This window comes from Haliotis asinina, chromosome 2 (assembly GCF_037392515.1).
Source record: "Haliotis asinina isolate JCU_RB_2024 chromosome 2, JCU_Hal_asi_v2, whole genome shotgun sequence".
Taxonomy (NCBI): domain Eukaryota; kingdom Metazoa; phylum Mollusca; class Gastropoda; order Lepetellida; family Haliotidae; genus Haliotis; species Haliotis asinina.
The window spans coordinates 51,055,387-51,110,652 of NC_090281.1; the positions used below are offsets into that span (position 1 = coordinate 51,055,387).

Consider the following 55,266-nt stretch of genomic DNA (forward strand, 5'->3'; position numbering starts at 1 on the left):
GTGCTCTGTATAAATGCAGAAATCACATAACATATATCTATCATGGCCTCTGATAAATGATATGAATACTACAGGAAGTGATCGAAATAATTTCATTTGCTGTCTATTAAAGTTAACGTGTCAAAAAATCCATTGTTTTCTTCATTTTCTTTTCCTGTTTTCTTTTCTCTCATGAAACAATATGTGAAACTATAACAAGGTGACGGATGAATGGACGACGGGGAAGACTGCCAGACTCCACCCAAACTAACACGTCTTGAGCTCGTGATCTGCGATCCAAAGACGTTACTAGTATTTTATTTACAATGCGCGTCCTCTCAGCGGATCAATAGACGGGATCCTAGTCATGTGTATTTCCCCATTGCGCTTCCGGTACGCTTGTGGTTGCCATTGACTTCGTTTACAGAGATTAAAGGTACTATTAAAAGGGCAATTGTTTTGTAAAGTTCAGAGGACATCACGAAATGTATTGTTTGTGTAACCTTTCTTCCTCGTGTTAAATAAAACTTTCCGGTTTCTAAACTCTTGGTGTTTCGTGAAACTGACTTGTGTCCGGTTTTAGGTCAAATGAAATGTATCCCTGAAAACCCGGCATTTCATAATGGGAGTGGTGCTTGATAACTAATCGCGTGAGTTTTATATAGACATACGTTATTATGAAAGGTTAAAAATTCTATATTTTATGCTTCGAAACATAAATGACAGTCTCTTCATGTGATTCAAGTAATGTATCTTTGTCGTATAACTTTATTTAATATCAACTGATGATAAGGGTCATCCAGTGTGATTTAACTAACTACACGGACATGTTTCACACGTGGTTCTAATCACAGAAGCTAGACAGCAAGTGGACAGGGTAAAGGGCAGTTTAAGGTCATAACCATGTACATTTCATGCTTATACATTTGTTGATACATAGATACAGATGTGTATTCTGTACATGTTTGAGTGACATTTCAGGAATTGATGTGATAAACGTTGGGATAGTCCAATGGATATACATCTCATTATTACAGTGTATTGGATGGAAAGAGTTCCACCCATACCACCATCTTTTTAAATAGTAAATTTGCTCCTTCCCTGGTGTAATATTCCATCATTGAAATAAGATCATTGATTGTTTCTTTATACCTGTTCTGAGTTTTTTTAATGTATATTTACCATGCGATATGCATGGGTGGGGGTACGGGCAGAACACTTACCGTATTGGACAATACATTTCGATTTCATGGTGGTGTGTTGTGTTGTCCTGTGAACAGAGCCAGGTCACAAGTCAGTAAGCAGTATTTGTCTTGGAGAGTCCTAGGATGGGTGATCATCTTTGGCAGCTTGGCAGCAGTTGAGAGTTTTTAGGACTTCAGTTCTGCCCCAGAAAAATCACATGAATCATGAGGTCTCACCTTAGGCAAGTGAGTTTTTAAAAAAAATTGCCTCTGTTCACCCAGCAGTGGCTTGGTACCCTGTAGGATAAGTCATATCACTATTAACCTTATATATTGCCACACAGGCAGTTATGGTCAGACTCAAATGGGGTAATAATGTTGAAGTGTCTTGGCCTTGGATACAGGTGCTTTATATAGGGTATAGCCATTATTTTGTACATGCTGACACCGTTATCAAGCAGTTCACTATTGCATGTGAACTGGTGTAGTGTTTGTCATTTCAGTTATTGTAATCTGTACAAAGTTTGTGTCATTCTTTTTGTTTGTGTTTGCAGGAACAATGTTATTTTGAAGCCATCTCATTACAGCTTGAAGATGAGTGATGAAAACTCTACTGGAGCTCAGGGCCTGTTAAAGGAGGTGCAGACTGAAGTGTCCAAGAAGAATCTACCCTCACTAATAAAGAGGCAGTTTAAATCATTAAGTGCTGAAAATGGCCCCTCTGTAAGAATATTTCAATGGAACATATTGGCACAAGGTATGCTATTTCTTTTTTTAGGTAGAAATGGATTTTTTGTGCAACACTGCACTATCTGATGTTTATGTTGGCTCTTTGGAATATTTCAATTATTCGTCTTTTCAAAAGGATGATTTTAGTCAGTGCATCAAATCTCGTTGACTGTGTCATGTGTGTGTTATTTATGATGGGAGTCTGTATATGTCTATGTAACTACGTAAGGGTCACCATTATGTGGGGAATATAAAATCATGAATATATGCCAACAATGTCCGAATATAATGACAGAATGAACTAGAGGTGACTATTTGGTCAAACTCACTTACTTTGTTCACACATGCCATCATAATCTAACATTGTGAAGGTCATGTTCATGGTGTTTATCACTGAATTGCCTGGTCCATGATTGATAATTTCCAGTCCACTTCCTTATGGCTGGAATACTGCAGAGTGTGGCATTAAACAACAAGGAAACAAATAAATTATGTATACGTCACACTGATAAATGAAATTCTTTATGAAATCGGAAAATGAACACTATCAAAAGCCGTGATGAGTTAGAGTACATGATTGAAGGTAATGCAGAATGCTACCCAAAACAAAACACATATCACTTTAAGAATACAAATTTTTGAAACATTGCATCAAAAAAGAATATGTTGAAGTGTGCATTAGGATGACAGTTGGTGCTTTCCAAATGTCTGTTCCAGTTAGTGTTTTGTAAACTATGAATGGTACAAATATCCTTCATGAAAATATCCCTACACATACCATTATTAAACGTGTCAGTTTGTGAGGCCAGTTTTTTTTGGGGGGGGCTTGCGTAAGTTGAAAACTTCATAAATCTACTTTCTGAAACCCTAATGTCATATATTACAAAATGGTTCTTTTGTCTTTTGTCTTCTGAGTCAATGTGTGCATATCATGTATCAAGTGGGGTAGTCTTGCGATTAGAGCCTTCACACTTCACGCCAAAGATTCAGGTTCAATTCCCTACATGGGTACAATGTGTGAAGCCCATTTCTGGTGTCCGCCCTGATATTACTGGAATATTGTGTTTCAAGTTGTATGTAGCTTGTATTTACCTGGTATCTTTGTATTTTTAGCCTTGAGTCAAGGTGATGACAACTTTGTCCTGTGTCCTCCTGAAGCTCTCGACTGGGACAATCGGCACTTACACATCTTGGAAGAACTGCTCACCTACAATGCATCAGTGCTGTGTCTTCAGGAAGTGGACAAATTCTCGTTTTTAGAGGGAAAACTGAAATCTGAAGGATATAAAGGTGTATTTTTCCCTAAGCCTTACTCGCCTTGTCTTGACTGTGAAATATCTTATGGACCTGATGGATGTGCAGTTTTCTGGAAAACTGATGAACTTGATCTCATCAAGCAGGAGAATATTGTTTTGCAGAATTTGATGGGATATGAAACAAATCAGGTGTCCATCATTTGCAAGTTCCAAACAAAGAATTACAGCAAGCAGTTCTATGTTGCTGTGACCCATCTTAAGGCAAAAAGTGGATTTTCAGATGTCCGATATGAACAGGGACATTTTCTTAACAGTATCCTCGAGTCTATGACTATTGATGCTCCAGTGATTGTCTGTGGAGACTTCAACGCTGAACAGACAGAGAAAGTCTATGAAGTGTTCAAGAACAGTAAAATGGGGCTGGCCAGCTCTTATGCTCAGCTGTCTGGAGATGGGTCTGAGATTCCCTTCACCACGTGGAAGGTCAGAGGAGGGAATAACGTTATGAGGGAGCTAAGTCGAACTATTGACTATGTGTGGTTTACTCCAGAAAAGTTGGGTCTGAAGTCTGTGTTGATGATGCCTACCATCCATGAGATTGGTGAGAACCGACTACCATCACACACTTACCCATCAGATCACCTGTCGCTGGTCTGTGACTTTGTTCTAAAGTAATCAATGTTTCTCATGTGGAACATCTGTACATTTAGAGGCATCCTCTTCATGTCCAGGGCTAACATTTGGGTAAACCACCACTGACTCATGGATCCATTCCTGTGTCTCTTGTAGTTAAAATTAACTCCTAGATACAAGATTTGTGTGCCACATGAAACTGATATTTAAGTGTCCACGAAGCCGTCCTTTCCATCACAAAGATGCCGGACAGCGTTCGCTTGTGTGATATAAATATTATTCTTCTTGCAAACTTGTTCCTAATCAATGGGACGGGATGCCTTGTTGTTGATATTTGCCTACCAAACAGTTTGTTGTATGTGAGTTGTGTGTTTGTAACTTACATTCTGATTTGTACTTTAGCTGTAGGAGTGTAGCCAATCAAACTGGCAAGAAGACATCATTAAATGCAACTGTGACAGCTACAGGAATTGATCCAAGGGTTAGTAAAGCTTTTCCTGAACTTCAGGCCCAGGAGATAAAGGGGATGGGATGTTTGCCTAAACGACTACCAGTATATTTTGACGAGTGTAGCACTTTTGTTTCAACACATTTAAAAAGCAGTGTTTCCACAGGGTGTTGAACAGCTGGTCACCATATATATGCACAAAATCTTCTGATCACAGTCTGGATTAAATTTCCATCATTAACTAGGTTTTAGTTTTGAAGACTGATTGCCACATGAACTTGAATAATTATTTTGTCCCTTACTGTTGTTTTTTGTGTCATCCTCAGTTGTCAAAACCTTATGTCTTCCTTAAAAATATTGGAGAGTGTTTTCTGCTCTCTGCTTGCCATTTCGACAAACGTATGATATTTAAGCGATATGGTAATATTGTTATTCTCTGAGGCAACAGTAATTATAGTGACATTTTTAGGTACAAAATACAGCGATCATTTCCAAATGACTGTCAAACTGACCAATCACTTTGAACGTAGTTTAATGAATTTAAAAGAAAACCTTAGCTGACATGAAAATTCATTATAGCCGATTCTGTTCCTAGAAGATTATTTGAGCAATTCCATTTTAATTTCGGTAACATTTTGAGCAGGGGCAAAAGACAGTTTGGATATTTTATTGGACATGGTAACCAATAGCCTTCAAGTACTGGGCAATTTTTACTGGCCAAAATCCTGTATATACTGGAGAACGGAAACGCTGAAACTTGTTAATTTCATACTAAATATCTGCGTTCATGCAGTTCTTAAAGTGGATTGAGGTCATCTGTTGACAGGATTTGCTTGGGCTGGAAAAGTTAACTTGAGCTTCACACAACTTAAAATGGTCTTTCTCTCATCTAATTTAGCTCCTTCACAATGGTTTTACCAACACCTCTTGCTTTTGACATGCCACTGATACCAGCAAAAGCTGATTAAATATGCTTTATTTCATTCAGCATATATGAACATCTGAATAATATTGATTAATCAGTCGATATAAAAATCAGTAGTAAACTTCAGATCCTTTTAACTGATCTAATACTGAAGGTATGTAAATCTGTGCGTAACTGTTTGGAGTCTACAACATCTGCTCTCAGCATCAACTGGACTAGAGGATGCTTCTCCTTCACGGCATCATGTCAGTGGAACTGCTTTCCTCTTGAACTGTGCACTTCTCTAAGATGACCAAATGATGATGAAGATAGTGAAGCTAGTTCACAGGAATCTTTGTAAGGAAACATGGTGGGTCTGGATTTGGATTTGGGCATATTCCTGAAGGGAAGGACTCATGTAAAATTCTTTCTGGTGATGTTGTATGGAGGGTCTTCAATTAATACCTTAACATGATATCCCAAACTCATATTGACTCACAATTAGGGTGAGCTGGATGGAACCGTTACCAGTGGCTTGTACGATGTTTGTGTCTTGTTAAGGATGAATGTCACATCCATGTTGGCTGTTGGCTGCTGATCTGGTGACTGGTACGGCCTTGGTATGGGATGCTGATGTGATGGGGGCGGGTCTAAACTGTAAACAGGATATTTTTGCTGGGTTTCCTCTGTTTTTCAAATTGTTTTCTTACCCATATGTTTGGGATATATATCCACTGATGGTGATAGAAGTAGATTTCAATGCCAAGACTCAGGATTGCTGATGGCTAGGGATAATCAGGTGAGGATGGCAGGTATGGTTTGTTTGATCTGTAGATAGTAATTGGACAGGTATTGCTTGCAATGGTCTGTGTGGATGGATTTACTGTAGACAGTAATGTAGAATCAACTAAGAGACCTCCCAATCCATTCCTTGTCTCTTTTTAACAAAGAGTTAATGTACAGCAGTAGTACATTATGCTCTTACTTCAGTATATAATATATGACAGAATTTGCGTTTGGTAACATTTGTTTCAGCAAGATAAACTTTATTGATCATTTTGGAAACCCACTTTTAATGGAATATGACCTGACTGCTACTTTGAATGTACATGTTGCAATTGTACCAAATCCATATCCTAATTGTAAATAGTACCTCATAGTTTATATATGTTTTCAGAGACCAACAAAAGAGGAAACAAAATGACTGAACGAAACAGTTTTGTTGGATTGCTTTACAAAGAGTGTAAATAAATGAAACTATGACATCATTGCTGTTAATTAGAAATTATGCATGATACATTGTAAACTGTTCACTGGTCACAAGGGGAACATGTGTTGGTGTACCTTCAATGTTTTTTATGTTCCCTGAGCCCGGGGGTACAAACATCTAGGGTACATCAACTCATGGGGTCCGAGGGACCTGTGAACAACATATTTATCTTACCGAACACCTCAATGTTAACTATTTATTGTTTGAAGCACGGGTCCAAATGTTTTGTAGCCATTGTCAGATTTTGCAGACGACATGAATAACAGATTTAGTGTTATTTTTCTTCCATCAAATTGCATTTGCAAGACATCAGTAAACTCGGACGATCAAAAAACGACATTTATGTGTGAGATAATTTGATAATGTGACATTTTCATATTTTCGTTTCTTTTTCATTCACATAAGTAAGTAAATAAGTAAGTAAGTAAATGATTTACAGTAATTGATCTAATACAATCACACGTATATAGCCAAGTTATATTTTGCATGCAATATTTTACCTTCACTAGTTGAGGCACTGAACTCAGATACGACCTTGTATATTCACTTGTGATATGTGTACATATCTGTGACTGTGATATTTACAAGAATCGTTAGTTTTATTGAATGAAATACCTCAAAAGTAGATCCTTAGGTATGCTTGATCTTACTGGTAATAAATTCTGTCTTGACTGAAGATGCCAGCATTGTAAAGTAAGCTTTAGCATTTCATTTGCTAATGTGAAGGTGTGTTTCTAGTTTCAAGTTTCTCAAACTCCGCAAAGTTAACTAGTGAGTAATCCTCCTCAAATCACCGATTTGTAAGTGTAAATTTCTTAAACTTTTGTCTGGGAATGAAGCATTGTCCTGGGCCGTATTTGGTTTTATGTTTTATTTGTACATGTACATATTTTTGATAACTCCCTGGGGCTAAGTATTTGTTGTTTAATGCCATACTCTGCAATATTCCAGCTAGATGGATGTGGTCTGTAAATGTTTATGCTATGTATGTGGCACATCACTATGTCTTTGTATCTCTGGCTTGTTTCATGTGTGTTCCATTTTAAGATCAATTAAAGTTAAAGAGAAAGCACTGTTTGATGCCTGTGTCCATAATTAGAGAATGAAAATGAGAAGTTCGTGTTATAATCCCAAAAATTAATTTCCTACACCAGGCCAAGATTTTGGTTTTCTTCTGTTTCTGATATTCCTTTACATTAGTGTAAACTTTCATATTTTTTTTTATATTGATAGTGAATGATAAAATATTGAAAAGAAACCAAACACCTTCCTGTCACTTTCACTATGAATGATTTATTTACAACACTGAAATGGAAATGTGTTGAAATTGTATTTTATGCATATCAACATGGTGAATTTTAAGAGGAAACAAAAGAATATATTTTAATTTTTACTTTATACAAAATTTTTCAGTATCTAGTTAGACAATAACTGTTACATTAGAAACTGAGATGTTTTTACAGGGTACAAAAATGGTAGAGTTACGTTGGAAAACAAAGAGAATTGAAGTATGTAAGTATGCAAGATCACAACCATATCATTCACATCGTAGTATTAACTAATGCTACACGAAGCGTTATCAAGTACAACGATCCAAGTTTGATGAGATTTGGAGGATATCTACTTAGATGGGTCTTTTGTTGCCTTTCCTGCACAATACTACAAAACATTTGATAGGGCTATGTATATTACCATTATTCTGTCATATTCCCAACTGCTTACTCATATGCATATGTAAACTCCATCAGAGGGTGGGTACCTGGTAGTACCATCGATTGAGAGCCATACTATCTTGGTCACCTTATGCATACCACAGTTTTCATCTGCTAAGGTTTTTACTTAAGACGACATGGAATTAGCATGTTTGCAGTAAAGCTGGAGAAATGTGCATTCTTATTGGCTGATGTTTTCAGATCCTTGCATAGTAGCATTGAGCATGGGGTTCCAGTTTTAACAAGATGGTGATGAACATATCTTTTAATTTGTGATACACACAAGGAATATAAAGGTCAGATGCATGTGTTCTCCTGCAGTCTGACTTTTACACTTTTGACAGTTTCAGTACATGTTGTATGCATGACCATATCAATAAATCTAGTAATTGATATCGTGTGATAAATAGTCAGGCTAAACTGAATAGTTACCAGGTTTGTATCCTAATATATATAAATGTTAGCACTATTATGCAAGACTGGTTGATGTATTTACTCTTTGCATGTTGGAAAAGCAATAAAGTTCAGTTTGTGTGCCAATGCATTGTCTTGTGTTAACACTGTATTCTGTAATGTCACCAATTCTAGTCAGAATAGGTACCAGTGACTCATACCTGTTACAGGAACTGACATGTCAGGAGCGATGGGGTAGCCTAATGGTTAAAGCGTTCGCTCGTCACGCCAAAGACCCGGGTTCGATTCCCCACATGGGTACAATGTATGAAGGCCATTTTCTGGTGTCCCCCACCGCAATATTGCTGGAATACTGTAAAAAAAGTGGCCTAAAACTAAACTCACTCATGTCAATATCACCTGTGAGTGAGTGAGTGTGAGTGACTTCAGTTTTACGCCACACTCAGCTATATTCCAGCTATAGGGCGGCGGTCTGTATATAACAGAGTCTGGACCAGACAATCCAGTGATCAGCAGCATGAGCACTGACCTGTGCAAACGGGAACCGATGATATGTGTCAACCAACTCAGTAAGTGTGACCACCCGATCCCATTAGTTGTCTCTTATGACAAGCATAGTCGCCTTTTATGGCAAGCATTGGTTGGTGAAGGCCTTTTCTACTCTGGACCCTCACAGGTCAGATCACCTGTGAAGTTTTCAGTCACTAGTTTGACTGTGACTTGACTGATTGTGTATCTTCTTACCCATGTGATATGAAATGCTGCTTATGCTTTCAGTCACTGGTTTGACTGTGACTTGGGGTCATTCTTTAACCACAGGTTAGGAGTGTCAATGAAAGCAGCATGAGTGATTTCATGATTACAGAAACAAGAACCTTTTGATCCCTCACAACCAGGCGTTTGTTTGATATTCTACTTTAGTTGATTCAACATGCTGTGTAATGGCTGATGCTAATTATCAAGGTGCTGTGGGGAGGAGAAAGTACAGACTGATTATATATCTTCCTTTCATGATTTGTTGGTTTGTTTGTCATTTATTGTCAACAACATTCCAGTTCTGTATTGTTGGCCTTAATCCCAAGCCTGACACCATGACTGTCAGTCTACATAACTGGGATACAATGACAGGTTTTAACCATGTCAAAGAGCCCTACTACCACATCCAGTTACTTAACCCTTAGGACAAGGGTGGGTTGCAAAAGGGTGGGTTATTCCAATGAAGTCTGATTATCCTTCACTAAAGCTCTTGGAATGCTGATACTTTCAGAATACCATCACCATAGTGACAACACAAAAACCAAGGAAAAAAACAAAACAAATATTTATTAACATTTGCATACATATTAACTGCTTTTCTGTTTTTTTGGTCTATCAGAGAGTGTAAGCCAGTAAAATTTAAGCCAGCAGTATGTGACGCCTATTGCGCAATAAACAGATGTCAATAGCAGAGGGACAAAAGGGAGTCTCTGTGACAGGCCCAGTGCATGGTGGCCAATACTGTTGTACATTTCAAGAGGAACAATTCCAAGCAGGTAAAGGCTCTCCAGGGTGGACAACAGGGGCAAGGCAGTTGGCCGAGCCGGGATACTGAAACACCAGGAATTATGGAGTGAGTGAGGGAGAGTGTTTTTGGTCTCTTTTGTCAAATCATGAGTATACCATAACAGACAGTTATTACAGGATGTTTGGGATAGTTATACAGTGCACATGTCCATGCAACTATTGCTTGCTCAAGGTGCTGGTATTTGTTTTCCTCTCTCATTGGATGTCCGTCTCAGCATCATATAGTACTACAAATCTCAACTCCCTGGGGAGTATACAACTCTTGCTGTCACTAGGCGCCCCAAGTTTTATTGTGGCTCTCTCATCCTATCGATGTACCAAATTCACAGCTGGGTAGACTGGGACACAGAGTCATGGTGAGTGTGAATTTTGTTTTGCGCCACACTCAGGAATATTACATATTCCAGCTATATGGTGGCTGTCTGTAAATAGTCAACTCAGGACCAGACTATCAAGTGATCAATAGCATGAGCATCAATCTACACAAATGGGATATCATAACATGTGTCAACCAACTCAGCAGACCTAACAACGCAATCCCATTAGTCACCTCTTACAAGAGGCATGGGTTTCTGATGACCAATCCCAACCCGAATTATCAGGTTTGCCATATAGACAACAATCAAAATGCAAACATTCAATCCTCTGAGAAGATTGTCTATCCACTAGGCCACAAATACAGTCTTTCTACAGGCACCTTTTCCCTTAACAGGAAGCCTCAGGACATATGGTTCACAACTTACCCATGAATCCTTCCCAGACTTGTGAAGGCATAAAAGCTATATAGTGCCAGTAGAAGTATTTTTATTGGTGTTTCTGAAACAAAAGGTATTACATTATACAAACGAGTGCATTGCAGCTTGTCAGCTCAATGTAGAACACAAGCTTCAAGTGATGCAGGTCTCTTGACTGAAATCCATAAGTAAGTGAGTGAGTGAGGTTAGTTTTACACCACACTCGGTAATATTCTACCTATATGATGGCTGTCTGTAAATAATCAAGTCTGGACAATCCAGGGATCAACAGCATGAGCATCAGTCTGCGCATTTGGGAACCAACTCTGCAACTCTCTAGCCAAGACTGAACAGCCAACCTTTGTCAGTATTCATATAACAGGTACTGCAAGCAACTCTGAGCGTGACAGCACACTGAAATGATTAAACAAGAAGAGGTTCAGTGTTGTGTGTGACAGCTGTACTTACCAAACTGAGTAAACAGAAGGGGAAATAATGAGTATCCACCAATGGTTGATAAAATAAGAAATATCTGAGCTTCTTTCTTCCTCTCCATTGACAACAATCTGAAAGAACAGTGTTATATGCTTAACATTCTTGCGATACTCATTTCAACATATTGAAATGCTAACTTCAATATGCTCAAAATAATTGCTTCAGTTCAACATATTGTCTGTGTGTCTGTCTGTGTGTCTGTCTGTGTGTCTGGACTAGATCTGATCTAATCCCCACTTTATTACCAGAAGTTGAGTAATGACTTGTACCACACTTACATCAGTGGGATGAGGATGAGCAAGATGGCCTTTTCATGAACGTGCCAGCCGAACATGAAGGAGGCAAAGGCACACAGCGTAAGACAGCGGAGGAAACTGAGAGTCCCTCGTGGGTTGTACCAGAGTTTCATCATAGAAGGCTGAAACAGGAGGATATAGTGATTAAGTGAGTGAGTGAGTGAGTGAGCAATACTCCAGCAATATCACAGCAAGGGACACCTGAAATGGGCTTCACATATTGTACCCATATGGGGAATCAAACCCGGGTATTCAGCATGATGGGCAAACACTTTAACCACTAGGCTACCCCACTGCCCTAGGAGGCAACAGAGTGGCAGTAGTCTTGTTGTACAATATATGTCTACTATCCTTAACTGTCAAGGTGACATATCTGTGTTATTTCTGTCATTGTAAGGATATTTCAAATATATTTTCAGATAATTTCATTGTATTTAACCCCCCAAAGCACTTCTTTTGCATTTTCTTATTTGATAGAGGAATCAGGAGCAAGAATATTGAGACTGTTCATGAAAATGTAAGTAAAGTTGAAACATATGGCACTGTTTATACTAAGTGGTGCCTTACCATCATAGCGATATGTGTGAGCACCATAGTGGCCAGTGGGGTACAGATAAAGATTATAATTTTTATAAATCTGTGTTGCTATGCTAATTTGTGGTGAAAGAAATATTTGTTTCTGTATCCGAAATGATTGCAGCCTTTATCCACTGACAACACCACACATAACAATATCCATACATAGGGGAACAATAATAATTCTTATGAGGATGACAGAGGGTGCTGGTCAATGTGGGATAAAATGAAAAATGAGACATATCCCTTCCTCTGCTCAAGTCAACTATGAAAGTATATCAAGCAACTGGAAGGAAGAATATTGAAATTGTTCATGAAAATTTATGTAACGTCAAATAACTGGCACTGTTTATACTAAGTGGTGCCTTACCATCATAGCGATAAGTGTGAGCACCATGGTGGCCAGTGGGGTCACAGAGGGCAGTATCGTATGTTGGAACTCCTGTACAAGACCACCGGTCATCGCTGCCGACCCCATAGCATCTGGTTGGACTACCTTCAACCGCACACCTGGATACAGCAAGACACAGACACAGTAACACACAGTGAGACACATGAGAGATACTGAGACACGAGACTGACAATAACCACAAATATATCTACAACAGCATATTGACTCTCCACTCCCATCTACTGTATCTGCAGCAGAAAGTTCCCATTTTCATATGCCTCCTCCTGTCTACTGTATGTCCGCCAGAGGATGTGCCCCTCCCACCTCTGCTCCTGTCTACTGTATGTACGCCAGAGGATGTGCCCCTCCCACCTCTGCTCCTGTCTACTGAATGTCCGCCAGAGGATGTGCCCCTCCCACCTCTGCTCCTGTCTACTGAATGTCCGCCAGAGGATGTGCCCCTCCCACCTCTGCTCCTGTCTACTGTATGTACGCCAGAGGATGTGCCCCTCCCACCTCTGCTCCTGTCTACTGAATGTCCGCCAGAGGATGTGCCCCTCCCACCTCTGCTCCTGTCTACTGTATGTACGCCAGAGGATGTGCCCCTCCCACCTCTGCTCCTGTCTACTGTATGTACGCCAGAGGATGTGCCCCTCCCACCTCTGCTCCTGTCTACTGTATGTCCGCCAGAGGATGTGCCCCTTCCACCTCTGCTCCTGTCTACTGTATGTCCGCCAGAGGATGTGCCCCTCCCACCTCTGCTCCTGTCTACTGTATGTACGCTAGAGGATGTGCCCCTCCCACCTCTGCTCCTGTCTACTGTATGTACGCCAGAGGATGTGCCCCTCCCACCTCTGCTCCTGTCTACTGTATGTACGCTAGAGGATGTGCCCCTCCCACCTCTGCTCCTGTCTACTGTATGTATGCCAGAGGATGTGCCCCTCCCACCTCTGCTCCTGTCTACTGTATGTCCGCCAGAGGATGTGCCCCTCCCACCTCTGCTCCTGTCTACTGTGCCTGCCCTGGGAATCCCCTCCCTCTCTCTCAGCTCCTGTCTATTGTACCTGCAATGGTTGCAGCTTTGTCAGCAACATTGTAGAGAGCCCAGAAGTTTGGTGCCCAGTAGGCATGGCACAGACCTCGCTTGAATGGGAACAGTCGGGACAAGACCTGCGGCAGCTGGCCCTGGCGGAAATGAATGACTGTCAGTGTGATGTACATGGGGAAAATACATACAGGTGGGTGAACCAGCTGTAACACCACCTTGAACTGAGCATTCCAGATATATACTAACAGAAACAAATAAGAGAACACAAGAAAGTACAAGTGTTCCTATTGTAATTTCCAGAATTTCACTCACAGTGGAATATAATCCTTGTGAAGAAACTTGGAAAAGAATAAAGAAACACCTGTATATTCATGTGTTCCCTTATTTGTTTCCATGAGTATATCATAGTATGCCAGATTGATACTGGAGGGAAACCAAAGAGATGCAGATCTTAGATGTTTACCACTTTATCTGAGAAGCCACAAGGAAAGGTTTGGTGATGAATCACTTAGAATAACAATCAAGATGAAACTGGACATCCAACCCTCACCTATAACATCTTGAACTTTTCTAATCCACATTCCTCAAAAACCAGTAAACACAGAAAACTTACCAATCTCGTTTCTCTGTTTAACAGTTTAGGCATCAAAACAACACCTGCTTAACCTCATTGATAAAATGAGAGATGCAATGGTAATACAAAGATATATGTTAATTGTATAATTATAGTTTCTATCTTATGAATACACACTGACATTTAGAAAGCGGTCAAATGTAACATATATTATATCTGAGATTAAGGTCTCAGTTAAGAACAAATTCTATTAATAGCACTCTCACTTCTTTTTTTGTGGAGGCTGATGTCTCAGCACAACATTTTCAGTAAAGTCTCACCATGTATATGAAAGGTCCGAATGATATCCCAAAGACTGACATGACCGTAAAACCTAGACTGAAGAGTTTGATGATGGAGAACGATCTCCACTGTATTGTCCCATCTGAAACAATAAACGAATGGTCCATGTAAGCTATCATTCACATGTTCCAGGTAAGCTGTCATTTAGATGAATGCCAAAGTGTGATAACTTGGATAACTTCATGTAATTTATAGCATTTGCAAGGATCAATGCTCAGGGTGTCAATCACTGGATCATCCAACCCAGCTGCATAAATGTATACTATTATCATATAGACTGAATACTGCAGAACACACCATTAAATATAACACAAAACAAACACATCATATCACTTGACTAATTATATAATCACTGACGTCTACTCCCAATTCACACACATAATTGACCTTGACCTTAAATTACCTGGGGCACTCCTGAAGCAGTAGCAGCGCAGGAGGTAGACGAAGTATGCAGGAGCGATATACAGGTAGATGTGCTTCAAGTTGAGCAGTACAGTAAACCAAAAGGCACTAGAGATGTTTCTGCCCTGAAAAGATGAGATAATATTTGGAAAGTTGCACAAAACAAAACTGATTTAGACTGAGAATCTTTGCCTGCTCTTTTGTGCTTCTGCTTGTCCCCATCTAAAATTTGGATCTGGGATAATTATTTTTTGAACGAGTTATCATACTTTACTATCAAATGAAACTGATACCTATAAATTTTAATCCAGTTTTACCATCTCTTTAATACCAATCTCTGATTTCAGCCACTTAATTAATACCTGAAGTACAAAACTAGTTATCTCAAACCAATCCATACAAATAGGAAGTAATTGTTATGAATGAAGATTTGACAGATGGCAAATAATTTATGAGAATTTACGATTTATTTATATAATTTATGAATAATTTATCAATCATTAGGGTATGTTGCATCATATAGTTTACCTCATGCAGTCGCACAATAGACAAAAGCAGCACACCAGTCAGGAAGCCATTGTACTGGAAATGTATGTCTGGGTGGTTAAGTCAAAACAAAAGCCCATCTTTCAGTGAAAGTACAGAGAAAGATTATAATTTTTATAAATCTGTGTTGCTATGCTAATTTGTGGTGAAAGAAATATTTGTTTCTGTATCTGAAATGATTGCAGTCTTTATCCACTGACAACACCACACATAAAAATATCCATACATAGGGGAATGAGCCTGTTGTAATGTAATTCTTATGAGGATGACAGAGGGTGCTGGTCAATGTGGGATAAAATGAAAAATGTGATATAGCCCTTCCCCTACTCAAGTAAACTATGAACATATTTCAAGCAAAGGCTATTTTAAAATGAATATTAATGGTGATAGAGTTTTTAGCCAAGACAAGTTGACTTCTCCTTTCGCCAAACAAATTTCATTCCTTGAATTTAGATAGTGATATTTTTCAAGAATAATAAAATTTAAAGATGTTGTTTGATAATGGCATCATATGTCATCTGGATCTTGAGTTGGATCCATGAACCAACAGGACTAGAAAACCTGTGGTTAGTAGTATGATAGGTTGTTTCATAAATAGTCTCCACTGTCCAACTCAGTGACCACAATAGCTGTCTACCTGCCTAGTAGCCAGTGACTTTTGAAAAGAGCTAGTAAAATTTCTGTAAAGCTGGCTAGATGGTCAAGCTGAAATTTCAAGTTTGTACGTATTTGTTTTTGTGAGTCATGAAGTCAGTTCAGTTGTTTCACCAATGAATATTCTCCAGTATTTGTCAATACTGCTAACTGAAGATGCTGATTTTTATTACCTTCATATATACTGTATACCTGTAGATTAGGATATACCTATAAGGATGTACATGTCATACCTCTGAAGCAATTGACAGTCACCTGAGAGTAAACTGAGTTCAGTTGAGTTCAGCCAGCAATAATACAATATAATACAAATGCCACAAATGGGATGTTGCTGTGAAGAGTTAATTAAAGGGAGATAACTCTGTGAGTCATGGCTGACAACCCATCCCAACAGCTTTCTGGCAAGGCAAGGATACGATCAACAATCAGAAGTCCAAAGTTGGCCAGCAGCAGAACACATGTGATGAGTTTGGGACTCTCAAACAAGTCCTGTGTCTCATCTTTTCGACTAGGCTTTAAACATTTCCTACAAAACCTGGAAAATAGATCATTTGCTTCTGTAATACCCATTTTCACCTAAAATGAATAAATAATATACCTGTGCATTTTTATTGAGCTGCACAAAAACTCTCCGATGGATAAAGGTCTTTCTCTACTCACGATTCACATGAGACAGTACATTTATGAACTTGAAACACCTGAGACACTCTCAAACAAAGTGTTCCTTATATGTTATTACTCTTATATTACCACTTCTTTATAGCTTGTTGAAAGAACATGCTGTGCATGTTTTTCTAAAAACAAAACAAAAAAACATGATATTGTCAAAACACATAATGTTCAGTCTAAGCATACTACATCCTCGATATCTCCAGGGTATACGTTCCGATAAGTCTCCACTATACCCTGGACGCATCTACGGCTCTGCCAAATAAATTTATTATCTCCCTTGACTGTCTTTTCATCCAGTCAGGTGTCTACGCTGGGAAGTTGAGCGAACCAATCAGAACTCACTTTCGTTTTTTGAATTATCTAACCGATTATACTTGGCAACACAAACCATGCAGAGGTTCTCTGGAAGAGTTAGACGACGTTCTTCCATATGTTGTTTTAAAGTTTCGAACCTGTCAATTTGTTTGTATGATTTCCCTAAAATCTGGGACGCACTGTGGGCAAACCTTCGCAGTTGCGACCGCTACCTTTGTTGACACTGGCAAGCTCTGTTATAACGGCGGCCTAGCTGATTGGCTACTGTGAGAAGGCGGAGCCAGCAAAGGGAGGTAATAAATTTATCTGGCAGAGCCGTAGATGCGTCCAGGGTATAGTGGAGACTTATCGGAGTGTATACCCTGGAGATATCGAGGATGAGCATACTATGGCTCAGTATTATTTGTTACACTTCTTATTACTGAGTCTTACAAACCCTAGTAGAAGGTCCCGCCAGCTAACCTTCCCAACTGACCAATCAGAACACAGCTAACCAAATCACAAAAGTTTACATGTGCACATATCTTAGGACTTTTACCTTGAAAAAGTATGTACCTAAATGATTCCAAATGCTATTTTCCGCACAATCGTTTTCATGTGATGCACATGGAACATGCAACAACACTGAGTAAACAGTTGCTGAAAATAGCGTTTTTGTCAATATTCAAGGATGTCAGCTTGCGGAAATATTACCTAATGGGAACATCACATGAGAAAGCCTATACACTGCAGATCAAACATCTGTGTTTTTTGTGGATTTTCATGTGTTGGGAGATCAGTGTCAGTAACAGTTAAAAACAGTTAAACATTGCCGTCAAAACCTAAACAGTAGCCATTGTGTGATTGACTAAATCTGATTGTCCTTCTTGCATTTGATTGGACAGTCACATGTCACTCAAAGATTACCTGACATGACATCCTACTTGGGTTTGTTTGACTCAATGAAGGAGTGTAACGAATAATGATTCTTAGATTGACATAATGTATTACTACGTTCATGAACTACTGATAATTTTATAGGATGGTACATGTAGTTCTTCTGACATGGCCACACAAAATTCTGCCTGTCCAAAATAACATGTCTGGTGCACATGTTACCGACTGAACAGTGACCAAACAGTTCTTGACATAAAAATACCACCTCAAAACATAGGTACTCACTGATTCACTGCATAGACAAAGACGAAATCAGTTCCAATGACAGAAAGCTTTTGAAACAGCACTGTGGCTTCACTAGCATAGTTCAGGTTGGACACAACCAGCATGTTTTTGTCAAAATATTGGGCCACTTGGGACAGCGCCATCTCCAGCCAGGCAAACAAGGGGGGATAATCCAACGTCCATTCAGATGTCTTCTGCAAAAATATTTCTTTCATGCATACTAAATCACTTGGGTAAATAAAACCACAAACATATTTAAATCATCTTTAAATGTCACAAATGATATGGACTGCTGATAGTTTCAATGGTGTTATGTCTATTATTTTGGAAACGGACAAAAATGGGTTGGGGGATAGTTGATTTTAATAAGGGTCAGCATTATTCTAATTTTTAACTATATCATGGCAGTCTGTAAATAATTAAGGATGGTCCAGCTTAACGAGTGACTGACATGATATGCAACAACCAACACAAATGGAATACAATGTATTTAATACTTTTTCTGACACTTATGACAAAGAAAGTTTACTGGTGACTAGTCTTATCTTTGACTCCCCACTGGCCCTCTTTCAATAAAAATAACATTTCACATATATTTCAGCAATAAAGCCTTGACTGAGATCCAGTTACCACTTTTACTGCATGTACTACACCTTGAAGATCATTCTAAATATAATTTTTAAACAAAAAGATGATTTTGACAAATATCATAATTTACTGAGTTGTCATATGCAGTGGCATCCTTGATATCTCCAGTGTACATGTTCTGATAGCTTTCCACTTTACCCTGGATGCATCTAAGGCTCGGCCAGATAATTTGTTACATCCCTTTCTCGCTCTGCATTCTCACAGCAACCAATCAGCTAAGCTGTCGTTACAACTGGGCTTGTCAGTGTCAACAAAGATAGCCATTGCAACTGTGAAGGTTTATTCGCAGTGACTCAGATTTTGAGGAAATCATGCAGACAAATTGACAGGTCTCAAACTTCAAAAATTACATGGACAAACTCTTTCTACCTCTTTCAGAGTACCTCTGCATCATTTGCGCTGCCAAATTCAATCAGTTAGGTAATTTAAAAAGGGAAAGTGAGTTGTGATTGGTTCCCTCAACTTCCCAGTGTAGGCACCTGATTGGGGAAAAAGCCATCCAAGGGAGGTAATAAATTCATCAGGCAGGGCCGTAGATGCATCTATGGTATAGTGGAGACATATCAGAACGTATGATACAGTGAAAGCTCTCTAAATTGGCAGCCCTCCAATCAGGCATGCTCACAATATCGGCTATTAAATATGGTCCCAACAGCAGCTAATTAATTTATTATCATTTACATATTTCTAAAAGCAAATACAAAGTCCTACCTCATTATACCAGTCTTTGACAGGTAGACTATGGGTTATCGCCAACCAGTTTCGATGAACTTCAAAATCTGTTGATCGGCTGCAAAACCATGTAAACACGTTATTTGCAGAGACCATATATATGTATATATGTGTGTGTGTGTGTGTGTCTGTTCGGCATATGGTCTCTGTTATTAGTAATCCCAAAATATCTCAATATTTCCATTCTCTTATATACTTTTCTAAAATCTGTCACGGGATGAACTCTTACGGAACATACAATAACATGAAGTTGAATTTATTCAACCATGGTACACAATAACTTCTTGAGTCTTTAAATTATCAGTTCACTACAGCTCAAAGTAGCCCATGTGAAAAGGAACAAAGTGGACTGGCGAGCAAACGGTAGATCCAAGGCAAATGGTAGATCCAAGGATCCCATATTTTTGGTGCGTTTAACATTCAACAACTTGGTATTGAGACTACAAAGTTGTTTCCCTTTCACATGTGCCGGTATGTGACACGTGTACATGTTGACACACAACAACTAATCGTGCCATGTCTCCCAAACAATGCATACGTGATGAAGAAATATAACAAAAACGTTCTCAACCATTTAAATATTACAGACACGTACTATGTTGGCATTAACAGGAGTTTGAAACTAGTGATCACGGAAGCGACGAGCCAAAACGTCGCCATCTTGGAGATTTTTTACCTCCTCCACTGAAGATTGCTGGGGGAATTCATTTCGACATTGTCACGTATTGAACGTGTTTTAGTATCAGGTATCCTTGCAGATACATTAAAACAAAATATTTCCATATGAATTTATTTGATTTAATAGTTACGTAATTTTGTGCATTTCTTTACACAAAGGCAAAGATATATATTCTATATGCTCATGTACTATCCAATGAGTATTCCCAATTGGAATATTGTTTCGTATTCGGAAATTTCTTGGCGAGATAAGCGAGACCATTGTACAACTCGTATTATTATATTTTTAAAGAGTGTTTTTTGTGACTACAGCAGTAAATACGTACCATATATAGTTTTTAAATACGAGAGTAATATTATCCAAGAAATCAAGATGGCGTCTCTCTTGCAGGTACATGTGATAAAAAACTGCATGATTTCACGATTTACCTGCCTATTTGATACTGTAAATCTATTTAGAGGCGGGGGTGATTCACATCAATGACAGACATGTTTCTGCATTGGTATTTTACCTTGTATTCCCGGCAATGTTAATTTGGGGAACAGTTGTACGTGATTTTCTTTGACTTTGAAACTTTGGTTGCCCCTTTAGAGGCAATTCTTACAGAATGCTTTGGCAACTTAAGACCTGGTTTAATGAACTATAAGAGACAGGGTTTTGTACTGTTTTGAATTTATTTATTTGATTTAAATAGTTACTTAGTTTTGTGCATTTCTTTACACAAAGACAAAAAAATATATATCATATTATATGCTCATGTAAGTGAGTATTCGAAATTGAAATATTGTGTCGTATTCGGAAATGTCTTGGCGCGATAAGCGAGACCATTCTACAACTCGTATTATTATGTTTTTAAAGAGTGTTTTTTTTTTACTACAGAAGTTCTTTACTCTTGTAGAGGGTGTCACTTCTTCGCCCAGCATGTCAAGACTTGACCTTTGTAAGAAGGATGTCCAAAAAGAAGAAAATTCCAAAATGGGCAGACCCTAAAGACATGTCATGGGCAGAACCTTTGTTTGAAAGGCAGAGAAAGCTGGCGACAGAGGGAGAAAAGAAGAGAGAGGTGTCCATGTTACATCTGGTCCAGAGAGTGAAACCTTTAAAAGGTCGGCCATACTGGGAACGAGACACCATCAAAACACTCAAGTTAAATGGAAAGGTAATGGTGGTCCTGAATGAAGGTTGTCCCTGATGATATGGGACATGTTCATAATATCACCCACAGCTTTGTCTGGCATATAACAGGTTATTTACAGATTGCAGTGATGTTTATGATGAGGTGGTAAGATGTCTAAAATTTTTCCAGAAAAGTGTACGGAATCCAGAACAGACATATTGAAAATGAAACAAAAATTGGTGAAAGAAGTCCATGATCTGGGTCCACCCATCATGATATTGCCGGAATTTTACTAGAAGATGTGAAAACCAAACTCTCTCACTCATTACCTCTGAAACTAAACATTAAGACTTTCCATCATCATCATCATCATCACCATCATCATCATGATGTTGAACTGGTATGTCTGGAATATTACCTTTTTGGATTCTGTGTTAGAATTGGTCCCAGTCAGTCAAAGGGTGGCTGTGTTCAATGTCTTGGTCAACTGCATGTCTGATGGCTCGAACTACTGCTTACAATATCAATCATTGGATTGTCTGGCCCAGACTACTGGCTGACTCTAGTATGACTGGGTGATGTTTTATTACAACTAAAAACAGCCTTGGAGTCATGGACCTTGGTGTTACTCCCCAATCCACGCGAATCCGAGTTCTCTCTCACAGCACCCTCCCAGTCCCACCCACTGCCTCACAGTAACCCCAACATCAACCCCAACCTCAACACACTCATTTCCCATCTCCCATCAGACACACATTCCACCCTTTGCCAGTTGATTATCACATTTACCATTTTACAGTTATCTGCTTGTGGTCACCTCATGATGATTTATTTTTCTCATCGACAGATCGGGTGTTCGTACATTCACAAGAACACCCCGTCTGTGAACAGGATGCTGGAGAGTGTGAACCACCTCATCAAGATCACCCCAATATCATTCCCACATGGGATTCCAGAATCACCTGATGACTTGGAGAACTGCTGGCTGAAAGACAACGGAGAGTTAGTGATTAGGAAAACAGTTTACCCTGTTGACACAGTACATTGTAAGAAGACAGATAGAGATGTATGGACCATGGACTTAGAGACATTTGAGAAAGAACATCAGAAGAAAATAGATAATCGAAGTGTCCACAAGGAATATTTTCCTCCCCAGTATCGGTACAAGTATAACCAGGACGGCAAGGAAAGGAGATACAAAGACAGTTCTAACATTGGCTCCGACAGGGAATGGTACTGACCCGGTAGACTTCGAAAGTAGTTTCCTATATTGTCTGTGTGTGATAGATGGAAATAAGATTATGAAAAGAAACCATATGTTGATGTTTTTTTTATGTTTTGTCTTTTACACTGAACTTTACCTTGGGTTACCCCCTATTAAGTTAGATGTTGAGAAAAAGCTTTCACCAGAATGAACTGAAAATGATCTTAAAGTCAATAATAGAAGACAGTTGGGTGGATGGATTATTGAAGGTGTTGGTGCTTTTTTATTTTACAAATGCACTTGAGTTAGAAATTCATCTTTTTCAAATTGCCAAACTTAAGTTCTTTTTGAGAAATGGCTGCTAGAAGCTAGCTAGATGTAAATGTAGATATGCATCCTGTGCAAATGCTAACTGAAAATGGACACAAATATAGACATCGTTAACCTGGATGCAGAATCGATGTTCAGGAATGACAGATATTTCATAGTTTCTGTTCACAATAATAAAATAAAATTCTGTTAAAAACAGAATTTAGAAATGTTAGTATTTGTGATTTCAGCTGAGCAATTCACTGCCTATTTCAGCCGTGGGTTTTAGCATGCACTGTAGTTGAATATGTCTTTAAACAAACAAAAGTAGATATCATACATTAGTCTTATATATTTAGTAAAAACACATTACAGAAACAAACAAGGAATTAAACTGTTGTATTTGAATTATATTTAAACACATGTTATTTGACTTTTCTCAGCAACAATTAAAGGTATGACGTTTGTCATGACAGTTTTGTGTTAATTGCATAGGCAGACATTTGCTGTAGACTTTTACACTGTTATCAAGCCGAAGCTATCAATAAATACATGCCTCTCTATGCAATAAACAATTATATCGTCTGATTCATATGGACTTATTGCTACATACAGCTGCCAGACGTTGAAGGAATCTGGTAGTTAGGATTGATGACTTGATAGACACATGCCATTGTATGCCCATTGTGTAGATCGATGGTGATGCTGTTGATCACAGGATTGTCTGGTCCAGGCTCGATTATTTAGAGACGGCCACCATATAGTTGGATTATTGTTGAGTGTAGCACTGAGCAACAAACTAACCAAACTGGATGTTCCAGTATTTTGTTAATCAACACACCAAGTACCAGCCAATGGACAACATGTGCTCATAATACCAGGGATATTAGTCGAATTGCCCCAGCTGCAAAATGCCACAACAAATATGGACAGATTGGCCTGGATGTTTGGTCAAATTGTCCCGGGTTCTTCAGACCCGTGAAGGTCACGGGGTACAATAGACCTTCAACAACCCATGCTTGTCATAAGAGGCGACTAACAGGATCGGGTGGTCAGGCTCGCTGACTTGGCTGACACATGTCATCGGTTTCCACTTGCGCAGATCGATGCTGATGTTGATCACTGGATTGTCTGGTCCAGACTCGATTATTTACAAACGGCCGCCATATTGCTGTAATATTACTGAATGCGGCATAAAACTAAACTCACTCACCCTTCGAACTGCACCAGTTTACCCCAGGGTTCTTCAAACTCGTTTCTGAGACTTGTATGAACGTATTTGAACAGGCACTGCTCCATGTAGTAACTGGGTTGGAATCATCAAGAGGGTACGGGTTTTTGATGGCTATTTATGGCATATTGTCAATATCGATATAAAAAGAAGTGATACTGTGAAGAAACTCTGAACGTCAACAATTTTAAGAGATAAAGGTTTTTGGTATGCGCCGTTGATAATGAAGAAATCATGTGCATATCACGCTGTAGGGTGTGTTTCGGATTTTAACTCTATACTGACAAACGCCTTGCACAGGAGTTGGTGGTCAGTACTTTCTTTGTTCTAATGCTTAGGAGTAGTATCTATAGTTCGCAGTCCGTTTCTTTCTAAGTGTACATATGTGTTTATAAAATTTGAATTATAAATTTAAATAATGCAAGCGCCCCAAGAAGCTTTCACAGTGTGTTGCAAATGTTGATCGGAGAAGCACCATTTCTTTCTATCTTTGTGTGACACCGCGCTCAGCAGTTTGCCTGCTGCATAACGTCGGTCTGTTAATATTCGAGTTACAGCTATCGATCTTGTGATTTTCATCTCAGAATCGATCTGCATTGTTGGAATACTACGACATGCATTAATAGTAATATAATACATTAGCTTTTGTAACGCGCCTTTTCCATGTACACCGCACATGTTCAAAGCGTTGACATGTCGTGTAATCAATTATATGTACAAAAACATGTTCATATGTATTCGAAGGGAACTGCCGAACCTGATAGTTCCACATTCATAGGTTGCTGAAGACCCCTTCTAACCCGGATCTTTACAGGCCGGGAAAATAGTAGGATGGAACAAGCGACACATCTTAGTATTGAATACATCGCAGGAAGATAAAACGTCATTGACAACTATCAATATATGTAATAAAATGAAAACAAAATGGTGGTTAACGCTTTCACCCTTGCTATCCATAAGGAAAATTTATTTAATCAGACGCACCGCTATTCCAAATACATCACTCGTCCGTAAACAGTCGAGTCTGGGCGAGGTAGTGGAGTGACAAATCAAGAGCATCTATATGCGAACATTGCTGTATTGTCCCATCTGAAGCAAAGCAAGTATCAGGGTTGCAGCAAAACTACCACTTATGTTGGTTGGCTGGCTCCATCTATGGTGGCGGTCTGTAAATATTGGAGTCTGCACCAGACAATCCAGTGATCAGTAGCATGAGCATCGATCTGTGCAAATGGGATACGATGACACACATCAACCAAGTCAGCGAGAATGACGTAAATACCATTATGTTAGGAAAAACGATTATGTTGGGACTCTTCTGAAGATCAACCCGGAAACAGGTAACGTTTTTAAATAGTGTCTGTTTGACATGTAAGTGTATGGTTAATGGTCCCAAAAGCTTTCTCCAGCGTATACAAGTATCCGAATTTCACCCCTACAATTTGTGTCTGTTTGTTACGGAAATAAATCTAGACATCCTCTGGCAGTGTTTCGAAGACACACGGTTATACCGACTAATGCAGTTTGAGTGGAACCAGATACATGGAGGGTACAATACGTTGTGATACTGCCAGCTGACGATGTTCAAACCGCCGGGGTTATTTCCCCTGCTGGTATTCAATAGTTGAAAAATAACAGATGTCGCTTGATTTTAAACAGTTGTTGCTCACACACAAATACGATTACTCTCAGCTGAGTCTTGGCATTGCAGGGAATTATTTTTGTCGTTCTTTCCTTAACATATGCACTGAAAAAACATTGCGTGTTTGGCATTCACAATACGTTAGGAGCCCTCGCATACACATGGCAAGTCATTTGTTACAGACAAACGACAAGGTACTTTTGAACACCAGCTACCGTATTTCCCTACAAATTCTGTGAACGAGTTTCAAAACAGGTAACAGAACCCCGGAGGGAGCCTGGTTCCCAGTGTATGCTGCGCTGGCGCGTGACTGAAGAAACGCCACGGGAGCCCCGCGCAGCATACACAGGGAAGCAGGCTGGCCTGGTTGTCATGAGAGACCTCTCGAGATCTCTGAGACATTACAGACTTATTATTTTTCAAACTATGGTCATATATAAAGGAAAGCTACCAAATCTTTGAATGCGTTACAATTCTGTTGGCATGATAGTCTCTTACAGACGATATACCTTAACCTTCGCCCGTGACCATGCATGTGGAGTTCGAGACCGGAAATGTTGAAAGGGGACCTTTCATTTCCAGATTTTTCTTTGTTCCAGGAAGAATGATTTAGATATAGCATACACGGTACCTTTGATAGACTTTGGGCGTGATAACAAGCTCGTATTGAATGGAGGCCAGCGCTTACAGATAAACGCCTTTCAGATTAAATACGGTATTTTCTAGCGATCAACCATGACGTCAGTGTTGATTCTTGGTGGCTATGTGGTTGGTGTGGTCAGATGATGTGACAGGACACTCTGGTATGAATGATATGGAAAAGAATATCGTCACCTATAGTGACCATAGAGTGACCACTAGTATCTGAAATGAACATAGTTTAAAGACTAGAGATCGTAGTATTAAAATATAAGATATACCGAATAGGATCCCAGACTCTTTCTTCATTAATATAGAAATCTAGACTTGCCACATTTTCTAGACCCCCGTGAGCTTTCTTGGACATATACCATTAAAAGGAGGAGGGGATCCTGGATTGCAAGATTGATAGAATGCAAATGACGAAGCTAAGGCGGAAAAAGACGATCAAGACAATTATATATATATATATATTTCTTTTCGTTATATGCATTGGCACTGGCTAGCGGTATGCTCGCAAAAATGGAATATCACCCCCCTACTTTTTAAATGGTACGTTTTCTTCAGAGTCGGTGTGGCAGACTACCATGACCCCTGTGGCCATTCTGTCAGGTCGGAGAAGTTGAAAAATGCTAGGTGTGCTAGGTGTCACATTACTGTTTGGGGGCCATTGCTTTGAGAGCCTATCACAGCATCCCCTGACATACCTGATGCTGTCTGTACCTGTGACTGGAGACAATATACACTGAGTCAAAAAAGAAACTGCACATTCTTTCTTCGGGGCACTATAAAAGGACAAGAGATGGTAAGATGGTTAAATTGTTATTATTTCATTACTGAGATCTGTGTGGTGTACTCGATACCCTGACAGTGCCGCAATCAGTTCCATTAGGCTACACCGCCGTCCCAAAACGGTATGTCAAGTCAAAAGAATAAAAATTCGAAATTTCTCAGTTCATTATTGTGTATGGCCGTCCCGCGCATTCACCACTGCCAAACACCGTCTCCCCATCGACTGTTTGTGTTTGTGAACACGTGGTTGGGGATTCTGCGCCATTGCTCTTGCAAGGCAGCGCCAAGTTCCCGTAAATTCTGAGGTTGGTTCCTAAGATCACGAAGCCTTCTCCCAAGTGCATCCCAAACGTGCTGTGTTGGATTAATGTCAGGGGACCTCGATGGCCTAACCATGATTCCCGCGTTTTGAAGGAAATTACGTGTCAGCATCGCGTATGTGGCCGAGCATTATCATGCTGGAATAATGTTATACCCATGTGGGGATGCAAACCCGGGTCTTCGGCTTGAAGAGCCATCTATTTAGCCACAAGGCTACCTCACCGCCCCGTCTGGATGGGAAGATAACTCGCGTCGTAAAATGTCAGCATCTGGAATCCAGCTCCTGTGCAAAGAGTAGACAAAGCTGATTAGCAAATGTGACGTTTGGCAAATAAATAAATAAATAAATAAATAAATAAATAAATAAATAAATAAATAAATAAATAAATAAATAAATAAATAAATAAATAAATAAATAAATAAATAAATAAATAAAATAAATAAATAAATAAATAAATAAATAAATAAATATGTCATGACAACGCACTAATCCGATAAGACTTCATGCAAAATATATTTATTAGGACAGCGATAAGCCAACCAAATGGTGTAAGAAATATAATTTTACTTCCTTAGGTACATAAATCACGCATACAATGAACTAATCATATATCCCTTTCACCCACCAGTAGCGAGGGATTATCACGAGGATAATCCCAACCGCCTACCACAACCATGCAACGTCACTAGGAGCCCGAGTCAATGACTGCTCCTATTGTTGAAACGAAGTAATACTATTTAGTGCATGCGATTGGTGATTACTTGATTACAGATTACTTGTGTCGTACAAAACCCGTGGTTACAGGGCTTCGTTAGATCCTAACACAGCCGTGGGTACACTGGCCACTCGGGCGACCATGACACAGGGATAACTCACAGCAGCCTGAGACTCCCCTTTTCGTACACCATGGTGAAATTCGTGATTACTGTGTGTCTTCTACTGTTTTGTGCAAATGCTGGTACGTAATTCCTTATGAAAGTTTGTTCAATTTAGACGTGTTCTGATATGTACATTTGACCATTTATGAAAATACACGTCTAACTATTTCTTTGATCGACATTCTAGAAGTTGGTAAGACAATAATGAGGCAGACGACTTCATGGATCACAACATCACTTGATGAAAGGGCACGAAGTTGGCAAGAAACGCCGCGTTATAAATACTGAAGAAGTTGTAAAATCATGCCATGCGTTGTCATGCTACCTTCCAACTTCTAAATGCCCATCGAACATCTGTTCTTTCTCTTTTTTGCACAGAGCAGCGTTTAGATGTTTATATTTATTACACATGTTTGATAACGATGTGAGAATCTACACCCAAACGTCGCTATATACATTAAGCAAGAAGTTGTAATCTAGAAAGTCGTATTCTCCATTACATTTCAAAGGGCTTCATATAACGTCTACACATTGATGTGACGTATTCATCTGTACGTATGGCACACGCACAAATACAATTATTAAAGAGGTACAACGATATTAATTGATGTTGATGTTTATTCAGCAGTTGTTCATAGTTAGACCGAGTTCACGAAGTTCGACTTATCGAGGTCTCTTGTATATGTTGTCCCAATACATAACGACATCCAGTGATCGAGGGAAAACAAAGCACTTTGAGCACACATGTAGATGGAAGGAACTATAGAGCTGTATCCATATAATATTATGATGATATAAAAGTGATAATATATACCCACCACCAGCATGAAAGGTGGTCCCTGGTTCTCCAAATATCAAATGCTATGCTGACGAGAAGTTCAACGAGCTCTCGTTACATTCTTAAATTCATATACATTGTTTCCTCAAACATTGACTTTCCAGATGGCGCTTGCACGTTCCCATCTGACCTGACCGGGACATGGGTCACCTCGACGATGGGAACAATTACGTTTACGACATTCCAGGTGACGATCCCTTCTGTCTACACCTACGGCAATCTCATCTTCGACTGTGACACATTAGATGGCACACAGTATTTACTCAGGTAATGATAGGAAATTGTCTACTGTTACGACATTCAACACCATGAACACCAGCGCCACCGGTTATGATGATAAGTCAAGGATAGGTTCCACAGATATTCATTACCTTTCGAACTAACTAACGATGTATCCCATGATTTTATGTGCCACCCAAATCTCCGTTCCTGCAGTGACGTCACTATATCTCACAGCTAACTCAATGTTTTGCGCTTATAAGTTAATTCTGCGGGTTTCAACGAACACTCTGTCCAATGACAACCGGCTGCTGTGCCTCTTCAACCGCGACTGCTAAGAAGGAATGGGGTCATAGAGCGATTAAACTCTACAGTGAGGATAAGGATAATGATATGATCTACGCCCATGAAATAATTATCTCATTAAAATCATATTTTATTTGCCAAAAAGGCTAAGGAGACAAATGAGCACATTCCCTTACATGTCACGCCATACGAGCGTTCTGAACCACGTTCACCAGGCCAGTGACAGTAGGAATTTGTTTTATTATTATGTAACGTGGAAAGAGTTAAAACGCGGATATTTTTGAATATGGGGCAGTGCGACAGTCGCCTGTTCACCAAAAACGGCGTCCATCTTTCGCTTCAGTCGAATAAACATTTGAGACAGAGGAGACTTCCCACAGTCCTTGCCAGTTGGGCAGCAATCTTTGTCATCTGTCATCAGTCTTGGTCATCATGTCAGATATTCAATGCATTTGTTACCATTTGGTTTTCAAGTTTTAAACAGGAGTGTTTCAAAGGTAGTGTGGAATAGAAGTCATCAGGTTAATATTAGCGCCACAAAGCCTGGAACTTTCTCAATGGCTGTTTTCTGCACATTGTCAAATATGTCACCGGAGGATCAAAGCTAAAAAATGATCGTTCTGATCATTCGTTATTACTCGGCCTTTTCCGTAACCATAATTCGGCTTCTCCTGGAAAAGCCCAAATGTGTACGTTCTAACGTGTCTTCAGATCTTTGTGTAGATTTACGCGAACTAAGATCTGAATTTAATCAGATTGTCCAAATCGATAATAAAATATGTGATTTACATCTATGACAGTATTAATAGATATGAGTATGAGTGGAGTACGATAATCGTCTCTGTGGTAAATACTACGATCTAAGACTATGAAGTCTTTAAGTAATTAAGTACAAGATCTGCAACAGTCATGTCTGTAGACAACAATAAAATCTAAGGCTATAAAGCCTTACGCTTATCAAGTCTGATGTAAGTAACGAGATTTACGACATCAAGTTTCATAAAAGTAATCATACTAACAACTGTCGTTTATATTATTACACTTTTCTTTTGTCAAGGTCAACAACGACGGTGACAGTCCTCGGTAACCAACTCGACGTCGTCACCTGTTTCAATGACATCACCATGCTTACCACGGGGGTCAAGTACAAGCTCCAGCATGCGACAGGTCAGTACATGTAACGGACAGGCTTCATGGGTAGCCTAGTGCTTAAAGCGTTCGCTCGTCACGCCAAAGATCCGGGTTCGATTCCTCTCCTGGATAAAACGTGTGAAGTCCAATTCCGGTGTTCCCAACAGTGATATTGCTGGAATATTGTTTAAAGTGGTATTGAACTAAATTCACACACCAACAAATATTTTTACATTAATGCTCATGTGAGAAATAGAACTGTGGTCGTCGGCCTGATGTGCGAACACTTTAATTATTTGGTCACCTTGAAGAATATACCGGCTATATGATAGAATAAAAATACTATGCCTTCTTCAGCCGCACTGAACGATGCGAGCGGTTGGCGTCTAAAAGTCCTCCCCACCGGTTCATCCCTCGCAGCCAGCACCCTGTGTGACGAGTCCACACCATACGCCATCGGCACCCAGGACATCCTCATCAAAGATGGTGAGATTGAAATACACATTGCTTTACAGTTCTAATTTACAGTACCCGCGAAGGTCCGTAGTAGAATAGGCCTTCAGCAAGGCCTTGGATGACACATGACATCGGTTCCCAGTTGCACAGATCGATGCTCATGGTGTTGATCACTGGATTGTCTGTTCCAGACTCGAATATTTACAGACCACCGCCATATAGCTGGAATATTGCTGCGTGAGGTTTAAAACGAAACTTACTCACTCATTCTGATTTACAGATGTTGACTGTTACAAAGCATGGTGTCGCACCACTGTGATGATGGGACGTGTGTGTGTTTTTTGTTCCATGGTGCTCTACACAAAATATCAACCGTGTCTGTTATGGATTATTAGTGAAAATCGTTTGTTTCATAGAAAACTAAAACATTATATCTTATGCGTAACAACGTCTTTACTGTTTTTATATGAATTCATCTGAAGAAAGGGTAAGGACTGGTTAGTCGACTATGAGCAGAAAAAATAGTAGAAAGTGAAAATGTTGTCCAATAACGCTCCGTTTGTTCACACGATCCTCCAACATTTAACAGGCCCACAGAGATTTCGTTTTCTTACATACGGGTATTCATGAATCGGCTCCCACGAAATAGTTTTGCTATGATGTCGCGATGGCGTCGCTTTGTGGGATATGACACGAGTTTCAAAGTCACATCTGGAACCACTTGCACAAAGTGACCTCAACGCTAAGACCGCCTTAAACCTATGTTAGAATATCCAGTCATCGTAGTCCTAACATGGCTTTGTGCAAGTGGACTCTGACCACTACGTCAGCCGTAAGCCGTTGTTAGCGTGTCACATCGTAACGATCACTGCGAAGACATATCCTGCAGCTCCCTGAAACGATATCGGAGCACGACCGTCACTATCGTACCTAAACGGGTATCTTCCTATAATGATGACTACCTCCAGTTTGACTATCCATTAACCCCTAAACGTAGCCTTTACGACAGTCGCAACGCTTTGATAACCCTGGGGCAGTTAAATACGGTTTTTATGAATTCCATGGGACCACTAATTTGAGTTCGTTATAGATCTAACCGTTGTTCCTTGAAAGCGTTTTGACCTAGACAGCGGTCAGGGCTCGTCAGTTCATTTTGTGAGCGCGTTCGTCATGAACATAGTGTATGTTACTGTCAGAAAATGTGCATTGACGTAACTTCGCGACCACCATCAGTATGTTAAAATAGTCAATGCTCACTTTGATAAGTTCAAATATATCAAACTTGTTTCTGTGTTGTTTCGCCAGGCTCAGCAAGCAGTGCTTTCATCCAGTGTCCAGACGCGTTGCTGGGGACGTTCTCCTACACGTACGACGCCGGAAGTGGAGACGTCTGTTCTAGCGGCTCCTACCTTGACGTTTGTACCGACATCACCACCATGACCTTCGACTTGTCCATCTGCAGTCAGACGGTCGCATACTCCAGTATGTGTTTCCTAGTCTTGATATTTGAGCAAATATATTTACGAATTCGTTATATCAGCGTGCATACTGAAATTTGACATTCTTATAATTATGAAAGTTTATGCTTCCCTAGGATCTGATTTTGACAAAAAAGTGACAGATGAACGAGTCGCAAGAGAGTTTTACAGTTTTGCGGAGTGATGACAGAACATAGATCGCATATGGTCGTATATTTCTTGCATTTGTAAATATATTTGAAATTATTAAAACTAGCCAAATTCAAAACTGTAGATGTTCTTCCAAATGACGGCAATCAATGAAATTGCCATATTGGTTTGCATAATATTAAGATATGAGATACACTCTGATTCTATGATAGCATATCTGTACAGATCCAGGACACAATGTCGTTAACTATAGGGTATTACTGTCTGTAACCAAGCAACCAGTCTAAACAAAGGACAAATCCGCGCAAAGAAATAATTTCCTCTCTTCAGGATATTTTCTCAATAAAAGCGACATGACGTATGGGTACATACAAGATGATATTAAGATGAAAACATTGGTATTATACTTGATGAACCAAGGAAGATGTGGCATAAGTTCCTTTGTGGCAGAGATACAAGGTTCATCAAAAGGGATTTTGAAAAGGAGAGTCATTAAAATTGCTACAAGGGTTTGAACTAAACTGAATTTCGGAAGCTTGTTGGTTATTTTGACATTGGCGGCCATCTTGAATGTTTGTGAGTGAATTATTTGGCAGAAACCAAGTCTGACTATTTTGTAATGCATACGTGCTTTTTTCATGAAAAGATTGAATCACATCCGAAATATGGAAATTCTGTTGGATAATATAAACTAGACGTACATTGCATTTCAAACGAGGATTGCTATTTTCGCTTGGACAAAAAACATTGACAGTCGTATTTCTGCTTGATCCTAAAAGACGGTGGGTTGGTCGGTTAAAGCGTTAGCTTATCACGCCGAAGACCCGGGTTCGATTCCGCATATGGGTACAATATGTGAAGCCCATTTCTGATGTCCACCGCTGTGATATTGCGCGAATACTGCTTAAAGCAGCGTTAAACAACATCACTACTCCCAAGAATGGCTGACGATTACATTTCAGGTGGGGGTGTGGTCAACTGTGTGTACAGCCAGACCGACACGTCGACAGACACAACATACGTCGCCGTCTACAACAACGACAACACCACTGACGAGAGCACGACGTACCGATACACGTGTTTGGTAAGTACAATGTACTTCACTATTAACATCTTTGGGTAAAGAATACACTTAAAAGCTGCATTTTAAAAAATATGCACCCTGCCCTGGTGAGAACCACCAACAAATCCGTACTGTATACGTGACCTACTGTCCACTGTGCTCATTCACTCATTTCGCCATGGAAACACCTGGTAGTCTCAAAATGTTCTGATACAAATGTCCACTACAGCGACGTTGACTTTACTGACGCTGACGTTCTGTTAAAATGAGGTCACCACTCGTGTGTTGTTGCATACCCCTAACAGGTTTCAGCTTTCACTTGTTATTGGTATTAAACTTTAATCACTTATCGATATGTGTTTCGTCATTTGCGTGTTTGTTGTCCACAGGCCGTCTCGGCAACTGGCGCCGTTGTCAACGTCAGCCAAAGCGCCAGGGTCTGCCAGAGCGATCAAAACGCCACTTATGTGGCAACTGGCGCCACACTACAGCTGACGTCTAACTGTAAGTTCACTTACACTTCTCTATCTAGACACGTATTTGAAGTCTAAGAGGTCTGATTTCGTCATGCATCATTCCGGTCATCTCGAGTTTGAATCCTAGATTAGACCCGATCTCGATCCTAGGTGTAATACCAGTATATATATGCTTCGTGTTTTAAATGATCGATAAACGTTTACAAGTAGCGTAATCTGGGGTTTGTCTCCGGAAGTAAGTGACACAAATACCTCACTGTTAAAAACCATCGTTAAAATCTACCGAACAATATTTTTACACAACTGCCCCACAAACAAAAGTCTTGATGTGAAGGTTAAATATAAGACGATACTTGTAACAGGCTTACCTAGTTTTATTATTCAATTCTAATTCTTGGACTTTTAAACTTTCAGACACCTGTGGTAAGTTGTTGTTTTTCAGTTTTAAACTTTCTCATTTCAACAACACTTTTCACTTTTTCAAACACCATCTTCTTTTTTATCCATACATCTAACGGATAGCCCAGTGACGGGCTAGGCTATCGTTCACGAATGAGGCTGTTTTAACACACCTTCATGAAACGCACATTGTCACACCGTAACGTGCATCCAATAGACATCCGTTACTGTTGCATACTTTCATCCATTTGACTCTATTTCTACTGCACCCATCACTGTACTGTCCTTTCGCTGTCTAACAGTCAAAGGGAGCCCTTATACCTAGCGACAATTATGTGGGTGGGAAGTTTGTTGTGGTGGGAGACCGTCGATGTATAAAAGATTATGTATTAAACACGGCAGATTCACGTCACTTCCTATGAAATAAAAGATAAGCTGATTACCCGAGCTCACTATGCAAGAGACCATACCAGCGTTTGAAATTAGCATAGGCCCTTGCGCCAGAAGTCGACTGAAAAGCTCTCGGACCCACAGCTTTTGTTTTTTGCAAGTGGTTGTAGCTTTGTTTGCTGGGTATTACTTACACTGTAGCTACAATATGGGGCCTACACATTCTGATCAGGACCCACACCTTTGTATGGTTCTGAGTCCTTAGGGCCTGCAGCTTTTCAGGATAAGGGACAACACTGGACAATGCACTGAAGTGTATATGTCTCTTTCCAGTGCCAACCACTACCACAGCTGCAGTAGCCAGTGCTGACGTCACTTCCATTGTCTCCGGAACTGTGTCACTGCTCCTGCTGTTGGCCATTGGCGCAGTAGTCCTCGTTGTGTTTTTAAAAGTGAAGAAAAAGAAAGTTGCTCCTAACACGACGCAGGATGAGGCTGTTAAACCCAGTTCTGACACAACATTGCAATCTGAAACGAGACCAAGATCTCGCCTCACTGTATCCATTATGGATGTGGAAAGCGACGTGACAAGCCCACGTGACGTAACTGTATCTGAAAACGAGGCTGTCGTGGATCAAACTGAAGCTCGTCCTTCATTTGAGGATGCGGAAACAGAAACTGATGCGGCTGAAATAATGTCAAATGAAACAAAGCATGAGGCTGACACAAATAACAAAGCTGCAGAATCTAACCAGGCTGATCTCAAGGTTGAGGATGAATCAAATGACCTCTCGGCTGTACCTGACAATCACATTCCAGCAATCACGATCACAGACACGGATGCGCAGACAGATGTTGCGGCTAGTACCGTCGTTGAATTGCCGAAGATCGACACAGAAACTGAGACCTCGCCCCGTGAAGAAAAAACTGACCAAGACACATCAAGATCAACGAAGTCCAAAAATGACACCCCACGCTCCAAAAAATCTAAAAATACTCCGCGATCGAAGAAGAAAAAGTAGCAGGACAGTTTAAATTGCAGGAAAGAAATAGCATATTAGTTTGTGTGTTTGGCAAGTTTCTCCATACCACTGTAAAGGCAAGATGTGGATGACATATACAGTTTGGTGCATCATGGAAGCTAATAATGCCCGATGCAATTTCATGTATGATTTCTTTCCGTGTTTTCTTCATCAACTTGCCTTAGCATGTGTGTTGACGGGTGTCACTGGTGGGGTATGACATGCTACCTTCTTGCATATACATGTACATTGTACCTTCACGATTTAGAATTGATTCATAAACACATTGCATGTGAGAACCATTCTGTGAACCGACTTTCTTGGCTGTTGAAATGATTTTGACGCTTTTATCTACATACAACATGGTCAAAGTAGCTGAAATGATTGATCAACAAAGTCAAAACGTACACAATGTGCGTCATGGTTATGTGAATATTAAGTTGTGTCGTGACTCCCAAAGTATCTAACGAAATGACTTACATTTTCAATTTTGCCTAATCAGCACATTTTCTTCACTCTTCCTTGACTTTGTATTTTCATCACACGTTTTGCACTGTTTCCTTAAATCAGAACGAGAATATATGTTTCATGCATTCCCCCTACATGTGTGCTGTATGATGGTGAAATTCCACCTGCTTTACTGATACCCTGTAACACAACATCTGTAGCAACACGGTTCTGTGTTTCATTTATTATATCATTGACAGGATATACTACACTGTATCATTGACATGTGCATCTATTGCAGTATATCATTGATGTGAATACAAAATACAGTATATCACTGGCATATATACTACTGTGCACTACTATGGTGGAAAGAACGGCTACCATTTTAGACTGCTCAATATAAATGTTCACTATCAACTGTATAATTATCATCATCGGTGATGGTGTATTGTAAAAGAAAATATTCTTTAACGTTCTTGACAGAATACATTGACACTAATGATGAACGTTATTTGCACGACAGTGGGAGCTGTGCATAATAGCAAAAGAACCAAAAACAACAGGCAAGTTGGTATAGTATTACCCAGTATTAGACGGCGGTTATATTTTCAGTTCCGTCAGACACTACAACTACTGCTCCGACGACGACTACTGCTGCTCCTCTTACCGGTAACACCACCGGCATCGCTGTAGGTGTGTCCTTCGCAATCATCATGCTGGTCCTGCTAGTGGTCCTATTCCTCTTCCTCTTCTGTGGAAAGAAACGAATGAAGTTGTACAAGAGCATTTGTGGCGGGAAATGTGTCGTCTGCTGCTCTGAAACCCACGAATGCATGCAGTTCAGCTTGCTGAAATGTTGCGGATGTCTGTCGTGGACGAAGATGATCCTACTGCGGTGCTATGAGTGTTGTTGTCCGGAGTGTAGTCAAGGGCGAGTTGAGCCGTCGGGTGGCGATGTAGAGTCCGGTATCGTCGTGACAGTGACTCCACCGGCAGATGAGAAGAAGGATTCGTTTATGCCATTACCGCCTAGCGTTGAGGAGGTGGGCCCTGTAGACTCGCAAGGTAACCCCCGTCGACTTCCCCCTCTGGAAGCCAACAAAACATCACCTATGTCAGTGATTGAAGAGGAGCCTGATGACACGCCGAGCTCCCCAACCAAACCCCCAGCTATCTCACCCCGTTCTGACGAACCAGAACCGCCACAGGATGCTTCTGACGGCAAGATGCAACCGGAAGAGAAGGTTGAGGAGTTGAAGCCTGACGAGCATTTGGTAGCTGTTGCAGGGGAAGAAAGTCAGGGTCAAAAGGCGAAGACTGACGAGCAGTTGGTAGCTGTAGCTGGGGAATTTCAAGGTCAAGAGTCGGAAGTTGAGGTAACTAAGGTAAAGGAGCTCACGAGTGTGGAGGAAGGGGGTATGGTCAAAAATGACTCCACTGTCGACGGAGGTAAGGTGGCTCAGTCTGCAAATGAGGAAGAAATCACTCCGTCTGAGTCAGGCCCTACTCCAGTCCCGCCGGAAACTACGCCGGACCAACCTGAAACTGCCCCACCAGCTGAAACAGCTCAATCCGATCAGCCAGAGACTCCGTCAGATACAACTACAGCCCAGCCTACTCAACAAACGACAGCAGCAAGGGAACTTGACCTCAAACCAGTAGAGCATTCCACACCCAGAGATTGAGAGTCTTTTTGAGAGAGGTCAGAACGAACAATGGTTTTTCAGGGAATATGGTTTATAGTTTAACGACACAACCTTTTCATGTAGATAAGAGATCGGTTGCAAATTTGTTTACATGTGAAATTGGAGTAATATTAAAGTTACTAGTCGATGAAACACCTAGTTACTGGAAACACGAGTACATGCATGCATTTGTTAGACGTAGGGTGTATATCACTCGCCCTCAGTGATGTAGTGGACAGATGACATATTGGGACGTGTGGGTGGTACAAAATGTCTTATACAAATCTAGTCTTTTGGCGTCGCTTTATGCATTTTACAACACCCGTACCCAAACTCAAAGCAGTCCCTGAAAGCCCACTTACATCTATAAAGAAAAAGCATTTTTCTTTAAAAACGCTGTTCAAGGACCACGAGAAATACAGACATGATAAAGGGTACACATGTAACTGACGAGAAACACAAACATGACATAGGGTAGACATACAATTGATTTTATATCAGTCTTTATGTTAAATACATGTATGCATTGAAAGATACTCAGTAACATAGGTTAAAGGTTTGAGTTCGTTTTTGTTTTTTCTCGTTTTGGTGTTACTCGTTCAGTGTAAGAATGAACCTCCATACGACCGAACAGTTTTAATCATAGCACATTGCTAGTCGTTGTTTCAGGTCTTTCGTCATTAAATCTTTCGATGTTTCAACGTATAAATATTTCGTTACAATGTCTATGTACATGAAGCACCTTCTAACACAACCCATCCCACAAGATAGACAGTTTGATGTCTCGACAAAACCTTTCGAATTTAATTTGTTGAGCAATTATTTGTACTATCTGCATTTGTCATGCTCATGTTTGTTAATGTGTTAGCATATGCAAATAATGTTTCTTTGATTATGATGATGTACATATGTATATTGAAAAACGATATATATTTTATATTCGTGCCCCGAAGCAACGCTGTGATAGTTTGTGATGATATAATTTCTATGAGCGTGCATATTATTCCAGCATATGTGCTTATGTATATAATGTTTTCTTTTAACGTTTTCTTTATTCAAAAGCTGTGTTTGGTTATATATTGTTTTAGGTTTGAGAGTGAATTGGTTCATTTTCTACGAGTGTAATCATGTACATAGCGTTCGCATTATACAGGTTCACCTGTACCCCTGAGTAAAACTGTGATAGTTTGTATTATGAGGGTTTTAGAGTGACGTATGGTTTTGAGTTCATGTAAACATGTATATAATTTCCATTGCCATTTGTTAAAGATGTGTTCTAATGATCTATTACCCCAAAGCAAATCTGTGATAGTTTGTACTATAAGGGTTTGAGAGTGAAATAATACTATTTATATGTCACTTGCGTTGAAAGGTATAACTCTTAAAGCCAAACTGGGAAATGGATAGCCTAGAGGATGAAGCGTTCGTTCGTCACGTCGAGGGCGGGGGTTCGATTCTTCACGATGTGTGAGTGAGCATGATTTATATTTCTAGTAATAATTCAGTTAAGCCCGACAGTTTACTGCATAAGGGGCCTCACACATTGTACCAATGTGAGAATCGAACCGGACCAGCTTGAAATACAAGCAAACGCTACAGGGCACCACTTGAACTCCCCCCTGCGGACCGAGTATACGAATTGTTAAGCCATTTTCTGACATTATTAACGTGTTATTGGTGGAATGTTGGTAAAGCGACATAAAACAAAACATCATCAAAGCAAGTCGTGTTTTGCAATGAAGGAATGTGTGTTTAAGAGTCCATATACATTTCTGAAGTGGACCTATTCACGAATCTGTTGGTTCATCATTTGGCCGGTGTATGTAGATATTAACTATTTTTGTAATAAAGTTTCTGCGTTTTAAGTGAGTTCTTCTATTTCTCCATACGTTGTTTCTGTGCGAAACAATCGGAAATATAGCAGTATCTATTTGATCTAACTTGATTAAACTTAAACATGAAATATATTGATGAAGAATCATTACTGTGTTGAATGTTGGATTCAAACTAGTAGTTCTGTTGTGAGTTGTAAACAACAAAAATGCACACAAACCGAAAACCAAACCAACAGCGCACACTAAATAAATAAATGAATGAATGAATGAATGAATGAATGAATGATCGAACACTTGTTGGAAATGGAGAAATCATGATATTCAGCGTTGAATGTTGAACGCTGACTGAAGCGGCTGTGAAATCTCGCTTGCAGAACAATCATTCACTGACGGTATCGTATTGGGATTTTGTCTCTGGGGCTCCGCTGATTTAAACCTACATAAATTGTTGCCTATAACGCTTTTGAGGTCTTGCTCGCTCGTAGTAGTGGGAAGTTTAACTTTTGAATGTTAAGACCTGCGTGGATATTCCTTCCACTTCATCTAGGTTTTGTAATGCAACTTAACTGTGCACACAAGTCACATATTATGCATGAACATTCCATGACGGGAATCGAATCTGCAAATTATTTTAAATATATTTACAGTTAACATATCCGGATAATGTGTGAGCCACTGTATGTAGGGATCCGTGAAGATCCGGTTACAACTGCTCTTCAGCAACCCACACTTGTCGTACAAGGCGGCTAACAGGAACGGGTGTTCAAGATCGGTGACTTGATTGACACACATCATCGCATCCCATTTGCCGATGCCCATGCTGTTGATCACTGTATTGTCTTGTCTAGATTCGACTCGATTACAGCACTATACAGGTGTATTATTGCAGCGGTGGAGTCACAACAACCAATACTGGGTGAAGGGATGTGGTCTGATCTTGCCCCGGCGCTTCTCCTTGATTGACTGTCGCACTTGCCTCAACAAGTTAGCGTTATATTCCCCATTCATTGTTCTTCCTTTTGGTAAGTAGTCTATGTGGATGACACCTTTGCTATCCCAGAAGACTGTCGCCATTACCTTCTGCACTGATTTGGAGGCTTGGAACTTTTTTGTCCTGGGAGAAGTGACATGTTACCATTCCATGGATTCTTGTTTGCTCTCAGGACCATAGTGGTGGATGCAGGTTTCATCACAGGTTACTAGCCTAAAGTGAAAATGTTCTGGATTATTGCTGTATCTGGTTAGCATGGAGGTGCTTATGGTGACCCTTGTTTGCTTCATTTCATCTGTAAGCATTCTTGGCACCCATCTTGCGCACACCTTAGACATGACGAGATGTTCATGAAGAATTGTCTCGATGGATCCGTATGAAATGCCTGTGGTCTCCTCTAACTCGTGGAGTGTGATTCGACGATTTTCCAGCACAAGTCTATGCACTCTGTCAATGTTTTCCTGACTAGTGCTTGTTGTTGGGCGACCTGGACGGGGGTCATCATCAAGACTCTCTCTACTATGCTTAAATTCATTGACCCATCGTTTGATGGCAGCAGCTGAAGGGGAAGACTTCCCATAAACTGCCGAAAGCCTTTCTTCAATGTTCTTCACCGAGTTTCCTTTAAGAACTAAAGACTTAATTACTGCTCTGTACTCAGTTTTATTCATTTTCACTGCCGTGAGGGGGTCTCTTTCTGTCAATGTGAGCTGTTCAATAACTTCTGAGAGTAGGATACCAAAACTTATATATCACATCAGCTACACCCCAAGGTTCAATGTCGTACCATAGGCTGTGACACCTGGGTATGAAAAATGCCCAAAGCTCAAAACTTACTGACATCCCCTCGTATTTATGAATGATTGTGTCGTAGGTGTATGTATTTTTGTTCATGGTGATTCGACACGCGGATACACCTGTGGATGAGGACGTGTTCGTTTCTGTTTGTGTTGGTTGGACTGTAGTTGTGGGTGTACATACCTGCATATGTGATTACAACTGTGGTTGTAGGTGTTAGTATTGCATGTGATACAACACCGATACTATGTGTGTGTGTGCGCGCGCGCATGTGTGTGTACATGTGTCTCTTGTTTTATCTCAACTGTATAATTTTGTGCAATTGATTTTAATCATTTTATCCTTTGAAGGGACTTTATTGATCTTTAAGTCTCTTATAGCCATTTGGCGGCTTGTGCATGCGTATTTTCATAAAGCAGTGCATACATTACCTGTACGTACAAGATGAGACTAAAATAAACAATATCTCTCACTATATGGTGTTGACAAACTTACAAACATAACCCAGAACCATAACTGGGGCTAATTTTATTGTAAGTGTCCCATGTTAAATTCGGTCACCGTGTTACAATGTTCTCACCATGTACTCGTCTAGTTCTCCTCGTACTCTCCGACGTCATCAGCCGGGCGTTATCGCCATCGCTACGGGGGAGAGTCGGGGTCAGCGGCGGTCAGACTCGATAAAAACCTCAGACGTTTTAACACACGCGCCCCAATATCTTGCAGCCATATACTCATCCGCACGGAAACGCAACACCTGGATTTTATGCACGATACAATCGATGTGGTCTTGGAGTGGGCGACGAGGTAAATAACACCTCCTCCTCCTCCCCCCTCCTCTTCTCTCTTCCCCTCCTCTCCTCTCCTCCCCCTCACCTCCCCCTCCTCCACCCCTCCTCCACCCCCTCCTCCTCCTCCTCCTCCTTCCTCCTCCCTCTCCTCCACCTCCGCCCCTCCTCCCCCTTCCTCCCCTCCCCCCCGTACTCCTCCACCTTTCCCTCCTCCTCCACCCCTCCTCGTCCTCCTTCCTCTTCCCTCTCCTCCACCTCCGCCCCTCCCCCCTCCTCCCCCTCCTCCTCCTCCTTCCTCCCCCTCCTCCTCCTCCTTCCTCCTCCCCTCCTCTTCCTTCCTCCTCCTCCTCATCATCACCCTTTATCATAAATTTACAAACACATGCAAAGCATCATGGGGGTATTTTTCAAAATATATATGATTTCAGACTTCAGCTGGAAAAAGTCCAAGCAAATCCAGCAATCATGTATAGATAAACTAACTACTTCATACTGACAGACATTACGATAGCAAAGAAGTTACAAATATTTTGTAAATGCTTTACATTATGGGTCTCAAATAGGTCCCTCGAGTGGTCACTGACGCGACAGACACCCTGTCCAAAGACGCCCACGCGCGTAGCCAGGTCATCCGGTTTATATAATATTCTTTCCAGTTAAAAACACAATTCTTTTCCAAAACGAAACAAATCCCAATATGTGGAACAACTATTTGGCAGAGAAAAAAAGCTCAAATGCTTGGCGACCCTTGAAGGGGGTGAGTATTCGTTATGTTATGTAGTCCTGTGTTGCGTAGACACATATAAATATTTCATTATGAATATAAAGTTAGATTTAAAAAATACAGTCAAAGTTTCAAATGTATATTTTAGGCCTATAAAGGGATGTTTTCTTTACTAAATCGGAAGGTGAGTAATTCATTGTTTCTCGGTCGTCAACGTGGCGTCAACTTGGCGTCATCATGGCGTCAACGTGGCGCTTAATGCGGCGCCTAGTACAAGGCAACTGACAAACGCTTACGTTTTGACGCTACCGGTGGCATACTAATTTCCGTCGGTCCTTTTTGTGGGTTTTCAATTTGAATTCATCACTTTTGAATAACATTCTTTTAAATTAAAATGTGTGGAGGTCGTGATGGGTAAATTCGTGAAATTTGGGTATGGGAACATTAAAAAACAGAAATATTTTGAATGTGAGCACAACTGTAGAACAAGAGTAGGTCTTTGTTTAAGTGGGAGACATTCCGGTGTTACTACAATTTACAAGGTGAGGTTAGTAGGGAGGATGGAGGTCTGTTTCATCACATGTGACAATGACCCTCTGTAGTCCAGGAGATCTCATAGCAACACGAGACAAGGAAAATATTGACCGTCACTGACTTCAGTTGGATTTGGACAATACCCGTGTTTACACTGAAAGAGCTTCCGCAGGGCCGTAGAGCAAATAATTCGGTTTCAGAGAGGTGGTATTAGAGGTGGAAGGAACGTACCGTAAAACTGTACTTTCCATGCATCGCAATACTGGGTGAACGTTGATTGGTGAGAACTTGTGGAGTGAGTGAGTGAGTGAATGGATGCGTGGCGAGTGAGTTGATGGGTTTTGAGTGAATGAGTATTGATTCACATTGTTTTCAGCAACATTCCAGTAATAGCAAGGCGAGGGACACCTGACTTCATAATTGCTACAGTGTTGGTAATCGACCCCAGACCTTTGACATGACGAAGAAACGCTTCAACCACGCAGCTGCCTCGCCGCCCAGGTGAGTGAGACGGTGAATGAGTGCGTGCCTGAGTTAGTGAGTGAATGCGTGGGTAAGTGCATATGAGTAAGTGAACCAGCGGTTTAAGCACTACGCCCAACCTGCTTTCTTAGTTCGAATCCTGCATTATCCCAAATACTAGTATACATAAAGTCTGCATTGTAGATGTGGGTTTAAACGTAGGGATAAATGCGTACTACCTTGGCTTAGTTGAGATTTTACTCTCAATTTCGGTAGAGCTGGCCGTTGAACGGTTATTATAGTGGCATAAAAATACTTGTGTATGTGTGGGGTGTGTGTGGGGGTGGGTGTGTGTGTATAATTGCCTATCGTATTGTTATTGAATATTAAACCCAAATGATATGAAATCTTTTGTTTACAAAGAAGGTTTGGCCGTATTCCCCTAAAAAACGTCTGCTTTTCATGTATCGTCTTTGAATATGTGGCGCCATGAGACACTTCTCCTCAACCTTAACATTTCTATGTTAAACTAAGACCCTCCAGTAAGTGATACGCACTTTCCGCTTTATATTTTTCTACGTGATGTTGAATCCGACTTTCACAGATAACCTCGAAAACATGGCGCATTGTTCTCAATTTTCTGTTTGTTTGATACGGAACACTCATACGCTACCACAATAACTCATTATCTCAAGTCCAGAATTTGCACACCTAGAATTTGTTTTACATAAATAAGGTTTTATTTTCACTATGCAAATACACGACGCTACGAAAACAGAACATTTGGTCAATGGTATCTTTAGTTTAAAACGTCGGTCGTATGATTTGAGTTTTTGATTTGAATTCATCAGTTTTGAATGTCATTCTTTTGAATTTTAATATGTTAAGGTCGTGATGCTTAAATCCGCGAAATTCTTTTGGTTCTACGGGTATATAGGATGCAGGAAACAAATACCATCGAAACACGTTACAGGGGTGAGTATTTAGAGTAGGGGCTGGGGCTAGGGTGGGACTGAGATAAAGGATTAGGACTGAATTGTTTATAACCCTATCACCCCACCCCTTATCTCATCCTTATTTTATGCGACATGTTTCATGCATGCTCCCAACAAAACCCATTACTCATACATGTCTTCGATAGCCTCGCCCCTCTCGTCTAAAACAAATGAGTGAGTGAGTGAGCATAGGTTTACGCCGCTGTTAGCAATATTCCAGTAATTCACGGCGCTGGACACCAGAAATGGGCTTCACACATTGAACACATATGAAGAATCGAACCTAGACCTTCGGCATGACGAGCGAATGCTTCAACCACTTGGATACAACACAAATGAACAATTAAAACAAATGAACAGACCGCACTTGCTATCTGTGTTTTTGAAAAATGTATAACTTTCTTATGTTTTCATGCCCCTTTAATACCCAAAGTGGTCGTAATAAGTGGTGCTCCCTGCCCACGTTGTGACCCCTTTTTGAATTGTTCTTCAGCAACCCATGCATGTCGTAAAAGGCGGGTAACGGGATCGGGTGGCCAGGGTCTCTGACTTGGTTGACACATGTCATCGTATTTGTGTGGTTCGACGCTCATGCTGTTGATCACTAGACTGTCTAATCCAGGCTCGAATATTTTCAGACAGCGGCGTATTGCGGAATGTGGCGTTAAACAACAAACCAAACAACCCCTCTCTGTGGTTTGATTCTATTTACACCAACTCCCCTTTTAAGTGTTAACAGTCTTACACATCAATGTAGCAAAGGCTCAACTTTTTTGAAAGTACATCTTTTTGATTACTTCAATGAACAAACCGTGTTCTTCAAAAGGTTATTTCCTCTCGTATTCATTTAAACACAATGATATAAATGTCACATCTTTTATTATTCAAGCGTTATTTAGGAAGAATGTTAAAATGATAAAAATACACACACTATGTTTTCCATTCCATGCTGTTATACAGCATAATAAATACACAACGTAAAACATAAATATTTGTTTAGCATAAAAAGAATAAAAAGAATGGGTCATTTTACTGGGTGTAAGTTTATTTGCTTACAACTATGCGTCACAGCTACATGTCGAAAGTTTAAACGTCAAAATATGAACTATGTTTCTGAAACGAAAACACAAAAACGATTCAACACAGTAAACAGGACATAGAAGAATGGAAATCCTTGACTAACACTAAAACAATGTGAAATCCTTGCCACACCCTGTTATAGGGCCTTACATCAGCGTGATTCAACGCTCATTGAACTGCCTTAAAAGCATAGTCATAGATCTGGAGATGTACGGATGGTGATAACGACCTAAACAATCTCGTGCCGGTGGGTCTCGTTTATAAGAGCATCCGAGATTTAACGAGAAGTGCACATACAGAGTACCCAAACAAGTTGTCGCGCCCTTTATGGGAATAACGGCTTAATTCCTCGTCAGAAAGACTACGATATAAAAAGGGTAATGTACATTTTATGTACTTACTGTACATTTTGTACGAACTGACCCACTGGAAATTCCTCAGATGCAACTGTAAATCAGGACACAACAAACAAAATGTCTCCGAAGCTATGGCTGAAGTATTCTTTTGATTCACACATAAGGAAATTGGCGTCTCGCCATGTCTTTTGTACTACTAAATCATACACAAACACTGTGAGAATTTCAGGGTTTATCAAACGTTTAATGTAAATATATTAAGGGTGTTTTTTTACCTTTATGTCCCTGTTTAAAAGAAGAATACCGAATTGGTTCAAATAACTTTAAGTTAACGTCCATGGCTTGACGGATTAACTATAATAACATTGCGGAACTCTGCTTCTTGAACTGCTTTTGAATGCTAAACACAGGATAATTTTGATAACCATTAATATGGGAAGCTTTGAAAATATTGTTTGGATCTTGAAAAATATAAATTCTGAAGGAATTTCTGTTTGAACACCTCAGTATTTCTCATTTCTATGAGAACTTTGTAGTGTCCAGTTTTATAGGCTATGTGAAAATGCATCAGATTAAGAATTTGTTTGTGTGTCTCAGTTTATGATAGTGAGCGAGTTGGAAGGTATACCATAAACGCATTTACAAGATTTACACACAAACCTGAATGTAAAACTTGGGGAAACATAAGCGAATTGTATAAAATCGCGATTTTCAAACATAATTTTCATGACTAACAGGACCTATTAAATGTTTTTCACATTTCATAATTATATTTGTCAGCGACGAATACTACATTATAACATAGACTGTGTAGAAACAAAGAAAAATGAGATTGCCTTTTCCCGGCGAGGACGTATTGCCGTTCCTACCATATCGCAAAATGAGACACATATTAGGACCTCGTAATAATCAAGGGGGTTGGTTGAAGCTTAAGAGGTGATGAACGCAGTTTACTGTCATTGAGAATATTCCCATAAATCAGACCCCGATTACTGCGTTCAGGAAAAAAGAGGTCCCCCGTCAATCGTAGGTACAGACGCAGCTTGTAGAAGCCCTGTGTTGGAGCTTTATGCTATGTGTGGGGCCACGGTCCGTATTTGAGATGATGACTTTAAAAGACTCGCTTACAGCGAAGCAATGACTTTTAAAGTGGTGTTTTTATCCTCCAGGCTTGTGATTGTGTGTTTAGTGTCAATTATTTTGAGCAAAAAGGCGGCGGAGTTATTTTGGCTTTGTTTATGTGTTGATTCGAGGTTAGGCACCATGGCGAGATTCTCCGTGTGTTAACGTGATGAAAGTTCTTCTGCATTGTACTTTCGATGGAGGGTCGTGACGTGCTTACAACAATGTTTGGGGAAAATAATACGGCTCTGTTTTTCCTCTGTGGATGTGATGATGAATAACAATGCGAAGAACCCTAGTGATAAACAACAGACTGTTAAAGATGTTACCTCTTACTTTCCTAACAACGTCTTCCAGGAAAACTCGTTTATCTGGACACAATGAATAATGATAAAAACAAAGCTTTGGGTAAATGAATGCCGACCATCAATGCATGACGGAACTAAAGTTTGATATCCATTAATTATAGTCCTCCATCCTTTTTCTAAAGATTCTGATAAATTTGACTAAAACCCTAAATTGACTGATTGCTATATTATATGTATTATTATTATCTATTATCTTTTCTAAATGTACAGTTTAATTGTAAAACATGTCTTGTTGGGGTGATTGATACCTCAGACCCAAACGCGGTTTGCAAGGGTTCGGCAATAATGATTTAGGATTCCGTGTAAAGGTCAAATTCAGGACTTGGCCAGCTTTACCCACATGTCTACCATGACATGTTCCTTTGACGAATAATAGTCTATGTAGGTAACGTCATTTATGTAATATTTACCACAGTATTCTTGGATCTTGTTGACAGTATTGAGCAGAGAATCGAGAGTACAATGAGCAGTCTTTACTCAACAATCGTGTTCATGGTATAATTAGCAACTGACGTTCACAGTATTCTTCGATCTTGTCATCAGTTTTTGTCGAGTCTTGAGTGAACTTGTTGAGATATTGAACGATCTTGCCCAAAGTTTTCACAAATCTTGTTTACAGTATTCAACGATCTTGTTGACAGTTTTTGGCGATACTGTTAACATTTTGAGACATTTTGCTCACACGTTTACTGATATTGACACTATTCTGCAGTCTTGTTGGCTGGACATTCAGAGAACTTGATGACTGTAATCAGCAATCTTGTTCACAATATTTAACGATCCCGTTTACAGTATTCAGCGATCTGATTCAAGCATTTTAGAGACAGTGTTAAGCGGTTTTATTCGCATTTGTATACATATATTTACTAAACAAAATAGTAGTGATCTTGTTTGCAGTATTAGGCAATCATTTAGGCAGTATTCAACAATCTTGTTGACAGAATATGAGCGACCATGTTCACAGTATTTGGCAATCTTGTTTCAGTATTCAACAATCTTGTTGACAGAATATGAGCGACCATGTTCACAGTATTCGGCAATCTTGTTGACAGTATTCAACAATCTTGTTGACAGAATATGAGCGACCATGTTCACAGTATTCGGCTATCTTGTTGACAGTGTTCAACAATCTTGTTGACAGAATATGAGCGACCTTAAAAAGTATTCAGCGATCAGTGCACGTTTTGCAGTCATCAGAATAGTATTTTATCAAGCGGAGGTTGGGTACAGGGGTAAGGGTAGACATGGTAGAGAGGCAGAAGAGTGAGACGTCGCTTGAAGAAGAGTGATGTCGCATTCTGTGTCAGAGAAGCATGGGTGTGAAATCGATCACATTGCAATAACTGAATAGTACTTATGAACGTAGTACTTTTAGTCATAGCAGTACTATTAGTCATTAGTCACTGATTATTAAGCAGCGATCCGGTCGTAGTGACTAATTGTATCTTAGGCTATCAACCAGTTTATCAATCAGACTATGAAGCAGGCTATCAAATAGGTTATCAAGCAGGTCATCAAGCAGGCTATCAAACAGGTTATCAAGCAGTACTAGTACTACCACCACCATCACCCCTACTACTACCGATGGTATCTTATCAGGCTATCAGGTAAAAGTGATCTTCACTCTTTAACTGTGATTCAAAAACATCAACATAGTCAAACTGGACTACACATTGAATGGTTTGGTTGACATTTCTGATGGATATGGAGTGTGAACTACGTGAATCGATGTTAAATTATGACTTCCATCACTGAATTATCAGGTTTACACCATTCATAATACAGACTGCCATGATAAAGCTGGAACATAGTACTGGGCAGTGTTTAACATAAAACAATTCTACTACTACTACTACTACTACTACTACTACTACTACTACTAGGCAATAGTCACTTGAAACTGATGTATTAAGCAGAGATCCAGGTCGCCGCGTCCGATTGTATCTTATCAGGCTATCAACCAGTTTATCAAGCAGACTATGAAGCAGGCTATCAAACATGTTATCAAACAGTACTAGTATTACCACCCTCACTACTACCACTAGTCATTAGTCACTAGTGACTGATTATTAAGCAGCGACCAGGCCGTAGTGTCCAATTGTATCTGATCAGGCTATCAGCCAGTTTGTCAAGCAGGTCATCAAGCATGCTATCAAGCAGGTTAGCAAACAGGCTCTCAAGCAGGCTGTCGAGCAGGCTATCAAACATGTTATCGAGCAGGCTATCAAGCAGGTTATCAAGCAGTACTAGTATTACCACCACCCCCACTACTACTACTACTACTACTACTACTACTAATAATAATAATAATAATAATAATACTAGACATTAGTCACTTGAGACTGATGTATTAAGCAGAGATCCAGGCCACCGCGTCCGATTGTATCTTATCAGGCTATCAGCTACTACTACTGGCGCGGTGGGGTAGGCTAGTGGTTAAAGCGTTCGCTCGTCACGCCGAAGACCCGCGTTCGATTCCCCACATGGGTACAATGTGTGAAGCCCATTTTCTGGTGTCCCGCGCCGTTATGTTGCTGTAATATTGCTAAAAGCGACGTAAAACTAAACTCACTCACTCACTCACTACTATTACTATTAGTCATAAGTCACTAGTGACTGATTATTAAGCAGCGATCCGGTCGTATTGTACAGTTTTGTCTTAGTAGGCTATCAACCAGTTTGTCAAGCAGACTATGAAGCAGGTTATCAAGCAGTACTAGTATTACCACCACCACCACCCCTACTGCTACTACTACTACTACCGCTTGTATCTTATCAGGCTATCAACGGTTTGTCAAGCAGGTTATCTCGCAGGCTTTCACCGATGCATTATGTCTCCTCTTACAACAAGCTATTGTGAACTTATTCTAACCCGGAATCTAAAACTATCTTAAATAATTAATCCTTTGCCAGAACATCAGCCAGTTGTGGGGCCGAGGCGTAAAATTGAATACACACAACAGTTAATTAAATCAGTTGGATTTTGAAAATAAATAATTGTTTTATTAAACAAACAAATCATAATAATTCATTTAAAACGTGAAAGTAAAATAACCCGAATCTGCACCAGTCAAATTTGACAGCAATTAAACATAAAACCCCAAATGTTCTCACCAAAACACATGAATTCCTCCCTCCCCACCTCACGCCTCCCCCAGCTGATCGGGAGCACCCAACCACGGACGGAAGCCCACATAGTAACGGGAATCCCTGCTTAACACAGTAAAACACAGATTGTTTTCTTTCCGAAATATACCTGTCATTGACACCTATTCTAATGATCCAACATGATGGGGCTTAAGAGCTGGGGCTAGCATTACCTTGTTTATTTTAAGGAATACGAATAATTTCCCCCTCATATCCCACCCAGTATGTATTGAGCGACCCGGGGAGAGTTTTTAGGTTAATATTTCAGTGCCTAGCTGTTCTCATACCGATTATTATAACTGTACCTCACGCGAGGGTTCGACAAATGCCTAAATACTATTGACGCCATATGGAAATAGAAGAAAGCTGTTAAATTATGAAAATAGCAGATATAATTGTCTTAGCACTATTGCCATTATAAGGGCGTGATCTTGTGATTCTTGGGGGTGAATTGGGATAATATGAAACAAATGGGAAAATATTTTGACGGAAAAAAAATTCTCGATGCGTTCATTTTCGGATGTTAAGCGTACAGAAATATCGCGATTAGAACGGACTGCCCCGTGGTGATGTTTTGTCACCGGGGTTGTTTTGTATATAGTTTCTGAATGTGTAATTTAGATGTGGTCTTTCTGAAGAGTTTACGTATGGGGATCTTTATGTTTACAGGTCCGTTGTATCAAAACGAAATATTAACTTTCTAGCATTAACCTTTGAACATGAAGTTTCCTTTCACACAACATGAACCCGACATTATCTGACCTCACGCTTTTGGGAGGCGTTATTGTATTTTCCCACTGCGTTATTTTAGTACAGTGTTTGCAGGATGTTATAGGATGTCGAGTAATCGCAAAATTTTGTCTTATATACACATCCAGTTTAAACATTTCCATTCCTTGTGCAGACATAGGTTTGCATCATTTGCTTCACCTGATCTTCGATGTTTTCGAAGGCGCAAAAAAATAATTCTGAAACCGTACCTATTTTTCAAGTTAAAGTAAAATATTTCCTGCACTACACTTTTGCTTGTTCAGATAAAATCTGAATGTCACTTGAAAGGATTGATTTTGGATAACTGATTAAGGTGGAAAACACATATATTTTGAGTTTTGCGTTTTCTCTGAACGTGTTAATAATAAGTGTATTTATAATGCGCTGGCCTCCATTCACTAGATGAATGCTCATAGCGTTAACGAACGTCTTGAGATATATGCTAAGTTTGTAATAGGAGGCAAGATTAGGTTGTGTTGTAAGAGTGGGTAAACAGGTAGGTCTTTTCAAAAGTACACAAATTTTCATTTTTTTTCAAGTCATGTGTTAAAATCAATGTGTTTCTTCTCTCTCTCTCTCTCTCTTTCTCTCTCTCTCTCTCTCTCTCTCTCTCTCTCTCTCTCTCTCTTTCTCTCTCTCTCTCTCTCTCTCTCTCTCTCTCTCTCTCTGGCAAATAGGCGATCGTTTTCCTGTTCCATGGCATTGCGTATCATTCTGTCGCTTTAAAACTGGGAACAGATTGTGAAATGTGGAAATGTAAAATATTAAACCGATTAGGAGACAGGTCCCTACACAAAGAAGACAACTCAAGGAAAAGAGATTTCTGAAGATTTCTGCGGTTAGAAATATTTTTATGTTCACCATTTTTAATCCCTAAATATTTTTTAAAAAGCTATGCGGTTAAATAATGTACATTCCTGCACACAAAGCAGAATCGGGTTTCAATCAATGCCACTCCACCATACAATAGCATTCTCAGGGGAAACGGCAAAACGTAGTGTGCTCAAAACATGACCACACAATTTGCCGGACATTCACTGGGATGTCGAAATCTCGTGGAATTCCGCGCGATGTAGATGTTGTGTCACATGGAGGTATGTAGTCGAGAATAGGCAGAATTGGTCACGTGATTCGAAAAATTGTCACCTTTACAAGAGAGCTCACACGCTGACTTAATCAGAATCACTTTAAAACGACTCAGTATTTATATTGCCACCGCGAACGAGGTAACCAGAATCTGATGTTATAATACTTAGTCAGGGCTAGTTTGTAGAAGAGTTTATTTTCACATGTGTGTTATCAAAACTTGGTGTCAGTATGTAGAGTGGGATAACGCGTGTAGATTGAAGAAATCGCGTGTTTACTCGAAAACAGCAACATGATGTTAGGATTTATCACCATGATAAGTTATCAGCTAACACAATTGCTGAGATTGTGTTATTGGTTTCATTACATTCTGTTTGATAATCGGCAGGCAAAACATACGAAGTGCTTAGGAAGCATACTATGATTTTAATATCTCGTTCTGTGTGAAGGTCTATTTTTCTCTCAGAGATGCAGTTTTGAAGAATTCACTTAACACTGAAAAACACTGTAACCGTATTCTGCGAATTTGCCATAGTCCTTATCGGCAGGCATCGTTGTAAGGAACCCACTTCTCAGATATGGCTGTGCTGGAGTGATAATCTGTTTAACGCTTTAAGACCGAAGTGTCAACAAGTATGCAAGTGCATAGACCTACAGCGAAGTCTGTGCTACTCACCTGCTAAAACCGTCCACAACTACTTCAGAACCATCGAAATAGCAACGACGACGACCTTCCCACCAACAATTACCAAACAATCAACAGTTAACTGCTTAACTTGTTTCATGTGACGTCCGTGCCAATTTGAAAGCCATTTCCGTCAAACTGTCGTCTTCTCTGACGTCCGCGCGACTTGGACAAAGCTCAAAAGTAATCTTGATCTTGTACAATTAAAACTTTCGCTGGCTTTGTGTGGATAGCATTATCTCTAAAACAGATTAGATGTAATATGTACTGCGCCTGTTTCAGACACTACCTCCTCTTTTCAGTCTCAATCAAATATAATGCCACCGAATGACAGGCGACATAAAAAAAAATCGTGATCAGCTCACGACGTTTCCCTGGTAGATTGTGGTGGTCGTGCCATAAGATCATCGGAAAAGCGTGCCATGTCACTGTCTATTACGCTAAGCGGTACCCCCTGTAGTACACGCCAATATCGCAGCGACTCTGGGGGCCAACGGTTTGAGATTTTCACACAAATGGCTATCAGATGTATCCCTATATCAATCTCTGTTTGAGCTTTCCAGCAGACGGAGATTTGTACGATAAAAGACAGGGGAAGACTGACATTAAGTCTACCAGATCTTTTATTACATATTAAATTTGTTTGTTTCAAGAGAAAACCTAATTTTCTGAAACTGGTTTCATATGTGGAACACAGCTTTTCAGACATATCTGCAGACCCGCGATGCAGATATTCCACAGTCGTGGTTTAAGAGAACGAACTATATAAATAACAAAATGATTGTCAGCATATAATTTTATGAATAAAACACAAGTCACAGATAATATGGACCACACGGTATTTCGCCTACAGGCTCGCTGGAGTGTATGAGTGACTTGGGTTTTACGCCGCTTTTAGCAATATTCTAGCAATTTCGCGACCATTCGACGCCAGAAATGGGCTTTACATATTGTACCGATGTGGTAC

The 55,266-nt window shown here is 40.0% G+C and overlaps 4 protein-coding genes across 5 annotated transcripts; 3 read left to right on the forward strand and 1 right to left on the reverse strand.

Annotated features, from left to right (window-relative positions):
• The first annotated feature begins 388 nt into the window (after positions 1–388).
• Positions 389–5,165, forward strand: LOC137272636 (nocturnin-like). The gene is made up of 3 exons (XM_067805031.1): positions 389–415; positions 1,718–1,920; positions 3,006–5,165. Exons 2-3 carry the CDS (start codon positions 1,758–1,760, stop codon positions 3,821–3,823), a joined length of 981 nt encoding a protein of 326 aa, XP_067661132.1. The 5' UTR covers positions 389–415; positions 1,718–1,757; the 3' UTR covers positions 3,824–5,165.
• Positions 5,166–9,831: 4,666 nt separating this feature from the next.
• LOC137273877 (dolichyl pyrophosphate Glc1Man9GlcNAc2 alpha-1,3-glucosyltransferase-like) lies at positions 9,832–20,554 on the reverse strand. Its single transcript, XM_067806773.1, has 13 exons — positions 20,274–20,554; positions 19,658–19,736; positions 18,299–18,492; positions 16,567–16,685; positions 15,479–15,546; positions 14,952–15,075; positions 14,527–14,630; positions 13,649–13,769; positions 12,564–12,703; positions 11,600–11,739; positions 11,295–11,392; positions 10,836–10,908; positions 9,832–10,116 (listed from the first exon to the last, which is right to left on the reverse strand). Exons 1-13 carry the CDS (start codon positions 20,336–20,338, stop codon positions 9,873–9,875), a joined length of 1,569 nt encoding a protein of 522 aa, XP_067662874.1. The 5' UTR covers positions 20,339–20,554; the 3' UTR covers positions 9,832–9,872.
• A 154-nt stretch (positions 20,555–20,708) lies between these two features.
• On the forward strand, positions 20,709–23,572 carry LOC137273878 (uncharacterized). Of its 2 annotated transcripts, none has more exons than XM_067806775.1 (3): positions 20,709–20,747; positions 21,237–21,516; positions 22,322–23,572. In XM_067806775.1, the coding sequence occupies exons 2-3, from the start codon at positions 21,307–21,309 to the stop codon at positions 22,712–22,714; spliced, it is 603 nt and encodes a 200-aa protein (XP_067662876.1). In that variant the 5' UTR covers positions 20,709–20,747; positions 21,237–21,306; the 3' UTR covers positions 22,715–23,572. The 2 variants fall into 2 exon arrangements, with proteins under 2 accessions (XP_067662876.1, XP_067662875.1); XM_067806774.1 differs by having other exon boundaries at positions 21,256–21,516.
• A 4,910-nt stretch (positions 23,573–28,482) lies between these two features.
• Positions 28,483–38,554, forward strand: LOC137274399 (uncharacterized). The gene is made up of 10 exons (XM_067807570.1): positions 28,483–28,571; positions 29,434–29,596; positions 30,912–31,021; positions 31,343–31,471; positions 32,747–32,923; positions 34,032–34,153; positions 34,522–34,636; positions 35,023–35,031; positions 37,482–38,171; positions 38,226–38,554. The coding sequence occupies exons 1-10, from the start codon at positions 28,520–28,522 to the stop codon at positions 38,552–38,554; spliced, it is 1,896 nt and encodes a 631-aa protein (XP_067663671.1). The 5' UTR covers positions 28,483–28,519.
• The last annotated feature ends 16,712 nt before the right edge of the window (positions 38,555–55,266 follow it).

What these genes read in the sequence shown, in the direction of transcription:
- LOC137272636 (XM_067805031.1), top strand. Translation starts at nt 1,758, where the DNA reads ATGAGTGATGAAAACTCTACTGGAGCTCAGGGCCTGTTAAAGGAGGTG. An exon ending in ATGGAACATATTGGCACAAG is followed by an intron (nt 1,921 to 3,005) that starts GTATGCTATTTC and finishes TTGTATTTTTAG; the next exon opens with CCTTGAGTCAAGGTGATGAC.
- LOC137273877 (XM_067806773.1), bottom strand. Translation starts at nt 20,338, where the DNA reads ATGGCGACGTTTTGGCTCGTCGCTTCCGTGATCACTAGTTTCAAACTC. An exon ending in TTTGTCTATGCAGTGAATCA is followed by an intron (nt 16,686 to 18,298) that starts GTGAGTACCTAT and finishes TCTATTTTCCAG; the next exon opens with GTTTTGTAGGAAATGTTTAA. An exon ending in CTATTGTGCGACTGCATGAG is followed by an intron (nt 15,076 to 15,478) that starts GTAAACTATATG and finishes TCATCTTTTCAG; the next exon opens with GGCAGAAACATCTCTAGTGC.
- LOC137273878 (XM_067806774.1), top strand. An exon ending in CACTCAAGTTAAATGGAAAG is followed by an intron (nt 21,517 to 22,321) that starts GTAATGGTGGTC and finishes TCTCATCGACAG; the next exon opens with ATCGGGTGTTCGTACATTCA.
- LOC137274399 (XM_067807570.1), top strand. Translation starts at nt 28,520, where the DNA reads ATGGTGAAATTCGTGATTACTGTGTGTCTTCTACTGTTTTGTGCAAAT. An exon ending in GGACATCCTCATCAAAGATG is followed by an intron (nt 31,472 to 32,746) that starts GTGAGATTGAAA and finishes TTGTTTCGCCAG; the next exon opens with GCTCAGCAAGCAGTGCTTTC. An exon ending in TCAGACGGTCGCATACTCCA is followed by an intron (nt 32,924 to 34,031) that starts GTATGTGTTTCC and finishes ATTACATTTCAG; the next exon opens with GTGGGGGTGTGGTCAACTGT.